This window comes from Erigeron canadensis, chromosome 5 (assembly GCF_010389155.1).
Source record: "Erigeron canadensis isolate Cc75 chromosome 5, C_canadensis_v1, whole genome shotgun sequence".
NCBI classification, from domain to species: domain Eukaryota; kingdom Viridiplantae; phylum Streptophyta; class Magnoliopsida; order Asterales; family Asteraceae; genus Erigeron; species Erigeron canadensis.
The window spans coordinates 35,249,594-35,321,682 of record NC_057765.1 but is presented as its reverse complement, the minus strand read 5'-3'; the positions used below and the strand labels follow the sequence as shown (position 1 = coordinate 35,321,682).

General features: G+C 33.2%; 7 protein-coding genes and 1 non-coding gene across 8 annotated transcripts; 5 read left to right on the top strand and 3 right to left on the bottom strand.

The window, feature by feature from the left end:
• Window positions 1-313: 313 nt before the first annotated feature.
• LOC122602316 (flowering-promoting factor 1-like protein 3) lies at window positions 314-651 on the bottom strand. Its single transcript, XM_043775015.1, has one exon. It carries the CDS (start codon window positions 638-640, stop codon window positions 314-316), a length of 327 nt encoding a protein of 108 aa, XP_043630950.1. The 5' UTR covers window positions 641-651.
• Window positions 652-3,289: 2,638 nt separating this feature from the next.
• LOC122601678 lies at window positions 3,290-4,613 on the bottom strand. Its single transcript, XM_043774419.1, has 3 exons — window positions 4,491-4,613; window positions 4,007-4,093; window positions 3,290-3,865 (listed from the first exon to the last, which is right to left on the bottom strand). The coding sequence occupies exons 1-3, from the start codon at window positions 4,611-4,613 to the stop codon at window positions 3,290-3,292; spliced, it is 786 nt and encodes a 261-aa protein (XP_043630354.1).
• Window positions 4,614-24,042: 19,429 nt separating this feature from the next.
• On the top strand, window positions 24,043-32,450 carry LOC122600881 (ubiquitin carboxyl-terminal hydrolase 18-like). The gene is made up of 11 exons (XM_043773657.1): window positions 24,043-24,391; window positions 25,124-25,277; window positions 25,357-25,445; window positions 25,569-25,654; window positions 27,944-28,106; window positions 28,223-28,346; window positions 28,763-28,920; window positions 29,231-29,315; window positions 29,508-29,720; window positions 30,412-30,473; window positions 31,354-32,450. The coding sequence occupies exons 1-11, from the start codon at window positions 24,123-24,125 to the stop codon at window positions 32,159-32,161; spliced, it is 2,211 nt and encodes a 736-aa protein (XP_043629592.1). The 5' UTR covers window positions 24,043-24,122; the 3' UTR covers window positions 32,162-32,450.
• Window positions 32,451-38,361: 5,911 nt separating this feature from the next.
• LOC122599643 (probable cyclic nucleotide-gated ion channel 14) lies at window positions 38,362-44,350 on the top strand. The gene is made up of 7 exons (XM_043772185.1): window positions 38,362-38,572; window positions 38,678-39,239; window positions 39,866-40,078; window positions 40,174-40,466; window positions 42,309-42,420; window positions 42,747-42,983; window positions 43,474-44,350. Exons 1-7 carry the CDS (start codon window positions 38,544-38,546, stop codon window positions 44,200-44,202), a joined length of 2,175 nt encoding a protein of 724 aa, XP_043628120.1. The 5' UTR covers window positions 38,362-38,543; the 3' UTR covers window positions 44,203-44,350.
• A 9,043-nt stretch (window positions 44,351-53,393) lies between these two features.
• Window positions 53,394-59,923, top strand: LOC122599351 (probable serine/threonine-protein phosphatase 2A regulatory subunit B'' subunit TON2). The gene is made up of 12 exons (XM_043771854.1): window positions 53,394-53,652; window positions 55,006-55,097; window positions 55,319-55,381; window positions 55,635-55,733; window positions 56,464-56,622; window positions 56,835-56,906; window positions 57,014-57,146; window positions 57,389-57,453; window positions 57,749-57,824; window positions 57,983-58,084; window positions 58,513-58,711; window positions 59,470-59,923. Exons 1-12 carry the CDS (start codon window positions 53,505-53,507, stop codon window positions 59,705-59,707), a joined length of 1,446 nt encoding a protein of 481 aa, XP_043627789.1. The 5' UTR covers window positions 53,394-53,504; the 3' UTR covers window positions 59,708-59,923.
• LOC122602458 lies at window positions 58,779-58,895 on the top strand. Its single transcript, XR_006324275.1, has one exon. It is a non-coding gene; the product is annotated as a small nucleolar RNA snoR104 (small nucleolar RNA).
• Window positions 59,924-60,717: 794 nt separating the features above from the next.
• Window positions 60,718-65,135, bottom strand: LOC122598848 (E3 ubiquitin-protein ligase Topors). Its single transcript, XM_043771330.1, has 5 exons — window positions 64,602-65,135; window positions 63,453-63,548; window positions 63,287-63,344; window positions 62,584-62,828; window positions 60,718-61,252 (listed from the first exon to the last, which is right to left on the bottom strand). The coding sequence occupies exons 1-5, from the start codon at window positions 65,027-65,029 to the stop codon at window positions 61,180-61,182; spliced, it is 900 nt and encodes a 299-aa protein (XP_043627265.1). The 5' UTR covers window positions 65,030-65,135; the 3' UTR covers window positions 60,718-61,179.
• A 949-nt stretch (window positions 65,136-66,084) lies between these two features.
• On the top strand, window positions 66,085-67,920 carry LOC122602355 (beta-amyrin 28-monooxygenase-like). The gene is made up of 4 exons (XM_043775050.1): window positions 66,085-66,570; window positions 66,714-67,173; window positions 67,330-67,517; window positions 67,615-67,920. The coding sequence occupies exons 1-4, from the start codon at window positions 66,085-66,087 to the stop codon at window positions 67,918-67,920; spliced, it is 1,440 nt and encodes a 479-aa protein (XP_043630985.1).
• Window positions 67,921-72,089: the final 4,169 nt, after the last annotated feature.

Genomic DNA, 72,089 nt, shown 5'->3' with positions numbered 1-72,089 from the left:
AGTACGTATTTTCAAATTTCACCACACTAAAATATATCTAATTAAACTTACAAATTCTTCAAACACATATATACAAACTCTTTTGATCCACCCACAACATGAATTAGCTATATATATATAAGCTTCCAAAACCTAATTATTAATTAACAACACGAGTACTACGTACTTAATTATTTATCAAACTTACACATAACACGAATTATCAAATTTTCGACATACCACAACAACAAATTAATTAAACACACATATTTGTCAATCAGAAAATCAAACTATCGAGCTAGCCAAAGATCGATGCATACAATCTTTATTTAGCTTATGAATCCCGTACTTCAAAGACATTTCGAGTCTTGACCACAATATCATACATATGCATGGACTTGAGTTTCTTGAAGTTTTTCGGGAGAGAAATGAGATGAATGGTGGATCGTTTATGAAACTGGAAAAGGTCGGGATCATCATAGTACCGTTCCCATCCAAGAGACGTCAACATTCTTTCAAGAACCTCGTAAGAAGTCACGACTTCGTTGGTCGGGAGGTGCACCAGTACCTTGCCACGAGATGCACCTTGCATGGAGCCAGCACCCGGGTTCTCCACGAGCCTAACCACGCCATTCTTCTTGAACACCCAAACACCGGACATGGTTTTCTTTCAAGAAATTAAGCTAGCTATAGTTTAGTGAAGAATAAGAATTTAAGTTGAAGATATGATGACAAATTAATTTGATATAGGGGATAATTGGAGGGTTTTATATATATAGTACAAGGTTAAGGTAGGCATATATTCTGCTAGAATATATATAATGTATATATAGATATAGATAATAATGTATATAACTTAGAAGAAATGGAAATGATGTATCCCTAGCTCGTGATTATTCTCTTTTCTATAAGAGGCTAGCTATATATCCAAGTATAAAATTTCTCAACCAAAATAGGATTAATTATTAAAATTCATTTATATACAAGAGTAGTCAATTAAAGAGAAATATGACATAGAAAGATCGAACGTAAATATATGACTGTTAAATACTCAAATTTGGGTAATATCTTAAAATTTTAACTCATACTAAAAAATTAGTATATAAGAGTTTCTATATACCTAATTTTTAATATATATAACAGTTATATATTCACTTTTTTTTAAAAATATAATTATATAAAGAATCTGTAAGTGTATTTATAGATTTATATGTATCTACTATACATATGTTATGGACATGTACATATCTCCTGAATAAATCATTTACGTACGCAACTAGTACTATATATATATATATATATATATATATTTTGCTTGAATATTTTATGTCATGGGAATATATGACATCAATTCGCTAAGTAACCACTTACTGCCGAATTACATTTTCAGCAAAAGGATGCTTGTTGGTTTTGCACAAATTAAAGGGAAAAGCTTGAAATTAAATATAAAAATTAAACAAAAGCCAAACAGGGCGAAAATCATTAATTAGGTAAATGGAATATTATTATGAAGAGAATAAAGGACTACACACTTGCAAAATGAGGATCATTCTTTTGTATAATAACATAACACGAACATCCAAATTATCAAATCAAAATGATACTACAGTACTAAGATAGGCTAGTTCCACTTTTACATCATATACAGATATACCAAAAAATGAAGATTAAAATCTCAAAATAATAGTAAAGCTTTACAAGGTTATTTAGTACGTACATACGTGGAAGCATGTTCATGATTTTTATTCACAATATACAAATATATATCTATAAATTAAGTGTAGTATATTACTAGTGAACATTCTTTTCGATATCATGTGATCGAAGATTATTATCACGGAGGATATTACCTCATCTCCAAATAAACTTATGGTCCATTTTTATTTTATTTTTTAATACCAGAAAGGAGTATATATCAACAAGAACAACTAGCAAGCTGCTCGAAGGTTGAGATTGATATGTATCAACACTTAAAAACCATACTCTAGACTCTTCCCGACGTTTTAACTGCGAGGATAATGAAAGGAGAAAAAATTGTTTAAAGTTATGCTCCTCTAGATTGTACAACATACTCTGTCACGCTCTTAAACAGTTAACATATATAATCAACCATTCTGTTTAAAGTCATACTCAACATGAATTCTGCTAAAAAGGTAACAAAGGGATCAACATGTAAAGCATGTTACTTTTGGTTTGGCTGGGAATTTGGTGAAGAATTCCATTTGTTCCAAATTTTCCATATACCTAACTTTTGCTCTACATGGGTTATTCTAGAATGTATATGGGTACAATTCTCAATACATCAAATACAACCCATGCAATCATTGGCTCCTTTTAACATACATAATTTGGTAGAAAGTAAGGATTTGAAAGAATATTATGATTACGAATATATAAGGTTGTCTTTAATTTAAAGTTTGAATCAAGTTTTGTGTACATACATACATCTATTTGTACATACATACACAAACACATGTACACACGGTCCTTGTCAATTAAATGTTACGTCTCATCCAACCTGTAGCTTATCCTGACTCTTCTTCACTGTTACATTAGTTTTTCTCTCTCCTTAAATCATTTTTTCTCTCTCCTTAAATAACCTCTTCCTACCAGGCTCTGCTGGGAGGACATGCAGTATAGGCATGGGCCTAGGGCCAAAAAAGTGAAGGGCCCAAAAAAGTGGGAGGACAGGGTAGTAATAAAAAGGCCAATTTTTTGGTACAAGAGTATCACTTTCAAAATCAGTTTATAAGCTATAGTTTTGCATGCAAAACGTTCATAACACCTAGAACCAAACTTTCATTTCCTTGATTAAATCTAATAGACACATCATTCCCTTAGTCTAACCACACGAATGTCTTAATACAACATACAATTTTAAATGCGCGCACGCTACATACAAAACCGAAAAGGAAAAGTTTATATCTCGGTATAAAAAAGTGTATATGTACATCTAATCAGACGTTTCCTAAAATATCGGGATTTTAGGGGCCCAATTTTTCCTTTTACCTCATGCCTCAAACATTTTTAACATTTTCGGAGACGACCCTGCTTCCTACACATTACCAACCTTACCTCTTCCTCAACTTTTATATATTATTATTTTATATTTATTTTAAAATAAGTTAAACTTACTTTTATTATAAAAAACATTACATTAATAAAATAAAATAAACTTACTTTTATTAAAAAAAAATTACACAAATAAAGTTGAAACATATTACATCTAAAAAACAAAAAAAAAACAACACGGTACATAAATAAATAAATAAAAAAGGAAAGTTTTACATTATTATTAAAAAAACAAACTTCAACATTGACGATGGTGTTCCGGCAAGTTCCAAATGTGTTCGACTAGAGCAACATGAAGACGGTTGTGAGTCGCTCGATCACGTAACTCCCCCATCATACGTAACTGTGTTCCAACTCGTTCGTCCCAAGTACGAACTAGCCTCTCGGGTGGAATTAAGTCCAATTCGAGCGGACTAATTACACGACCGTTATAATCAACGACCATGTTGTGCAAAATCACACAAGCGTACATCGTATGTTTAATTTTGTTGATGCTCAATGGACGCGCTCCATGAGATAGGATTTCCCAACGACCTTGAAGAACCTCAAATGCACGCTCTACGTCTTTCCTTGCAGCTTCTTGATAGCGCTTGAACTTTGTGGTCTTGGGGTCCATGGGACACTTAAAGTAGTTCAAAAGTGTCGACCATTCAGGATAAATACCGACGGCTAGATAATACCTTTTTGTAAACTGCCCGCCATTAGCGGTAAAGTTGACCACAGGAACTCTATCTTCAAGGAGCTGGTCGAACAAGTCAGATTCATCGAGTATGTTGATGTCGTTGTTCGAACCGGCGGGTCCAAAGTAAGCATGCTAAATCCACAAATCATATGAAGCAACCGCTTCAAGCATAATCGTCGGGTGTCCTTTGTCACCACGAGTGTATTGGCCTTGCCATGCAATGGGGCAGTTTCTCCATGGTCAGTGCATACAATCAATGTTTCCGAGCATAACCGGGAAACCATGCATCTCCACATGTTTTGCGGTCACTCGATCAACATCTTCTTGTTTCGGTTTTCTCAGGTACTCTGTGTGATACAACTGAACAATACACTTACAAAAGTTGTTCAAAGCATCGTATGACGTTTGTCGACCCATTTCCAAGTACTCATCTAATTGGTCGGCGTTGGCAGTGTACGCCAGCTGGCGTATAGCGGATGTATATTTTTGAAAAATGCTTAAAGTGGGAGTACCCACGACATCGAAAGGAGGATTGTGAAAGTATTGAAAGTGTTTTGGTAATATATGGTTGTATGACGTTAAAGGTTTATATATCTTTAGCTATACGAATAAACATTTCCTTAGGCATTTGAAAACGCCTTTTAAAATAATCAGGAGGATAGACGAGCTCCGGGGCGAAGTAATGATTAAATAAACGGGTTGCCACTTCGGCATGGTTTCTGGCTCTGTACCTTATTGGTGCTCTTGGTATGTTCACCCGTGCAGAACTTTCGGTTTCTCTTTCTTCATCTTCCAAAAAAGTAACAAATGTGTTCAAGATTTCTAAATTTATTGTGTACCTACGAATATATGATGTTGAATCTTCGTCGGAACTTGACATTTTTGTTTTATGAAATGTGTGTGTCTGTTTTTTTGAATGAAATGGGGTGGATGATAGAATAGTAGAAGAGTATATGTGTGTGTTTGAAAGAGTGGGTAATGCATTGTTTAAATAATAGGTGGGGAAAAAAACAAGTTACCATTAATTTTGAAAAAAAAATGTTTTTTTTTGTTTACGTTAAAGGCTGGGACTACAACACCTCTTCCTCACCCCGCGATGGTGGGAAGAGGGAAACAAAGAAGAGCCAAGATGAGTCTCGGTGCTAACACGGGAAGAGTGGATCGATGAGGTGCCACGCCGCTTAGTTGTTTATATAAGTTCAAGATACTTGGCATTATTAGCTAACTAGCCTAAATACCCAGATATAATGGTTAAGCTAATGTGATGTAATGACCTAAACAATGCACCAACTTCTGAAAATCATGTAGCTCAATTTTAAGGAGTATATATTTTCCAACAGTGTAATGTCTAAATTAACCTTTTAGTTGGGTCAAATGATTTGTTAACAATTGATATAGAAAATAAAAGTAAGACTATAAGGCTTATACAGTCTTTGATAAGAGTAGGATAATTAAAGGGTTACATTATGAATGATTGTTATTTATTGTTATTTTCTTACATTGAACTACGTCCCTATTTATAAGAGAATTTCTAAGCTAAATAAGGAAACAAATAAATGTTTTTCTTCTTGTCCAAGTTGAGATCTTTTAATGAGGGAAGTGATGTCGATTATTTTGATCCCGTGATTTCTTTCTTTTCTAACACTCTCCCTCAAGTTGAATAGTGAGATTTCTAATATTCAGCTTGGATTGGTTTTGAGTTTGATCTGGGATACCGCATTCTTCAGACATGGTAGTTTTTTATTTGAGCTACCGCCTTCTTCAGACATGGTAGTTTTTGATTTGGGCTACCGTCTTCTTCAGACATGGTAGTTTTGGTTTGATCTACTTCCTTCTTTAGACATGGTAGATTTTGGTTTGGAGGTAGTTTTGGTTTGATCTACCGTCTTTTTCAGAGATGGTAGTTTTTGATTTGAGCTACCGTCTTCAACAGACATGATATACTTGATTTGAGATACCATCTTCAACATGGTAGTCTCACAATTTTGTTTGTGAGATACCGCCTTTGGACATGGTATCTTTTGGTTTGAGCTGTCGCTTTCTTCATGTTAGCCTTTTGTTTGATTGTTGAGCTACTGCCTTTACTTTTTTATATACCTATATCTCTCCCTAAAAAAAATACAACTATATTTCTTACTTTTCTAACACTCCCCCTCAAGTTGGAAGGTTAAGATTACGAACTCCCAACTTCCCAAGGAATATTTCTTTCTCGAAAACTCCCCCTCAAGTTGGAGGGTTTGCTTTTCTTGCAGATTCAAATCAGAACCCGGTTTTTTCTTTTTGCGGGTTCAAATTTTTGAACCCGGCTTTTTCTTTTTCTTACTAATCGAATTAACCAATATGTTTTTTTCCTTGATCTGATCGAAACTTGAGGGAGTTTCACCTGTACAGGGACCATCTCCCTTTTCTTTTCTTCCACAAAAAAGACTTGGGACCATCATCTTTACCATTACTTTTCTTCCTTTCTTCCTTTTCACAAACCAATGACCTTTTTTTTCTTATCCCCAAAAATACACACTTCATTTAACCCTATTTCTTCACTTTTCTTTTCTTAACAAACAACGACGAAATCAAAAAAGTATTCAACAAGTTTGACAAAAAACGGCGATGAAGGAATTGAAGGATGCTTTTGATCATTATGATTTGAATAAGAATGGATTGATATCAAGCAATGAGTTGCATCAGATATTGAGTAAGTTGGGTGAGAAGTGTACGGAGGATGATTGTGTTAAGATGATCAAGATTGTTGATGCTGATGGTGATGGATTTGTGGATTTTGTTGAGTTTCAAAAGATGATGTCTAGATCTAATGGCACGGCGGCGGCGGTGGTTCGGTGAGAAGGTCGATGGTTCAGATGACGGTTTGGTTGTTTAAACTATAAATTGGAGGCCAGCGGTTTTGGTGGTGGTTGATGGTGTCTTGTGTTGAAGAACATGGAGAACGGAAAGGATATGGTTACGATTCAGGCGACCTGGATCTGAGTTATCAGCGGTGGCAACGATGGTTTGTGTTTCCGGCGAATCTATTTCTTCTCCGGGTTTTCTCCTCCGCCGGCTTTTTCTTCGCCGACGAATATTTTCTTCTTCTCCCGTCGGATTAACTTCTCTGACGGGTCTCTTTCGGCGATTCTTTTTTAGTACAACTAAAGTCCTATTTGAGGACTGTTATAGATTTGTTTGATTTTGGTTTGAATTGGGTTTTGGGATTTTTGGGATTTGAGTTTGGAACGGAGGTTTTTGGTTTATTGCAAAATTTCTTTGATGAGCAGTTGTTTGATCCTAGAATCATTCAACCATGCTCTGATACCATGTTAACAATTGATATAGACAATAAAAGTAAGACTGTAAGGCTTATACAGCCTTTAATAAGAGTAGGAAAATTAAAGGGTTACATTGTGAATGATTGTTATTTATTGTTATTTTCTTACATTGAGCTACGTCCCTATTTATAAGAGAATTTGTAAGCTAAATAAGGAAACAAATAAATGTTTTTCTTCTTGTCCAAGTTGAGATCTTTTAACGAGGGAAGTGATGATGTTTATTTTGTTCCCGTAATTTCTTTCTTTTCTAACATAATTAAGATGTTGAAAGGTATCAAATTTTGTGTTTTAATTTTAACTAAAAGCTATATGTAAAATAAATACAAAACCGTAGGTCATCATAATCTATGCCACAACATACATGGGTCAATATATAAGTTGAGGTTTTGGATTTATGTTGTTACCCATAATAGTCCTAATGCATATATAATTAATCAAGAAATGAATTAATGGATGATTCATTCGATATCAACTTTTAATCATGTTTATTTATAAATAGGACTTAAAGTGACTGACTGACAGTCCACGATTTGCACACTTATGTTAAATTATTCTAAACAAGAAAGTAAAGAATATAAAGTAAATAACGTGAACAAGAACAAGTTCAAATGCAAAAGATCTAAGCAAATCTAATCATATGTATCATTGATTAAACGATTAATACATAATTGATATTACAACTTGACTTACAAGAATACAAATGAACTAAATAATTGCTAAGTCTAGACCGACTAAAAACCTAAACAATTACAAGAGAAAGATCGAAAGTGACACACACTTGTGGTGACAAACACATATATTGTGTTGCGGCTGTGTTGCCTTTTATAGAGGAAGAATTAGGGCAACACAGTCTTCCTTTGATAGAGACTGATGGTGGTTGTCGACGTTCCATTGGCTCCTCATACTTGGATCCAGGAGCCTTTCTCTTCTTTACCAAAACGGGTATGAAAGAGAAATCCCTTCTTTTTATCCTAGCTGTATTTTTGTCATACAAGGTAAAATACAGTTGGACGAACCACCATGTAACTTCTTATCTTCTTTTGGTTTGAATTCTTCCCGCATTGACTTATAATTTGGAAGGAAACCACCCGCTGATGAAGAGTTACTGGACTTGTTGATGACTCATTGACGACACACGTCAGCAACCAAGTCTGGTCAGCGAATCCAAGACTCAACAATAACATGTTTTGCTTAATTTCTTTTCAAATGACATATAATATTAGAATGTGTTATATAAAATAAAAGTTTATGCAGAATTTTATACATTATTAATAAATCATATTTGTAGCGACTACTGTCACGGTTGTTTTTTTAAAGTGATTGTTTTGATATATATTTTTCATATATTATCTTTGGTATTTCTTTAATGGACAGTAGTTTGTTTTAAATATTTTTTATGATAATACACGTATTTATTTAGATTTAGTTTATAGCTAATTGTATTTTTGTTATCTGTTTCCCAAGATTGAAGAATAGTTTTATTAAAAAAAGACTAGCTTCCTGTAAATAATGACAAAACAAAGGATGACTTCGTGTATATTCTTTAGATAAAGGTTGACACTGTTTATATCTGGATACAATATGTTATGTTAATATTTGAAAGAACAAAATTATATTATATTATATGAAAATGCTAAATGAAGCATTTAGGGCTTCATTTAACGTGCTTAAAAAAGTTGTACAATTCTATATTAAATGTCGGCTCCCTGATTTTTATGGTAAGTATACAACTAATTAATATATCTTAACGAAAGCCCTTAAGGCTTTGTTTAGCAAAACCCTATTTTATAATAGAATAGAATATAAATCTTCTCAATCCTACTTTAATTTAATTATTTAGATCATACCCTTTTTATATTTATACCGTTTGTAAACAATGTTTAAATGGCCAAAGAATATTATGTGTGTGATTTTTCTTTCCATATATAATGCATGAGGATGGGTTATTAAAGGAACCCACAAATAAAAAAGAGTTCAAGAATCATTCTGGACATATATAATGTAAGATCATTGTTTTCACATGTAAATTGGTAAATGAATATATGTATACAACAATGAAGGTTATTTAAAAACCCACAAATAAAAAAGAACTCAAGAACCATTTTGAACCACACATTCTTTCCCTTTTTCTCTCTCTTCAATTAAATAATAAAAATTCACCAAAATCATTCAAAATGTTTTATCTCACAAACCGTAAATCGTTAGACGAAATAAAAAGCATAGGTAGTCTCAAAATTTCGTCATCTTTCATTAGAAATCCAATTCGATATACTTTTGATGACTTTTTAATTTTCGTTTTTTTTCCTCTTGTACTTGTATATACCTACAGATGTGTAGGATCATTGTTTTCACATGTAAATTAGTAAATGAACATATATACACAACAATGAAGGTTAAGGGCGGAGCCCGTCAATCCGTGGCGGAGCCATGGTAGCCAAGAGCGGAGCCCGTCAGTCCACGGCGGAGCCATAGCGGTTAAGGGCGGAGCCCGTTAGGTACATCACCCATCACCGGTCAACCCTTATGACCTATCATCCTATATGACCTATCACACTATGACCTATCACCCTTAATGACCTATCACCCCCACTAGCTTTGGTTTATGAATATCTTTAAGGGCGAAGCCCGTTCTGAATCATAATTTTTGTTCGACCTACACATGTGTAAGTTCAATCTACACATGTGTAAGTTATGTGTAAGTACCAAAAAAGAAAACGAAAACTAAAAAGTCGTCAAAAGTATATCGAATTAGATCTCTAATGAAAGATGACGAAATTTTAAGACTACCCATGCTTTTTTTTTCGTCTAACGATTTACAGTTTGTGAGCTAAAGCATTTTGAATGATTTTGGTGAATTTTATTATTTAATTGAAGAGAGAAAAAAAGGGAAAGAATGTGTGGTTCAAAATGGTTCTTGAGTTGTTGTTTTTTTTATGTTCTCAATATAACTCACCCCTACGGACACATATATATAACTAGGTTAGTCTCATGCAACTTTATATCTTGATTTTCATTCATTATATATTGTGCAATAAATTTTGTATTTTTGTTATAGATAGTTAAAACTTGTTATATGAATATGACTGCCCGAATATATAATGTGTCAAACTTGTTCATCTCGTAGCATAAATTCCAACATAATATCTTTACCACTTGTATTTTGTCACCAAACATTCAATATACGAACTTTGACTTGTATAATGTGTCCTAGATTTTTGGTTAATTAACATTAGTAATGATTATTAATTTAAATATTCATAATATATTATAATAATGATACTTAGGTATTCTTCGGGTTAATGACCTAGTTTATAATAAAAGAATTATTTCATGTGTATTTACAAAAAAGAAAAATACAGTAGCAATAACAACAACAACGGTACCCAATCTCGGCATAAACCGGGGTATGGGGAAGGTACGATGTAGATAAACTTTACCCCTACTCAAAGGTAGAGAGGTTGCTTCCAGATCCACCGAAGTGGAAGGGACCTCCGGCCCAGGGCTATAACCCTTGCAAAAATACCCGACGGTAGGCAAAGCCAAAACCGAATAAGGGAAACTCTCGATCTTAAACTTTCAATCTCAGCCTCAATCTCAGATCTAGAGAGATAAATGAGCCTTTGGATTGGAGAGAAAGCAGGGAGAAAGAGATCCATTAGAGAGAGGAAGATCAAACCCAAAAATAACTTTTATTAACATTTTATAGGTGTACTAACTTTTTAACTTAAATATATTAATATCTATAATACATGTGACGTGTGGTCTGTACACGTTGGTATGAATACGGTACCAAAGATCAAGAGGTTATAAGTTAGTCATTGTGATTATAGTCATTGACGTCTCGGTTTCATTATTTAAAGGTGAAGAATTTGTAATGATATTTTACAAATAATTTATACAGTATTTATCCGCATGATACGTGGGTATCATAGTGTCGTTGTCACTATATATTGGTGTGTTGCTATAAATATTAAGTTATTATGTAGTAATATAGAGTATGTATGTTTAAGTTAATCATGATTTAATGTATTTTTTAAAATTGTAAATTCTCAATTTATAATAGAATTTTAACTGATATTGAATAAACATATTCAAAAATAGAAATAATTAAACATAAGGTGATCCCAAACGTAAGAAAGTAGCGTATTGTTTTAGTTTTCAAATATGCCGATTTAGCAATTTGAATAAGACTATTTTAAACGTATATATAAAATAACCAATGTATAAAAAAAAATTTAAGTATGTTTAAATATTATTAAAAATATTTGATCAAGTGGGATGAAAAATATAACATATCAAGTAACTAAAATTAAAATTAGGTATACATTCAAACAAGTATATGATAAAAAAAAATCCAATACTAGAATCTTATATTATTTATATTGTAATAATGTGATTTAAAAATAACTTAATTAATAAAAAAAAAGGTAAAACACATGTTTATTTACGATTATTTTGGTTGTTTGTGAATAATATTTTTTATTTTACCAATATTATTTATTTATTTAGAAGTCTTTTTCAACTATTTATTAAACTACGTTAGTCTATAGACGAATATCATATCATTAAGACTAAATGATATTATGTTCATTAAGTTAACAAAAATTATAAAAGCTGATAATTATTTATTTAAGAAGTTAACTATTATCTAATATATTTGTCTTTAATTAAATTTGATATTGTAATGAAAAAGAAATGAAGTATACATTAAATGTAAACATATATAGATTTTAGGTAAAATAAAACAACTATTAAAGTAAAACAAATAAAACAATAGGTTTTTCTTTACTGAAGATCACCGTGCATCACGAAAATCATTATGCATCAATTGCTTCGTGAATCTTCGTGCATCAATCTAACCATGATCTAATGGTCAAGATCTTGTCTTATTTGTTTTACTTTAATACTTATTTTACAATACCCAACCCCAACATATATATATATATATATATATGGTGGGTTATTTATCGTACAAGCATTTAAAAAAGTACAAAAAGTACATGTGTAAGTTAACTTACACATTCTTGTTCCTTCCATCTCCGACCACCACCATGATCCTCCGCCGACGGCGACCATCTCCAGCGAGACTTACACATGTGTAAGTTCACTTTCCGACGAGAATTATGGTCATTTTCGGGTAGATACGGTACGGGCCAGAGGCTCTCATCCGTTCTAAGCTGGCCGTCAAGGGATGCATATGGAAATCGTATGGATTTGATGGGCGGCGATCCAAGATATGGTGACGGTTTGCTACGGTACGGGCGAAGCCCTTGATGCCAGCGTCGGCGCCGTGGTTGGGGTGGTCGGAGATGATAGTAGGTGGTGGGTGTCTCGCGAAGGAAAAAACCTAGAAATTTTAAACCCTAAAATGCTAAAAAAAAGTTGTACTTACACATGTGTAAGTCTCGCCGGAGATGGTCGTCGTCGCCGAAGGATCATGGTGGTGGTCGGAGATAATCATGGTGGTGGTGGTGGTGGTTGGAGATGGAAGGAAGAAGGAAGAAAAAGGAGGAAATACCTTGTACTTTTTCAAACCCTTGTACTATAAATAACTTTCTTATATATTATATATATATATATATATATAGTTAATAGTTTGCTCCATTATAAAAAATTTGATAAATATTAGCATTATTTATTTAGTTTTGATTTTGATAATAAATAATACTCCTCAGTTCGAGAAGTGTTGTTTTTTGAATTTTCAAAATTTTCATTTTTCAACTTTAGTCTTAAATATATTTGTTTGTGTTGTATAATATTCGATGAATTTTATATGAATTCGTTGAGTTTAGATATATTTTTATTTAGTATAACATTTATCAAATATTATATAATAAAAAAAATTCAAAGTAAAAATTGAAAACAAATATTTAAAATGTGATAATTCCAATGGGACAAAAGAGTTATAGATTTATTTAGTTGACAAAGAGAAAAGAAAAATTGATAGTAGTCATCTATTTGAAAATAAATAAAACTTGATTAGTTCTATTCATAATATATTGGGATTTATTTAAGTCTATATTGTAATAGAAATTTAATATAATATATATTAAATGAAAAACAATCATGAAGATAATAGATTACTCCATTTTATCATATATATATGTCGTAAAATTATTTTGAGAACTCCTTTTTTTGCGAGAACTTTTGAAAACTTTTGAAATCAAGTTCAACCAATGATTGTTCTTTACATAAAAATTGTTTTTTGACTGTTTTCTGAATAACTTATGTGTGATTTTGAAGTTTATAATTGTGTGGAGACATAGATTATCATCCGTTATACAATTATGTGGAGATTTGGATTCTTGATCACATGTGCACGAATATTGCTATGATTACATGTGATCGACTTGCATACATGTGATCATAGCAATATTCGTGCACATGTGATCAAGAATCTAAATCTCCACATAATTGTATAATGGATGATAATCCATGTCTCCACCCAATTATAAACTTCAAAATTACACATAAGTTATTCAGAAAACAATCAAAAACAATTTTCATGTAAAAAATAATCATCGGTTGGACTTGATTTGAAAAGTTCTCAAAAGTTCTCGCAAAAAAAAAGTTCTCAAAATAACTTTTCACTATATATATATATAATAGTTATATATTAATGATATTAATAATAACAATAATAATATACTATAATATAGATGTCAAATTTTAGATGAATATGTGGGATGAAGAAAGATTAAGGTATTTTCTAAAATAATATTAATAAAATTGAGTGAGATAGGAAACTACAGTTAATAGGTTATGGAATCAAAACTAATAAACAAAAACAACGTTGGCCGGATGGTTTGACAAACCATATTTCGTGCATTAGCTTGTTAGATTGTAACACCCCAATAATTTTAAGGTAATAGAAAATTAACCTTTTTATAGTTTTAACATTAAATTAATTTCCTAGTATTTTGTTTTGGGATAAGAGATTAATTTAGTTGGAACTTTAGTGGATAGCGGGTAAAAATACCCATTTATATTTTTATTTACGTGGCAAAGGGGGGGGGGGGGATAGCCCAACCACTTTTACTTGATGAATCATTAGTCTAATTTCTCTAAAAAGCTTTAATCTTCCATCACATTCTAAATCCTTCCAATTCAAAAGCAAATTTTCTTAATCATTAATCTTCAAGAAGCAAAAATTAAAAAGTTAGAGTTGTGTTTTTGGATGGTGGTGGCTGAATTTAAGAGAGAAAAAGGGAAAAGGGAGAATTTTGATTCAAGTCCAAATTATTGAATTCTTGAGGTATTGATTTTCTTAACCTACTTCTAGTTCCTTTTATTAAATTAGGGTTCTTAATCATAGAAATTGGGGGTTTTATTATTTGAGGTTTTCAAGTAAAGCCCTAATCAATTTGATTGAGAAATTGATAGTTTGATTGAAAAAATATGTTGATAATGAAAGCCCCCCAATAGTAAGAACTTTATAATTGGTGGTATTTGGCTAGTAGATATAGTATGAAGCTTTACTATGAGAATTTGATTTTTAGAAGGTTTTGAATAAGCCAAACACCATGAAGCTAGAGTTATGGTGAAATTAGTTAGATGATTGTGAAAGAATTGAGTTATTGAACTCATAAAGATAAATATGTTGAATTATGTATAGGTGGTGAAGATCAATTTGTGGAGTCTAATAACCATACATTGTCAAATAGCCAAAATCAAGGTGAGTACATATGTATATGTCCATAGTTGTGATATGAAGGGCATAGATGAATAAATTTCTATGTCCCAATTGTATGTTGAATTGAGTAAGACTAGTAGATGATGATATACCTACTAGCATATATGGAGTGTAAGACTAGTAGATGATGAGATACCTACTAGCATACCTTGGTTTTGTGTAAGACTAGTAGATGATGAGGTACCTACTAGCATATATCATTGGCCAAATAGAAGTAACATGATCATGATTTGTTTGTTGTTGTTTTAATTGTTAAGTGAATGGCTTAAATTGTTATATGCACTTGGTTTTGTATAGTTAGATATTGATCATATTTATATGTATTCACTAAGCAAATTGCTTATATTTTAGTTGTTTAAATTTTCTTATAGGTAGTGGTAGTAGCAAGGAAAAGGAGGTGATCAAGTGAAGTTAAAGTTGGAGTTTGTAGAACATTGGCTTGAAGGTTGGAAACTTGGGTAATTGTTGATAGACTATTCCTAATAACCATGATGGCTCATGATACAATGTTCTTTTGGTTTAATTTATTTTAGGATAAAATTTCTGGAATTTGTTTTGCAAATGGTTCACATGGTGTTTAAAGGTTGACATGATCGTTTTGCTTTGAAAGATCATTTTGGTCGAATGACCCGTTTGGTCGTTTTAATGTATATTTCAATGGTTAAGGTTTTGGATCTATCAATTATGTTGTAATATATGATTTTACTCATTTTGGTGTTTTGGTTTAAAGAATTTGTAGCATGAAAAGTGAAATATGGATTTTTGGCTAAAATGGAATTGTGCAGGTCGGACCATAAATTTACGGCCCATTGATTTACATGGGACCGTAAATTTACGGCCCTGGGCCATAAATTTACGTTCCTTGCAATTTTGAGATGTTTTCAAACAGGGACGAAAAAAATCTAAGAGCAAATTACGGTAAAAATTTTACGGCTAGTTGTAATTGAGCCGTATGTAAATTTACGATCCTGGACCATAAATTTACGGCCAACACAAAAAAAAAAATTGGTCTTTAGTTTAATAAGTTTGGTTCTTACATGGATCGATTCTTATTTTGAGTTTTTTTATTTTTATTTTATATGGAATAGATATAACGCCATTTAAGTTAGATGAGATGCTAATGTATGTAGACGTGGCAGGTGAGGTGGTAAACATGTAAACCAAGTCTATATAAAGATGACACGTAGGACAAAAACCTAAACTAAATAGATATAAAAATGACACATAAAGATGACACGTAGGACAAAAACCTAAACTAAATCGATATAAAAATGACACGTAGGACAAAAGCTTATGTGGCGAGTTTTGAGATATGCCACATAATCGTATGGAGATAGAGAGTTATATATATAAATAGTGGCGAAGCTATAAATTTTTGAGTGGGGGTCGGGATCTAATTTTTTTTTTCCTAACGCTACTTTTCAGATAATATGTTCGGGTCGGTGATTCGATTCGGGTCGGGTCAAAATTAAATACTATTATTATAAAAAAAATGTTTCAATCACTAAAAAACTAAACACTTGTCCAAGACAAAAGTAAACATTAAAAAAGAGATAAACGGTTGGTATTTGATTCGATTCAATGAAGTTATGGGCTAAGTAAGTAATTAGGTTATGGGTTTTAGTTTGGGCTAAAAAAATTTGAATGGGCTTATGTAAAATGTAATAGATCAATTATAGTATATAAAAAAGTTTTCACAATTAAAATAGGGGGTCGAAACCGAATATATCAAAAAATTTCTACACGAAACAAATATACCCCTACATCATAAAAAAATTTCGGGGGGTCGGGCGCCCCTCCCCCGCCCTATGGTAGCTACGGGTCGAGAGATTCATTCTTGTATCCTTGATTTTCTAATCCATGTATATGTAAGCATTGACTTTGCACTTGTTTTCTAGAACGTATGTTTTACGGTACCATAAATATATAAGGTAGATGCTAGAGCCGGCCTTGGGGGTGGGCAGTGTGGGCGACAACCCGTAGCATCATTCGAGTAGGGGGCATAAAATTTCAGATCAGTTTTATACCTCTATGTTTGTTTAACTCACTTTTTGATAGCTTAAACAAGTAGAATGTTGTTGTACGATGGATAATATACACTAGTTATAGCAATATAGCATGAAGTAATTGTTAAAAGTGGTAATTGGATGCCAAATGGAAAAGAATATTTTCCGATCAAAGTTTCAGGGGAAGTTACAGGTGGATTTTTTGAGAAGAAGATAAACACTTAATTATATTTTTGTTTTTAGCCTTTACCTATAATAAGGTTCATTTCCAATCCTTAGACTTGCATATATCTAACTTTGGGTCCTATTACTTCTGAAAATAAATTGTGGTTGACCATGATTATTAGCTAAAAGATCTATTTTTACTCATACAAGTATATAAATACTTTTTCTTACATTTTCATATATTTATGTTTTTTTTCAAAAACTGCAACCAATAAAATCGGTACTTACAACAAAAAAGCAAAATCAAAAATTAGAAAGAGAGTCAATCTTCCAATCTATACAAGATGAGTTTGATCCTTTTTTTATCCACAAGTATGAGTTTGATATATTTTATTCTAGGTAAAACTTTAACTGTAACATTCGTGACTTTTGACCTCAATTGACTTGTAATTAAAAGTAATTAAGTGAGGACGATTTTGTGAATGTATATGATTTATTGAACGTTTTGATATGTTTTAACGTAACGTTGAGTTTAAATGTGTTAACGGGGTTGTTTTGGCATTTAAATGTTTAACGAATAGCTATTGGTCGGAATTAGCGGAGCGAGAGCCTCCTTTTTGGACACCAAGGCCGGCTCCCTTAGTGTCCCACACCCACACTCCCACATTTCCTTTCCTTATCTCATTTCTCTCTTCCTTTTTCTTCTTCTTCATCTACCAAAAGAACCCCACCACAAATTCACGATAAATCCTTGCAAATATTGTGTTGTGAGTGTTAAATTAACTAAACTTATTAGCAATGATAACCTACATCATCAAAGTCCAAGATTTTTACAAGTTTCAAGTGTTCATCCAAGGTTTTGAGCCCTAATTTCGGATTTGAGGTTCTAGACCGAATTGGTAAGTGTTTCATAGCTCAAAACGTTCCTTTTACATTGTAGGTTACTTCCTTATTGTCAACTTAAACGTTTGGTGGTCGATTTTGGCATAAAATGGGTATTTTTGCTTAAAAACAGGTTTGAAGATGAATCTAATGATTTTGGACTTGGGTTTGTAAAACAAGATGTTATCTAGTGTTGTTTATACTTGTATTTGGTTGTGTTAAAGTTTGGTAACCGGATTTGGCTTCTAAGGTTGTCGATTTTTAGGTCAAAACCCGTATGTGTTTATCAATTCTGCGGATGATCCGCATCCGCTGTAGCATCCGCCATATCGTCTACCATCCGCCATACCATCCTCCATTCGCTGTCCATTTCATTCACGTTTACGTACGGTTACCGGTCGACATTCAATGGTCCAAAACTTGTTTATTAGTCTTATATCATCATTCTAAGGTCAACAAAATTGGTTAAACACATTTCTAAACACTTTGATTCTCAAGTCAAATTTTGGTGCTAAGTCATTGAACCGAATTTGACTAAAACTTTTCTCTTGTCGCTTAAACGTTCTCGAATCACTTTTAAAGCATCCTCGGGATTGTGGCATAGTTTAGCTAGCTAGACCTTATCAATTTAATAGGTTGTGATCGTTGTGCTCCCCGCTCACCCGCTTAAGCTCATTCTAATGACTTCTAGAGGCCAAGGTGAGTTTCGTAAACCCTCCCTACTCAATTGAGATTCGGGCTGAAAAGTGTGCGTGCTTCTTATTGTTGTTTACTCGATTGATTGATTGTTTGATTAACGTACGGACTTGTTGCTCGGTTAATTATGCTTCCGTTTATGAATACTTGTTGTGGTTTGGGTAGTTGTACATACATGGAAGACGGTTATACTTTCAATGAATAGGAGATGTGGTGGGAAGGCTGCGGGTGACCCTATATATAAGCATCAATGATTCCTTGAAATTAGAATCGTAAGAAGTGTATGTGCATTGTGTTGTTAATTGCTGGAAAACGTTTTGATAAGGATCGGGACATAGGATCTTGCATGATAACTTTTCCCCCCTTAACGTATTATAGATTTGTATTTCTATACATGTGATTGAGATAACGTGATTCCGCCATGTTGATGGCATATTCCCGCCATGTTGATGGCATAACGATTAAGTCCATCTTGATGGCATAACGATAAGTCCACGATTTGTGGCATAACATTGTTGTAAACTATATTGTTTAACGTGTATATTGTATATGAATGCTTAGTTGTAACGAAATGTGATATTACGCATTTGAAATATATGTAAGTCGTGCTTGTAACGTATTTTACGCATTGTTTATCATGTAACTCGTGCCGGTTTATCGCGCATTATTCAATAAGTAAGTCGCGCCGTTATTGGACGTTATATTATATATATGTATGGACGTGGACGGTGGATTGACGAATCCACACCCGGTATGATCATTGCCACATTATAACAATATTTTGTTAAAACGTATATTTTTATATTACGTAAAACGTGGACGTGGACGCGAACGGTGGATTGACGAATCCACACCCGGCATGATCATAACCGTGGATACGGGTTATTTAACCCGCGTATTGGATGATATTATATATGGACGATTATTGGATGTTGACTTGTATTGACTTGTATTGATTTGTGATAACGTGAAATCCTTTTAGGGTTTCCTTGGAACATGATTAGGTATTATAATCCTTTTATATCGTTAACGGTTGTATCCCGACACTTGTTTCCTATTACTTGCCCCTACGAACTCACCAACTTTATGTTGACGCGTGTTAGTACACTTTTCAGGTGAACAGGTTAGCTCAGAGACGTATTTGGATGGTTGATTGCTTGATCATGCTAGACTTGGACTTGGACTCCTTGGATCCGTGATTCATTTCCCGAATTAGGGGTTACGATTATGTGTGATCCAGATACTTGCATTATTCAATGGTTCGTATGGATTACTTGATCCTTTTTATGCATTTAGACTTACTCTACATAATTTCCATGTCGTGTTGTGTTTTTCTTGTGATACCCCATGATTCCACCTTGTTGGGGTGTTACATTAACATACAATCTTTTTTTTTTTATAAATGTTAAACGATTTTATAGCTTTCGGCTAATTATTAAAATAAAATATAAAGACACAAAAAACATACGAGATGGGTTTGTGTTTCAAATATTGGAAGCATCTTTTCATTGACTAGCCCTGAGCATCATAAAACTCAGACTAGCCCTGGATGTTATCAAGTGTTTAGCTTCTTGATGCTAAATCACACTCTCTTAAACCATATATTTAATCTAAACAAAACAAAAACCTATATACCTACATTTGAGGATCTGCTCAAACACTTTCAAATGCAAACATGCACATACAATGTTTTAAATACCGGTAGTATTACCGTTCTGGTACTTCCAATATTCACATTTTTTATTTTTTGAATTTTTTTAAAAATTAATTTTATAATACTTTAATGTTATTTTTTTTTAATTTGTGAACTTTCTTGTATTTTGTTATAAAGTACCGATTTGGTTTTTTTTTAGTGAATTGTAATTATATTTTGATTATCTTCATTAAATTGTAGTAAGTTTTATAATTTTTTTTAAAAAAATAAAATAAATTAAACTAGTTGTACCGGTCGGTATTAAATTAGATCCTCATATGTAGGTGTATATAAAGGTTTCTGATTTGGGTTTGTTTTGGTTTTTGATTAAAATTTTGTTTGGATGTTTGTTAAATACAAGGATGAAAAATGCAAAAAAGACAAACCATAAGGACGAATTTTGCACTTAATCATAAGGACAAATAGGTGAAAAGACATATATGCCCCTTACATGCAAGGCACGTGAGGGAGTTAACAGATCCAAGGACGAAATGCAAACCACATGGACGATTTTAGCCAAAAGTTAACGACGAGGATGTAAAGTGCTTATTCGAAAAACCACAGGGACGAAAAAAGTACTTTCATTATCGTTACGTCTTACGTTATGTAATATATAAAGCAATAATATAGTTATTGTTTATGTTTTTATACAAAAAAGTTTGTGCAAATTTACAAGTCCTTTATACCTTAAATGTACACGTCCTTAACTTTCACACAGTTGCATATTTACTTTTAAACATTTGGTTTTGATTATTTTAATCTAGATTTTTATATAAATGACGTTTTTAACATATAATAACTTTTATCATCATTACGTCTTACGTTTATATAACATTTAAAACATTAATATAGTTATTGTTTACGTTTTTATACATCTTATTACTCTTTTACATTTTTTTTATTGTTATTGCTACATATTCATATATAATTATCTATTTAAAAATTTTGAACTCGAATATTTGACATAAATTTGGGTTTAAAACTTTGTCGTATAAAAATTGTACCCGCAGCAACGCGCGGGTACCATACTTGCAGTATGCTAAAAATAAAGTGTGTTAATATTATCTTCCGCTTGTATATATTCTTTGAGAACCTAGCAAAGGGACATGTAAAGTATATTGCTTTAGGTTTGGTTGGAATTTGGTGAAGTATACTATTTGTTTCAAATATTCAACATACCTAACAATTGCTCTACACATATAGATTATTCCATAACATACGTGTGTAGAATACTCAATAAAACAAATACAACTATGAATATTATTGGTTAGTTATAAGAAATATAACTTGATAGAAAGTTCGGATCTGGAAGCATATAAGGATTACGAATATATACGATTGTTTAGAATAAATCTTTAAATCAAATTTCGTATACATATACATACATAATATATATGTATATTTTAGCAAATCTTAAGCTTTACAATCTAAGGAGGGACCAAGGAAGACGGCGACGATGATCATGATGCAAGACATGATAGTGAAAAAAAATAAGTGCATACATTATATAGCCATCTGAGTAAATCACTACATTATATAACATTCATATGTCATTATCCTTATAAAATAGAATATGACAATACTTTGTGTTAAATTTGATTATAACCCATGTAGCTCATTTTATGACAAGTGAATGGTAAACTTTGTGTATTTATAACTAGCATATAGATTACATCACATTGTTAAAAAGTTACACATTTTTAAGTATTGGAGCTTACTTATCTATTTTTATTTAATGGGAAAAGAGAATATAAGGCTGTCCGGCACTTAACCTTAGGTGTAGTACCTTCACATACTAATATTTTATTATTTCTTGTTTAATGAATAAATGCATGAGCCCCCATGATTTTTATGGATTAAAAAAACAATATTTGAATATTCCACACGTAAGCTTAGATACTCGACAGACTTATATTCCCATCCCCCTTATCTAATAGTCTTTGACCACTGTTACCAAATATTTACTTTTACTATAGAAGTTACCATTCGCGCGCTCTAGATCCTTTTCACCTTATACGAGTACATGATAATGATTTATTCCATTTAAAATAGTTAACAAATATGTTGTTTTCATTCCATCATAATAGTGTATTTCATTTCTCTTTCGTTACGATATATCAAATGCAACTCTAGGAATGAAACATGTAATTTCAAGTCCACGACGGTCGACAGGGATCAAAATTGTAATTTATACTATATACTATATAGCAATCATAAATATTAAATTACAATAATTATTGGTTCATTGTTCTTCTCCAAATTTAGACCGAGACACGTCCTGACTTATAGTAATAATCAGGAGCAAATAAAAGTTGTAAAGTCATCTCGTTTTTAGGGTTGGTAGGCAGCTTTTAGGAGCTTTTAAAGGATTCAAGCTTTAAGCTTTTAGGAAAAAGCTCCTACTCAACAAAAAGCTTCGTTTGGTGAAAGAAGCTTCAAGCTTTTATTTAGGATAAAAAGCCTCAATGTGAAACGCTATGATGACAAGCGTCAGAGACTAGCCAAAAGCATTTAAGTGAGAAAATTACATGAATAGCCATCTTAATTATAACATGCGTCCTGATGGTTATCAAATGTAATGAGATACAACATTATAGTATTATAGTTTTTGTTTTATATGAACTTCATATATTCATATATAAAAATCAAAGTGTAGCAAATTGTTACCAACTTATAGGAAAATACACGTCATTTTGAGTTTTTTTTTTCCTTCAATAAATTTACGTAAAAAGCAAGTATAGTCGTAAGGTTCTGTTTGTTAAGACTTAATAAAATAAATAAAAAATACTTAATTCATTAAATTGATAAAAAGTATACGTTTATTGACTTATTAAACAAAATCAACTGTATTAAGTTAACATTATTTATTCATTTAGTAATTTTATCAATCACTTAATAATTAAAAACACAAACAGACTTTTACTTCTCTTTATGTATTAATTAACTAAAAAAACTTATATATATATATATACTAAGTATTTTTAGTTTATGTCTATTCTTGTCATTTTATACATTTTATTAAAAGCTACCGATACTCTGCCAAACATCTAAATATATCAAAAAAGCTTCAGTTATCAGCTTACAGCTACAGCCACCAGCTTACAGTTACCAACTACCAGTTTACAGCCACCAGCTAGTTTTACCAAACATACCCTTAATATTAGGGTATGTTTGGCTGCTTTGGCTTGGAGTTTGAGGTTGGGGCTAGGGTTGGGGTTTTTTTCTCAACTCTCTTCCTACGAGTTTTTATTTTAAAGACATTTTGGGGCTTTTAAGAGTTTTTCGGGGCTGAGACTTTTGATTTCTTATGTATTTCCAAACATGGTTATAATTTTCAAAGGAGTTTATTTTTAAAAGCATTGTGACTAGTGAGAGCCAAATGTTAGGACTTAGGAGTTGTATTCAACAATTTGAAGACTATCCCTCTATTCATGAGGTCTTGAGTTTAAGCCTTGCGGAGGACATATGGAAGTCCCTGTATGAGGGCTTGACTTGGGTTTACTCAGGTTCAAGTCTGATGAGGCAGAGTATACCCCTATTAATCGTCGTGCCTTCGAGCTGATTAGTAGGGGGTTTTTTCCATCGGGTATTTGAAATAGGCATGTTTACTTCAAGGGAGCTCTCTAGCGCAAACATATGCTAGATCTCTCGCTGTCGAATCGCGGCACGAAAATTTCAACGAAATTTACCTTAAAAAAAAAAACAAACACACAATACACTTTCAGTTTCACTGGGGTTTGGGCAACACATTCATTCTTTCCATAATTATTGGAAGAATCCCAAATACGCAAACCCAAGTTTCCAACAAATTTCCAAAAATAAAATAACCCCTTTTCACAATTTCCATAATTACAATCCCCCAATTCTTTTTTTTTTTTAATCAATGAAAAACCCTAATTATCGTTCTAATTATTATATATAATAATCATTGTCGATGCATGAACAATATAATTATTCTGTTGATCCGTATTTAAAGTACGCAATCACAGTATTTTGTGTTATTTTTGGCTTGATTTTTTTAGTTAAAAAAACAGCTTATAAATACTTTGTTATTCTTGATCACCAAGATTCCCCAAATTGTAGCTCCATTGACACTGATTCATCTTCTTCAATGCCGGGTTTCGTTTCGAGTGGCGAATCTTGTGCTGTTTGTGGTAGCTTTACGACCAAAAATTGTGCTCGGTGTAAAACTGTTAAATATTGGTACACTTTTACATGCTCACATTGTTTATTTTTGTTATTTGTTGTGTTTTTGTTTGTGGGTAGTTTAGTTATGTAAATGAATTGTCAAGATTAGTTGCGGAAAGTGTTAAAGTTGTAAGCTTTAGCTGATTTTGGTGTGTTTTTGTTTGTGGGTAGCTTAGTTATGTAAATGAATTGCCAAGATTAGTTGCGAAAAGTGTTAAAGTTTTAAGCTTTAGTTGATTTAGTTGTGTTTTTGTTTGTGGGTAGCTTAGTTATGTGAATACATTGTTGAAATCAGTTGTGAAAAGTATTAAAGTTTTAAACTTTAGTTGTGTAAAAGTATTATTTGTGATTGAAATTTTATTAGAAAAAGTATACGAGAGTGATGGTTAGTGCCTTTAGCAGAGATGGGGGTATATGGAAGTATTGTTCAAATTCCACGGTTTATTAGAACAAGCTCTTTGGTGAAGTTTGATTAGTTAGTTTTGGCCGCAATTTGAGTGTGATGCTGGTTGAGCTTGATTGACTTATATGATGATGGGTGTGCGCGGTTTGGGGTTTCTTGAAAGTTAACCTTTTTGGAGAAGTGATCATTTGTCTATAATGTGACTTTGTGTACATGTGTGTTTTGTTTGTGTGCGAGGGAGAGTTTGTTAATGAATTATATCGGAAGTGTCATTGTAGAGTTTGTAGTGTTGGACCTAGCCTTTTAGTTGCTGTTAACTTTTATTCTTTTTTCCTATTTTTCAGCTCAGTATCATGTCAAACATCTCATTGGCACTCTGGGCATAAGGATGAATGTAAGGACTTTCGGCTGCCCTGCAAATCAAGGTTGCAAGGGAGACGGAATTCCACTACAGTTGCGCTATGTCCTGGCACTGGGACACCGAAACAGATAAAAAAGGTTGAAATTGATGTCAGTTATTTTTTTCCGAATGAATATTATGTATGGTCTCTATTATTTATCTAAATATATGTCGCAGATCCTTTTTCCTTACGATAAATTTGTGGAGCTCTTTAACTGGAACAATCAAGTCTTTCCTCCTTGTGGGCTTCTTAATTGTGGAAACAGGTTTATGTTTATGGCTACTCTACTGTATAACAGTATATTTTTCCAATCATGTTTGGCACTTTCTTTTTAGCCTATATTTCTCTGGATTTTAGGAGTACTAACAGCTTTTATCTTTTTTGGCAGCTGCTTTGCCAATGTAGTTTTACAATGCTTAGCTTACACTCGACCACTCGCTGCGTATCTGCTGGAGAAAGGCCATCGATCGGAATGTAATTGGCTATTTTTCTCTCTAGACTATTTCGCTAGACATGCTAGTATGCTACAATGGGTGGGACGTGTAGGTTGGGTAATGGCTCAAAACGGGTAATCTTGGGTACATGCTGAAACTGATGCAATTTCTTAAGCAATCAAGTTGAACCAAGACACAATGGACAGGAATCAATAATCTGATTAAAATTCTCAAAGTAACAACTGAGTTCCAACTAAGAAAAGAACCGCTATTTAAAAGAAAACCCTAAGCTATAAAGCAGGGATAAACTAGGAAACAAAATCCAACCCAAAATAAAAACAAATAACATAAAAATTAAACGAGACTCCTGTCTTTGACTGCAAGCAATTCTGTAGGGCCTTAGCCCAATTCTCCATTAGTCAGCCTAGCTGATGGGCCTTCCCCTTGTGCTGGCTGGTCTGATGGGCTTGGGTTTGATGCGCCATCATTTTCCCCTCCATTGAAAGGACTCGTCCTCGAGTCCAATGGGTCATCTATTTCATGAAGGAAAGGAGATAAATCTGTAACATTGAAAGTAGCAGACACATTATAATGCCCGGGAAGATCAATTTTACAGGCGTTGTCGTTAATGCGTTCAACCACTTTAAAAGGACCGCCAGCCCTTGGTTGCAGCTTACCATACCGTCCCGTTGGAAACCGCTCCTTACTCAAATGAATCCAAACGAGATCTCCCGGCTGAAACACGACCCGCTTCCTACGCACATTGGCCCTGCGCTGGTACACAATATTATTATTGACAATCTGTTCACGTACCTGTTCATGTATGAGTTTAATCTGATTTGCCCGGTCATCTCCATCCATACTGAAATGATCAGCAACAGGTAAAGGTGCCAAGTCGAGAGGAGTAAATGGATTCCGGTCATACACAATCAGAAACGGACTCATGTTTGTTGAACGATGGGTAGAACAATTATAAGCAAACTCGGCCTGTGGTAACACAAGATCCCACTGCTTCGGATTACTACCCACAAGACTTCTTAACAAATTTCCCAAACTACGGTTGGTAACCTCTGTCTGACCGTCACTTTGAGGATGGTGGGCACTACTAAAATGAAGACGTGAACCTAAGCGCCGCCACAAGGTTCGCCAGAAATGACCTACAAACTTAACATCACGATCAGATGTTAACGACCTCGGAACACCATGTAACCGAACAATCTCTGTAAAATACAAACGGGCAATCTGACTAGCGTCATAGGTTTTAGCACACGGGACAAAGTGCGCCATCTTAGAGAACCTATCTACCACGACCATAATTGAATCTTTTTGCCTTTGTGTTCGGGGAAGGCCAACCACAAAATCTAAACTGATATCTTCCCAAGGACCTGTAGGGACAGGAAGAGGTGTATAGAGCCCGGCATTAGAATGGTGTGTTTTCGCAATGTGGCAGATGCGACACCTATCAACAATCCTCATGACATCAGAACTCATCTTTGGCCAAGAATATCTTTCTTTCACCAGCTTTAGAGTTTTATCTTGCCCAAAATGTCCTGCTAACGCCCCTTGATGCCCCTCGAGTATAATAGAATCCGGCAACGATGACTTTGGAACACATAACCTGGTTCCCTTAAATAAAAACCCTTCCTGTAGCACATATCCATTCGTTGGTGCAATCCGACAAGAAACCCATATCGATGAGAAATCAGGATCATCCATGTATAGACTACAAAAAACTTCTAACCCCTCGACTCGGACCTGAAGTGATGTAAGAAGAGACTGACGACGGCTGAGTGCATCAGCCACTGTATTAGTAATACTGGTTTTATGTCGAATCACAAAAGTGAAATCCTGCAAGTACTCAACCCACTTAACATGTCGAGGGTTAAGTTGGGCCTGGATGTAAAGAAGGGCTTGATGATCAGAAAATAAAATTTTATTGGACACCCACCGACACCCCTTCTAGAAAATAAAATTTGAAACAGTGACATAAGGTTGGGTTTATCTGGAATGTTTTTTCATTAAATTCTTAAACGTTATATAGATAATAAGTGTTGAATATGATTATAAAAACTACAGTAGCCTAATAAGGCTGCTGTTTTAAGATGTATTAGTTCAAGCATCTACTTCATCTAGTATAATGATTAAAAGTTTCAGCTTTACACAAAAAGTTGTACCTTAAAACTTTGATCCTTTAGAGATAAAATAACTTGAATTGAATCATTATCAAGTATATGGATGGAATATGTCACCTTTAGTTTTGCTTGAAAACTCACGATTGTTCCATGCACCTTTATTTTAACGTGTTTATTTACATAAACGTCTTTCCCAGGTCGGCGAAATGATTGGTGTTTCCTGTGTGAACTTCAAACTCATCTAGAAAGAGCCAGGCGAAGTAATAGTGCTTTTTCACCAGTCAATATTTTGTCACGTTTGCCTAATATTGGAGGCAATCTCGGTTATGGAAAACAGGAGGATGCTCATGAATTCATGAGGTTGCTATTGCCTCATACCTGACTAATCAAATATACATATATTTTATCTTTGAAGTATTTAAAATCTTGTTTATGCAGACCTTGATTACTGATTGCATAACATTCACATATACTAGGCTTGCTATCGATACAATGCAATCAGTGTGCCTTGATGAATATGGCGGGGAAAGATCCTTGCATCCCAGTTCTCAGGAGACAACTCTTATTCATCATATTTTTGGGGGTCGTCTTCAATCTCAGGTTTCTTTTTATAATACCCTAATCAGATTCCTATTGGCTGATGCAGGGATGTAACCAAGATCTTTTGTATTTCTGCCTTCAATTATGTTGAAATAAATGAAATCAATATTACTTTATCTAAAAAAGAAGAATCTATCTTGCTTCTCCAGCCAAAATACTAAGAAAGAAACTGGAAAATTAGATTTATCCTTATTAATTTATAAAAATACATACCCTTAGCCCCCCTTAAATACTTGGGTCAACGCGGAGACACCTCTTCCATAGTGTCGATTTTTATCAATTTCATATGGGTAGACTAACTTAATGGTAATTTTTCAATACTGAAAGGCGAATTATGAAAACTGCAGGTCTTTTATTTATTGTGACCAAAGGCTTACATTTATGTATTGATAACAATTGCCTATAATGCTTTGTAGGTGATCTGTACGAAATGCAATAATGTCTCGAATCAGTTTGAAAATATGATGGATTTGACTGTTGAAATCCACGGGGATGCTGCATCTCTCGAGGAATGCTTAGACCAATTCACAGTCAAAGAATGGCTTGATGGAGATAACAAGTACAAATGTGATGGGTAATTTTCTTACTTTTCTTCTTGAGATTTATTCATCAGTTACATATGATCTGAGATTCAACTTTAACTTTTTCACTATATATATATATATATATATTTGTGATGTGAATTGTTGTTATTTGACAATCTACACATGACAAAATGGACTCATTTTTGTCTGAATAGTAGGTCTACTTAGCGGCGTGATCATCTCTTAATTTTCTTTCATCATCTTTAACAATAACAATAATTATGGAGTACTACTGTATAGGAATTTGTCATGATCAACATATGATATTGTCAGGTTACTCTAATTCTATTTTTTTTGCAGATGTAATGACTATGTCTTGGCATGGAAACGATTAAACATACATACAGCTCCTAATATTCTTACCATTGCATTAAAAAGGTTTCAGGTTAGTGCTGTAAAAACCCTTTTACCCAAAAAGTTAGAGTTCTCTTTCTGCGAGTTTATTTCTAATGCAGTCTTGGATTATAAAATGACATTCACAATTGATATCAGATTATTTATATCATTTTCTTTAGCGTTCTGTGATTTAAATCTGCAATTTTGCCTGTAATTCTTAGCATCCTTGTTTTGCTTGCAGAGTGGGAGATTTGGGAAACTTAACAAGAGGGTGACATTCCCAGAAACATTAGATCTTAGCCCTTACATGAGTGAAGCTGCAGATAGCAATGACATATACAAGCTATATGGAGTTGTTGTACATGTGGACATGTTGAATGCATCATATTTTGGTCATTACATTTGCTATACTAAGGACTTCTCTGGAAACTGGTATAGAATCGATGACTGCAAGGTGAAATATCCTTTTCTCTCTTGTGTGTGTGCATATGAGAAAATGTATTGAAGTCTGTACTATTACTTTAACAGAGAATCAACCATTGAACTTACAATCATGGCTAGTGGGTTGGGATTAAATGTGTCGATTATTTACTATGGGTGGTTTCCCACAAACAGTTTTAATCCCTTTTTAGAAAGAAGTCATATAAATAAGTGAACTTTTCAATGATGATCTAAATCTCTGAATCAATTATAAATTAAAAGCTCTATGCTATTTCAGTGATAATCTAAATCTCTGATTATAAATGTTTGGGAAGCTATGCATTAGAAAGCAAGAATTCTGGCGATTAACTTGTTTCACCCATTTGACACATCATATTTTTAGCCAAATTTTTGTGACTTGACCCATTTGAGATTAAATGCCACCCAACTTGACCAATTTGATTTAAAACACAAACCCAACTTGACCCATTTGTAAGTATAATGGGTCAAATTGCCACCTCTTTATTTTGTTTTTTGACCATTTACTTGAATACCTTTTTATGTAAATTCAGTTTAAATTTATCTTATCTTTAAAAGGTTTTCTCTATATAAAGTTACATATTTTTACCCGACTTCCTGTTTTTATCTTTTATTTCATTCACAATAGTTTCTGTGTATTTAATATACTTTACGAATGTTTTGACCTGGTCTACAATTTATTGCAGGTTGAAGCAGTTGAACTGGATGAAGTGCTCGCACAGGGAGCTTACATGCTTCTGTATAGTAGGTACATGTTTTTTTGCTTAACTGCTTATACGTTATATGATATTGAAAGGGTATTTTGGCTATTTAATCTTTAGTCAAAGGCTTCTATTATGTTATGTGCTTTGTTGAACATTACATTCGGAAGGAGTTCTATCGTTTACGTCGATCACTTTCTGTGGTTAAACTTTTTACAAGAACAGAACTTACCAAAAAGTAATCCGGGACTAATTGCCACATTGGGAAAAGCGACTAAGGCTCGATACAACTCTGTTCTTACTTCACATAGAATATTGGTGTTCACTTTTGTGCAACAAATATAGATACATCATACATGAGCAAATGAATTCAATAATTTCCCGCTTAGATAATAGTGTATTGGTTTCACAAGCTATGGCTCTAGAATTAAACCTTGGTGGTTAACAATCATACTTGTTTGCTGCCATTCAACAATACATCAAGGTCTATCATATATGCCACTATATGTTTTTTTAAAACAGTCTTTACTAGAGGTGCCAAAGTGGCCCTTTTGGATAACGGTCATAATGGATTAATGGGCATATACTTATTTACCCATTCAACATCAAGCTCTGTTGTATTCTGTATATTGTTAGCAGTCGATGGGTATAGCCAGGTCAGGTGGACCTGGATCAATTTGTGTCCAAGTCTTTCAATTTTTCATTATTTTCTGAATACTTGGCATGTCAAATATCATCAACATATGATTTTTTTTTCCATCTCATTTATGATAATTTTTATTTTGATCCGTTACAGAGTAAAGCATAACTCGTATAAATCCATTAATAAGCAATGGGCTGAAAAGTGTCACCTCTAGTTTTCAGATCTAAGTTAGTTGCCTAAAGCGATTGACATTTGCATGTTTTTTGTTTTTTTATCCTTTCCAGAGTGTCTGCCAGACAATCATGCTTCAATCCTATCAAGAAAACTTGTAGAAAAGAGACCCTTCAGACATCAAATGTATCCCAAGAAAAGGCGCCTAATGTAACCCTTCCTGTTGACTGCTCATTGGCTGCAGAATCGGCCGATGCTACTGCAAAATGTGGTACACTGATGCATTCTAATGATTTATCAGCAAACGTTTCTACATCTCAAAATACATCTGATAAGGCCATCGAGATGTATGCATCAGATTCAAGTACAGAGTCATCTGTTACATGCGAGAATGGAAATTGTAGCAATGATGGTCTGGTTGCTATTGAAGAAGCCACTTTGCCTATTGACGCTTCTAATTGTCTTACTGTAAATGATAATGGAATAAATCCTGCTTCCATTCAGAGCGATATTGACGATAATATTAGGAGTACAATGGATATTTTAAATTATAATTCAACCAACGGTGAAGAAGTTAATGGAACGGATTCTCCAGATCTTGGATGTAAGCCCAAGGAACCAGAGTCCACTTTGAGCTCTACTACAGTAAATGCTTCTGTGAAACTGGTTAAAACGATATCTTCTGCTGCAAAAGATAAGCCACTTTTTCGCCCAGGTTTCCTTGGGAAACGACCACGACCAAGGAAAATCCCCAACAACAAGAAAGACGAAAAGGGCCTTGAAAGTGTACAGGTCAACGGAGATTTGAAATCTAGTTACATGAACATAGATATAACGGAGTCAAATAATGAACCCCTTGGAGTCGTAAATGGTGGAGGATCCAATGAAGTTGTAGGAAAGGAAGATGTATATTCGGGTTAATAAGGTTGGAAGCTAACATAGTTAAATTGATCAATGAGATAGTTAAATTGATCAACGAGGTTCCTGTGTTTGAGAAAAATTGGGCATATGTAAGTGTCTCAGGGGCAGGGGATGGATGGTGATAAATTGGCTTTTTTAGGGCGAGAAAATAGCAATACCGACAGTACTGTGGTAGTTTTGTGGTGCATTCATTTGAGCCTAATTATTTGGTTGTATTCTTAAAGAATATGGTCCTTTTTCCCATTTAAAGTGAATAAAAACATACTCTAGAATGACATTTTTATTGCCACTCCTTTTTTTCTATCTTAGTTTTACATGTAATGTATAGTATGTACTTTTGACAACTTGTAATGCATTGACCGACGTGCATCAGTCAAGTCCGAACAATCATTCTTCTCACTGGGTTCAAATACTAACTATGACCAGACTTGGACCTTGGACGACTGGGGATGGATGAAAATGCAGACATCTTTGTGTAGATTCTTTTCCTACCGGATATGCTTGGAAATACAAAATCGTCAAAATTACAAGTATATGTAATAAGGATGTGTTCAAATTCAAATTTCTCAAAACGTTGGGGACCATGAAACCTTTGGATTATTTACAATTGGATATTTTAGATTGACTCTAATACTTGTTGCATAAGAATGGGTGTTCATGTGTTGGCGTGGATAGTCTTTTTCCAAGTCTAAACAATAGTTGATAGTGAAATAACAGTTATCAAACTTAGCAACGACACTTCATAACAACTAGTTATGTACCCGGGAGTTGCCCGGAAGACATAATATTGCTTTCAAAGACTTTATACAAGGGGGAGATACATTCCTTTGTTTTTTATTCAAACGTGTGTCTGAAAAAAAAATGTCGTGTACATACCTTATCATTTACATGATCAATTATTTGAATAGTTAAAAGAAAAGAAAAAGAATGTTAATCATGTGGCAACAATACGATTAATCGTAAAAAGTGTGACAAAACGGGAGAAAGTAATGATACTATTATATGTGAAATACAAAAAGAAATGGGAAGTACCATGTAAATCATTATAGAAGTTAAAAGACAAAAGGACGCAAACATCATATTAAATTTGTACAATAAATTGTAAGAAGATAGAATTTAGTTAAAAATATAAGGCAAAAATAAAAACGTAAAACAAAAAACAAACTCAGGTCCTTTGTTAAATTAAGCTACCGATTGAAAATATCAATATGACACAAATACTATGTACTCCAACGCCCGATAAGGAAATGGACTTGATTTGCAGCAGCTTTTGTAACTTTCGTGGATTATTTCTGCTGAAAAAGAATTAACGTTAAGGACTTTTATTGTAACAAATTTAACGACAGGGACGGTATTTATATATATATATATATATATATATATATAATGTGTAGTATTGTAGTTCATATATCAACATAGCATATAACAATAGTCTTATTAACGCAAATGATGACACTTCGATAAGATGATATAATGTCTTACTATCATCATTAACGATGACACTTCGATTACTAACGCAAATGATAACACTTCGATGACGATGATATAACACAAGTGATATAATATCTTATAAACACAAAACCGCCACTGCCACCGCTAGTTATCATCGTCACCGCCATCACTGCGTTGTGCAAGTTTTTCTCAAATTTAACAAAAATTATTTGAAATTTTATGTTAGATTAACCAAAAACTTTATCTTTTATATGTCTACATTCATTCAATGTATCCAAGGCCAAGTGAATATTGAAGAACCTTCGCTGATTAGGCTGCTTGACTATTTGTTTGTTTTTTTCCTTTTCGCTCTTAATTACTACTGGATTTTCACTTTATGGGTTTTCTTTTTGATTGTTTTGTATTCTTTATATGATCCATATATATGTGTTAGTATTTATACACAAAGCAAAACATGAGCTCTACTAACCTCATATTATAGCATATCTCGTATCTACCAATAAACTAAAACATAATTAAGGCTTTTTTTAATCAACGCTTGTCTTATTCTTTAGTCGACATGTGTCCCTTTTTAAGTTCCTAATTTTGAGTAACCTTATAATTATCAAATACTAATATATGTTTATTATTATATTATTGTGTAACTATTTAAGATATTTAACTATTTTTTTGAACGACAATACACTCCATATCCATTATGAATTGAAATTAGTAAATATAAATTATTACTCCGTATTATTCTATATATATTTATATTTTATTATTTTTATTTTATTCAACTAAACATCGACTTTATATATACATCTATCTTTATTTATCTATCAACTGATATGTTCAGTGAATTGGTTTTTCATCTAAAGCTTAATTATTTCACTATATAGTCGACCTTATATACATTTAAAAGTTTATTTATCTATTACTGTACAATTGAAAGGCATTCATTATATTTCTTTTGGTTTATATTAACTATATTGATTATTATTATGTTTGTTTGCTTATTGGATAATAAAGTTATGTTTGTATTATGTGTATGGTGTGCAAATATAAATATAAATAATTTTAAGTCAACCTTACAACATATACGGGTATTAGTACTATACTATATATACATGCATATGAAGTATCCGATGTATATGATGGATCAATGAACTGGATTTTAAAATGCCAAAGAATGACATAACTATGTGAGCTAACCAAGAAACTTAAGGTACATATTAATTCATGTCCCACAAATATCAAAGAAATCTGTTGAGTTGTGTCATGTGTCCCACGATTGAATTGAGGGCCGTTTTTCTAATATACATTCATGACTAACATTGTTCATATATAACTTTGATTGAGATTCTGTCTCGTTTCATTATTGTACAAGGATATTAATTGAAAGCGAGTGATGCCATATAACATCAACTTATTAGCCTTTAGTTTATTACATAGCTCTTTTTTTTTCCTTACAATGAAACGTAACAATAGTTTTATTATTTTGATCGATTTCAAATTGATTCGGTTGTCTAGTTTTAATTTCTACTTTTGTCTTTATGTGTGTAAATATCAACGTAGTAATCACTACTAGCTAGGGTGGCTTAGGCCATAGGTTCAATCTTTTTTTGTCGTTCTTACAAAAGGTCTTAAGTACAAATATTTTTAAGTGACATTTTTGAGGGCAGCAAAGGATTCGAAAACGGTTAGAAGGAGTTACAATTAAGCTATATACTATATATATATATATACTATTTTATAAAAATAATACTCCGTAGTTCTATGTTAAAAGTAAAATGTCTAAAATACCCTTAATGATTATATTACAGTTCTTTATCTTTTAAAATATCTTCATTAACCTTTTACATCAATCATTTTTTACATCAATTATCTATCTACACCATTCGACGCTGTCTCTACCACCAACAATTGTCCCCACTACCACACCGTTGCATTGCGCGACTACCGTGCTAGTCTTAATTAAAAACTTAATATGCCATTTACATATTGATTAGTAGTTAAATACCTAAGACAACATCTCTTTTGCGCTTAATGATGTGAATGAGACCCATATCTAATTCAGTTAGATATCAATATATCAGTGCTGTTGACTAGTTGAAATTTGTTTGATGTGTTAGCAAGTCATTTAACCAGTTGTGAGATTCAGCAGCGGAGAGCCACATGAAGGTAAACATCAAATTTTTGTATTAGTTTAATTTAAAGTTCATTGACTGACGTACAAAAACATAAATTCATGTTTGACCCATATAGAGAGAAATTTTTCGCTATGTCACCGGTAAAAATAAGGTGCCTTGTTATGTTCGACGCTAACAATTTACAACCTTTATTGTGGCTTATAAATATTGACGAGAGATAGACCTCATGTAATATCTTGAAAGTTACATATGTCATGTCCGGAAATTACCTAATTAATATTGAAAGCCATATGATATGTTATCCAATATCATTAAATGCTCAGCAATGAAAAGTAATTCGTCATATCCCATAAGTCCATAACCACATTTTAAGGTGTTTACAATATAATCAATGTGATGGGTTAAAAAAGGTCGAGAGAAACCGTGTATTTTCTATTTTTAAGTTGTTAAAAAAAATCATGTTTTGTCGTGTTGCTAAGAGAGAAGAAAAAAAGAGGAGAGAGTGCCGCATGTTATGCCGTCCACGACCTCACTCACTCGCTCGCTCGCCTCTTTCGTTAGTCAACATTCTGAGCTGTCGTTCCTAATCTTATATATTTAACCCCTTAACTATTTAATATATAACATCTTTAATCCATGCACGTTTAATTAAAAATTATCCATTTAAACTACTGTTGCAAAATGCAATATAAATTATCGTAATCAACTAATCATCTTTAACATTTGATATTAAGTTTTGTTTCGTAATTCATAACTATTAAGATTCATAATAAAATGTAATAAATTGTTACACATAAAATGAAATATAGTCTTCTTAAAATAATTTAGGTCACTGAAACGTTTTCATTATAAAATAATGTATAATAAAATGATGTATTTGGGGTCACTAAAACGTTTTCATTATGCTTACCAACGTAAAATTTAATTATAAACTTTGATTACTCACCGGTTTAGAATTTCAATTACCTTTAAATTAAATAGATTCATAAAAATAGGAATGGAAAATTGTAAGATTGTAATGATCACCCTTAATCACCGTATAGTTCAACCTCATACTCTTAATTTTGTTGTTTAACATACGTCGAGTACAATTTGACGTGAATTTACATGTTTGTGAAAATTATCAACAACATTAATACACAGGGGAGGTAATGTATATTTGTTAATTTTGTTTTTAGTTTTGAAGTCAACCACCCAAGATGCCGCGGGAAGATCTTTAACATTTCTATTGTCTTTTTCCATTTACAGTTTGTTCAAAATTAATATAGTACGGAGTATTATATGTTGTCTTAGAGTAGATATCACTTAGTTGTTTGTTATTATGATTAAAAAACATATTTATCTTTTTAAAATAGATTATGCATGGTTTTAAAAAAGCAAGTAGATACATGTTTTTTCAAAACGGCGTTTTCATAAAAAGATAATCACTTTTTCACACAGACATATTTTTAAATTATTTGCGTTTTACGAACGTAATAATCAGATAATCACTTCAAAATGCATTCTCAAATACCCTCTTAAATAGTTAGATATTAAATAAAACTGAATAGCATAAACATTTGATTATTCCATACCACTTCTAGTTTAAATTTATATCATAACACTAAAAAAATATTAAAAGCTTAAACTATCATCTAAATAACATGTCCTTTGCATTAAGTATTTATTTTTGTCAATATGTTATTTGTCTCAACTCTTAAATAAAGAAAATATGTGGCTGTTTATCTTCTTAACTATTAGAAAATTTGTCTCAAGTCCAAAATATAAATAAAATACGTTCTTAACTATTATAAGATATGTGGATGTTTGTCTCAACTCTTAAATAAATAAATATGTGGCATGGGTTTATACCTATTTAATTGTCGTGTCTTCAAACGGATTAGCAGAACTGTAAAAGGTTTTTCCCTCATCAGATATTTGATTAGGCATTTATGTTTTGAATGAGCTCTCTAGCGTAAACCCGATTAAGACAACATATACTAGACCTTTTGCTGTCGAATCGCGATAAGAAGTTTGAAGTGAAATTCAACTTTCAAAATAAAAGGATAATGAGTAAATATGTCGTTCTATACTTTTTTTATAAAGCATATCCATCCCTCATTTTTAACTTTTTACTTTTAAAATACCTACATTACTCTTAATTTTCAACATATTATCAACTCAAATATTACATCTACCCAAAATATCTCTAAAAATTTTTCCAACCCTATCTATCCAAACTATTTCTCTCCTATTTTCACTAATTTAAATATTACCTATAATACTCTTAATGAAATTTATTTACAACATGCATCATTTAACCCCAAAAATAAATACACTACCTGCTTTTACATTAATTACGTTTACATTAATAATCATTTTATTACCTCCACCGCAGCCCACCACCATCCTTTGCCGTCATCACCACCGCATTACACGATATCTCACTAGTAAAAAGAAAAACAAAAGAGATATTTGAGTTACAAAAAGTGTTAAGCAATAGATAATTTTTGTTTATTAAGCATTTTTTTATATTAAATTAGGAGGCCTTGTCATCGTTTAATCTAAACATGATTTCATCCAAAGATATTAAACCCAACTTTTATATTAGGCTCTTCCCTCTCTCCCTCATTCTGCTCACACACACTTTCAGATTCCCAAAATCTCATTAGATTCATGCATTGTAATCGATCAATACATATATACAAAAATGCATTCTTCTCTCAACCCATCATAAAAAGTTTGAAGCTTTTCTCACCCACAATCACAAATTCTTGAAATAAAAATGCAAGATTTCCAACAGTAAATTTTGTATCATTATGGACTTCAAGACTGGAAAGCAAGTCAGGTTAAATTTTCAACCTTTTTCCTAAATTTTACTCATTTATTCATACATATATGTATATATCAGCATGTCAAACATTTCTTGAAAATGTATGTATAAATCATATAGGTTTTACACCGGAGAAAATGGAAAGTCAAACTATGATCATTCTTGGCAACTGCCAGACAAACAAGTGCCTGAACACAAGGTTTCGGCCCCATTGTTGATGAATAATGGTAAAGGTAGAAACTTTCCTACATTAAATCATATGGGTATAAAATTAGGAAAATACCCAGATGAGAATAGTAATGATTCAAAAGGAAAAAAGGTTTTGGATCCTGGAAGTGAAATTATATTGCAATGGAATAGGATTTTTTTATTTTCTTGTTTAGTGGCACTTTTTGTGGATCCATTGTTTTTTTATTTGCCATCTGTACAGAATAAAGATGAGGACGAGTCTGCTTGTATGTTGTCGGATTTGAATTTAGGAATTATTGTTACATGTTTGCGTACTATGGCGGATATATTTTATATGTTGAATATAGTTATAAAGTTTAGGACTGCTTATGTTTCGCCAAGTTCAAGAGTGTTGGGTAGAGGTGAACTTGTTATGGATCTGGATAAGATTGCACGACGGTACTTGAAGTCGAATTTCTTTATTGACCTTGTTGCAACATTGCCTTTACCTCAGGTATTACTGTGTTTTCTCTACTTTTAGTTTTATACCTTTTTAGTAAAGTGAAAGGGTCCCATGAAAGCCGAATAGTTTTAACTCTATATAGTTGTGTTTGGATTTGCATGATTATGTGATCACTGATTAATAGGATTGTGTTACTAGTGGTTACAAACGTTGGTAGGGGAGGTGGTGTTTGGATTTGCTTATACTGTTTGAAGTTGTATTAATTACTTTTGATGGTATACTATATCACTTTTTTTTTAAATAAACATCAAAGTGACTTTTTACATCCTACATATGTAATTACTGGTGTAGCACCGTGTATGCAGAAGCGGCAGATAGTTTCTCAAGTTTTTTGGATTCAAAACAAAGCTAAAAAATAAATAAATAAAATTCAAAGTTCCGACGGCTTGCTTAACGCTAGGTGATGGTAGGTGGTGGGGTAAGAGAGGCTGATATGGCACACTGTTAATCTGTTATTGATACTGTTGAATCCCTGTTTATTTGTTATTATTGATTATAGATTTTGTGGTGTTGAGTGGGAGCAGGGGCGTGGGGAGGAGGGATTTGATACATAGTTCTCATTTTTACAAAGTTATGAAATTTGTGCTCACATGGTGTTCTGTTTTGATTTATCTCAGATTGTCATATGGTTCATCATCCCGGCAATAAGAACACCCAGAGCTGATCACACCACCAATGCTTTAGTACTAATTGTCCTTCTCCAATATATTCCAAGACTCTATCTCATTTTTCCTTTGAGCTCCCAAATCATCAAAACTACAGGAGTTGTCACCAAAACTGCATGGGCCGGGGCTGCATATAATCTTGTGTTATACATGTTAGCTAGCCATGTAAGTAGCCCTTTATTTAATCTTTTATCTTCAACCTTTGAAAGTTTCGATTTTTATCCGTCTTTTTAAGCTAAATTGTGGTGGGTCTATGGTAGGTTTTAGGAGCATCATGGTACTTGTTGTCATTTGAAAGGCATGCAACCTGTTGGAAATCCACATGTCGACAAAATAATAATTGTGTACTTCGTTATTTGGATTGTGGCTCTTCAGACGACGATGAACGGAAGAAATGGGCCAATGAAACAAGTCTTTTTCGGACTTGTGATCCTAGCAACACTACAGGTTTCAAGTATGGGCTATTTGGAGATGCTGTTGAAAAACATGTTGTCTCCTCCACTTTCTTGGAAAAATACTTCTATTGCTTATGGTGGGGCTTACAAAACTTAAGGTACGTTTTTAGTGTTATCTTTTCAATAATAACGTGTTGTTAGATCTAGATAAGTGAGTAGAGGTTGCAGATTTGTGGACGAAAATAGGGTAAAGAGTGAATTGTTGAAAGTCGTTCAAAGTGTATTTTAAATGCATAGTCTCCTAAAATGATGTATTTCAAAAAGGGATAACTGCAGAAAATATAAATGAACTTTAATCAATTTCACGAAATTAGCAATATCCTTTGAAAGTTTTACTTTTTAGAAAGCATCTTTTGTTTATTAGCAGAAAAAGTAAAATCTGACCTGGTAACCTGCTGTCGTGTCAGTTTGATTTTTAATTCATAGAATTAGAAATGAACTTTGGATGAATTCACAGAATTAGCAATGTTATTAATTTAATTTAATAATAATAATAATAATAATAATAATAATAATAATACCCATATATGCTATCAAAATTACAAAGTTTCCAACTAAAAACTTAAATAACAAATATACCTAATCTTATTAATTAAACAATTATACACTTCTCTTTTTAGACGACAACTTATCCTATACGCTCTCCGACTTCAGTATAGAATAAGTCACTATTTTCAATGTCACATACTGCTCTAAATCACTAGTATGCCGCCATTTATTGTATACTTCTCTTTTTATAAAACAAAGATTCATTCTTTGGTGTACGCATGATTTTTATGTTATCATGAAGATATTCTTTTTTATTTATGAGATGATCAACTTCATATATATGTATCAAATCTATTAGATAGAATATTAATATGTGATTTATTTTATTTAGCTTATCATTGAACCTTGATATTACTTGATATATGTTAGTTATTAAGAAATGGAAGTTGATTGTGCACCGAACCGTGTTGGCCTAATATGGTTCAAAGGTTATAAAAAGGGGGATTCGGGTTTATATTTTATTGGAGATTCCCTAAAGGTAGAGCAATGCCTCTTTACGCCAAGAAAGTGTTTTAGGGTTGTTATTGATTGGTTGACCTTGTGATGATATGATTCCGATTAAACAAATAAAGTAAAGATAAATGCAAGAAAACTAAATGACTGAAATATATAATGCTAAATAGAGTATCAAATATTAATTTATCTATTAGATTTATTTTGAAAATAGAAAGTAATTATTCACCGTATTATTATTATTATTACTATTTATAAAAGTGCTTTTATTATTATTATTATTATTATTATTATTATTATTATTAAAATAATAACATTGCTAATTTTGTGAATTCATCCAAAGTTCGTTCCTAATTCTGTGAATTAAAAATGAAACTGACACGTTAGCAGGTTACCAGGTCAAATGTTACATTTTCTGCTAATAAACAAAAGATGCTTTCTAAAAAGTAAAGCTTTCAAAGGATATTGCTAATTTCTTGAAATCGAGTAAAGTTCATTTCTATTTTCTGCAGTTATCAGAAAAAATTGAATAAATTGTTTCAGGTAAACACGCACTGACTCATACAAATACTAAGTTGACCTATTTCTCAACCCAACTCTCTTTCCAACCTCTAAGTTCCATTATAACTTTTCATCTAGAGGGTAGTTTCATGGATAAATTATTAAGTCCCCCCTCTAGCTTTTTGACTGAAAAAACTGCAACGGGACAGGTTGACCCACCAAGGCACCAACACACATCTTTCATCCTTTATTTGAACTTTATAAATGATGATTATATATTATGCAATTCTAAAGATTTCTACTAAAACAATGATCCAAGTTTGTGGATGTGAACACTTGATTATCCTTTGGACAGTTTCATTTTAAGCTAATTTTTAGTTTATACCTATCAAATCTTTTAGCCATATGGGCTGATAATTGTTTTCTACTACATGCAGTTCATATGGACAAAATTTGTCCACCAGTACCTTTATTGGAGAAACATCTTTCGCCATACTCATCGCCATTATGGGACTTGTTTTATTTGCCCATCTAATAGGAAATATGCAGGTACGTTGAATAGAGACTCTTTGTTTTCCCTTTGAGTCTAGTTTACGCTAGTCTATTTTTTTACATGAAATGTCTCTGTTAATTATAAAATTACAGTAACACAGCTCAACTTATCAGTTTCAGTAAGGAAACATGAATCCCAAAACTGTGGGTGGATCTTCTTAAATTATGTATATAACATCTCACTGAGTCACTGTAGCTCAAGCCTAAGTTGAATCTATTTAGTCTATTTAATAAGGTTGACCCGTTTGAGGTTAATCTTGCCCAACTTGTTGCATATCATTGAAGTATTTCATGGATATTTTAACTATTATGTGTTTTTGTAGACCTACTTGCAATCCATCACTGTGAGGCTTGAGGAGTGGAGGCTTAGAAGGCGAGACACAGAGTCATGGATGAGACATCGACAGCTACCTCATGACCTGCAAGAACGTGTGCGTAAATTTGTACAGTATAAATGGCTTGCAACACGAGGAGTTGATGAAGAATCTATTTTGCGTAACTTACCTTCAGATCTCCGTCGAGACATCCAACGCCACTTGTGTCTTGATCTTGTTAGACGTGTAAGTTATGCACCACCTATTGAATTATAAAAATATATGTTCGATAAAAGGTTAAAGGGGTAACATTTTGCACCTGTTGAAATGGACCAGGTCAAGTTGATTTTAACACATTGTTTCATAAATGTTAAGAATTTAATCTGTGTGTTAGTTACCTGTCAAAATATGCTCAAATCAAAGAGTGTAATCATTTTAGTATAGCTAAAATTGGGCCGTCCCCATTGACCAAAACATTTTAAGAAAGAAAAGTTATTCTATTATACAACAATGGTTTAACTTTTTGAATAATGTGATTTACCAAGTTGTATGCACTAAATATATGTTATTGGCTTAACCTGTTTCTTGTCTAACTATAATTATATATCCGTTTGATTTGTGAGAATTAAGATATAAAATTATTCAACTGGTTGATATGCAAATGGGTCAAAATGTTATCTCTGGTTGGATTGTGCGTGTTTGTATCAATGATCAATTTTGTAACTGTTTTTTACAGGTCCCCTTTTTCTCTCAAATGGATGATCAGCTACTTGATGCTATATGTGAACGTTTAGTGTCATCACTAAGTACTCAACATACATACATAGTACGTGAAGGTGATCCCGTATCAGAGATGCTTTTTATCATCCGAGGAAGACTTGATAGTTCCACCACAAATGGAGGCCGAACTGGTTTTTTCAACTCCATTACTTTAAGGCCTGGCGACTTTTGTGGTGAAGAGTTACTTGCATGGGCTTTACTTCCAAAATCCACCTTAAATCTACCGTCTTCTACAAGAACCGTAAGAGCATTAAGTGAAGTTGAAGCTTTTGCATTACGTGCAGAAGATCTCAAATTCGTTGCAAATCAGTTCAGACGTTTACATAGTAAGAAACTACAACATACATTTCGTTTCTACTCATACCATTGGAGAACGTGGGCTGCGTGTTTCATTCAAGCAGCTTGGCGCCGGATCAAGAAGAGAAGAATGCAATGGAACCTTAGCATGAGTGAATCATCATATCGTCCTGATGATGACGATGATGAACATCAACAAAGTCATGTATCTGAACACCACGAAGAGGCATCATTAAATTCAGCCCAACAGAATCTTAATGTGACAATATTAGCATCAAGATTTGCTGCAAACACACGACGGGGAATCTTGAAAACGAAGGATGTTGATATGATTAAGCTGCAAAAGCCTGAAGAACCTGATTTCTCGGCTGATCCTGATGATGAATAGTTTTAAGATATACACGATACGGTATAAGTGTTAGTGATAACCATTGATTGATAAAAATATTTTGGTAGTGTGTTTATTAGTGAAGTACTTTTAACTGCTGGTGTAAACATGATTATATGTTACTTACATATACTTACATATTGATTGATGTTACAGATGTGATTTTAACACAGGGATATGTTAGAATATAAGCATATAATCATACATAATCACGAGTAAACGCAACGGAAGAAATTGAAACATATATGCAATCAAATTAATTAACAAAGACTAGAATTGAGTCGTGTACCTTATGCAAGCTCCAATAAAGATGATAATAATAAGATTATTATTAATGCTTAGGGTTTAAAGCAAAATCTCTCTACGATCGCACACTAGACACCCCGAATAACGTATGCTAGTACCCGATCACAAACCAAACAAACCTTTTGCTTAAACCTTAACTTCAAAGTTGAACACCCTTAATGAAAAGGGAATTCGGCCACTTCAAAGAAAATGAGAGAAGAAGGAGCGAATTGCTTATGTGAAAAAGTGTGTGTAACAACCACCAAAACCTAGAATTAAGTCCTCTATTTATAGGGGATAATTAGGTTAAACAATCTTGGAAAACAAGTTAGATAAAGGCTTACAAGGCCTTTGTCATGGCCGGCCCCTTTAGTTTTAGGGCCCAAATCCATTTTCCAATTTTCACATTTTAATCCTCCTTTTTAACTAATTAAATATAATTAACCCTTTAATTATGTTTAATTAATTATTTCGTGATCAAACTAATTAATATATTACTTTAATATATCAATTAATATTATCGAGTTACCGTGTCATTTCGTGTGACCCCGTAGGCTTAAATTATTCTCGGACATTGGTTGGCGTCTAGCAACACTCCAATGCTCCCGGAAATATTTAAGAATAGATTCTTAAATTGCCAAATCGAAATGATTTAGTCTTTAATATCCTTTTGTTCAGATACCCTTGTTAATTATGAATATGGATCAATGACATTTCATAATTTAACGATTATGTTTCTCATTTCTACAATTAATTAAGATTACCAAATTAGTCAAGACAACTTCTTGAGTTCATTTGGGTGTGGCCACACAAACATCTTCAATTAATTAATGAGGGCGCCAAATGGTATCGTACTTCAGTTGCAAATTGAAGGAACAAATCCTGTATTGACTACAAGTGTCTGGCCATGTCGTTTCTTAACATTTCTGAAAATAGCCCTTTATTACTGCCTTGTTCAGGACCAATAGGAACTATATCAAGAAATGCAATCCACACATGCATAACTCACTTGTATCTCAAGTCAAAGGATAAATAAAGTAACCATTTCACGAATTTCATTTAATGACGCCGATCCATAAAATGATAATTCGTTCTGTGGGGTAAGTCTAATATTCACCTTTTGAATATCATGTGAGTTTGGTACGATCCACCATCTTCAAAATATTCCCTTAAATATTTTCACCAATCTCTCACAATTGTCTTACTTTAATTATATTCCCATATAATTAATCGACAATAGACGTTTAGAATATTCAACTAATATTCATGGATTTAAACATGCAAATATAGGACACAATTATTATATAAATGAAATCACTTATACCGCGTATAAAAATTCATTTATTGAAAATAACAATTGTTTAACATCCCATTATCCAAATACCAATCACAGATTTACATGATATAACTTAGCAATAACCTATGCCCACGGCATACTTATTGACCTTTCCTTTTAACAATGCCTTTGTAAAAGGATCCGCTAAGTTATAATCTGTGTGAACTTTGAGTAATTTGATTTCACGCAATTCGCTTTGCTCACGAACGTAGTGATATCTTCTCAGGTAATGTCTGACACGTTTCTGAACCCCAGGTTCATTGGCAATGATAATTGCTCCCGAATTATCACAGTACAGTTCCATAGGTGTGCTATTTGAGGATTATCATATAAATCCAAAAATAAACTTTCTAATCCAGACAATCTTCATGTCGTCTTCTCTGAGACGACAATATACTCAGACTCTGTCACATCCATAGCAACTGTGGTTTGCTTTTAGCTTAAAGCATTCCATCGTGTCTTCATTTAAAATGAAGACGTATCCCGACTGATATTCTTGAAACATCTTCATCAGTCATGAAATCCAACATCACAAATTCTATTACCATTTGAATTTTGATCAAGATTTCAACCATACACCAAAAATAATTCTTTAGTAGCCCGCATGTACTTAAGAATACTTTTCACAGTAGTTCACTGATCCACTCCGGGATTTTGCTGATATCGGCTAACAATATTTTGAGCGAAACACAACTTCAGGTCTAGTGCATCTTACCGTATACATGATAGATCCCACAGCCGAAGCATAAGGAACTCTTTGCACACGCTCCACATTTTCAGGTGTAGAAGCACCATTCTTGCTAGATAAATTAAGTCCTTCTTGCATAAGCAAATTCCCGCGCTTAGAATTTTCCATCTTGAATCTCTTCAAGATCTTATCTATCTGTGCACTTTGACTTAATCCAATCAACCGTTTACTTCTATCTCTATAGATTTTGATTTCAAGTATGAATGCTGCTTCACCCAAGTCTTTCATAGCGAAACACCTTCCAAGATAATATTTAACGTCTTTCAACATTGGAATGTGATTTCCTATTATCAATATGTCATCGACATACAAGACAAGGAAAGTAACATTACTCCCACTAGCTTTGCGATATACACATGGCTCATCATAGTTCTGAACAAAATCAAACTTTTTGATTTCTTCATCAAACCTTTTATTCCAACTTCTTGATGCTTGCTTTAGTCTATAAATGGACCTTTGAAGTTTGCATACTTTGTTGGGATATTTAGGATCGACAAAACATTCTGGTTGTACCATATAGACTTCCTCGTCTAGAAAACCATTTAAGAAAGCGGTTTTGACATCCATTTGCCATATCTCAAAGTCATAGTACGCTGCTATGGCTAAGATGATCCTAATAGCTCTAATGTCCGCAACGGGAGAAAAGGTTTCCTCATAATCAACTCCAAAGAGTTGAGTATAACCTTTCGCCACAAGACGAGCTTTATAGGTGTGTACATTTTCATCCATGTCGGTCTTCTTCTTGAAGATCCACTTACACCCAACGGTTCTACCATTTGGTGGAAGGTCAACCAAGCTCCAGACTTGATTGTCTTTCATGGATTTCATTTCCACATTCGCAGCTTCAAGCCATTTGTCAGATTCCGGATCTGATAATGCAGCATTGAAATTAGGAGGTTCATTCAAATCTCCTACTACGTGTTCTTCAGACTCAATCATAAGATTTAACCTTTCACGAGCACGTATTGTCCTTGAGGACCTACAAACTGGAATCGCTTTATCTTCAACTTGTAGTTCACCTAGAGATTCATCTCTTTGAACATTCCCCCCCCCCCAAGTTGAAGATTTGCCAGTACTTACAGAAGTTGACTCATCTTCTTGAGTTTCATCAAGTTCAACAATCCTCCCACTGTCCTCTTGAGATATGAGTCTCCTTTCAAGGAACTCAGCAAATCAAAAAATCTTTGACAATGTTTCCGGTAGGAAAGTAGAAGTAGTAACCCATCGTTTCCTTTGGGTGTCCTACAAAGATGCACTTGACAGATTTGGATTCAAGTTTGTCAGGCGTGTCTCGTTTCACGAGTGCCTCACATCCCCAGACCTTTAAGTAAGACAACTTAGGAACACTTTCCATGCCACAATTCATGCGGTGTCTTGTCAACCTTCTTGGTTAGAACCATATTGAGAATGCATGCAGCAATCTCTAGAGCATAATCCCAAAATGAAATGGGAGAGTCTTAAGGTTCATCATTTATCTTACCATGTTCAACAAGGTTCAATTTCTCCTTTCACATATACCCTTGTATAGGAGTAAGCTCTTGGATAAATCCACAAGCTTTTAGATGATCCTTAAACTTTTGGCTTAAGTATTCTTCATCTCGATTCGAACGAAGAATCTTGATGGTTCTATTGAGTTGATTCTCTACTTCACTTTTTTATTCATTGAATATTTCATTGACTTCATGTTTATGTTTAAGCAATTAAACAAAACCATAATGACTGAAATCATTCATACAAATGATGAAGTAGCTAGCCTTTCCTTGACACATGCCTAAATTGGCTACATACATTTGAATGTATTAGTCCAAGTAATTCCTTAACCCTCTCCGGTTTTATGCGGAAAAGGTATTCTTGTCATCTTGTCGAAAACACAAGGCATGCATTTGTCAAATGATTCATCATTTGATTTAACGATCTCTTGTCAAATTATTCATCATTTGACTTTAAGATCCCTTCAATTTGAAGTATGCATTTCTTGCTAACGACAACACATTTATCAAATGATTCATCATTTGATTTTAAGATCCCTTCATAATGAAGATTTCCAATGTGTTTCTTGCTAACGACAATCCCAAAAAACACGCAATTTATCAAATGATTCATTATTTGATTGCAAGATCTCTTCATAATGAAGATTTCCAATGCGTGTCTTGCTAATGATAATGTCAAATCCATGCATTTATCAAATGATGCATCATTTGATTGTAAGACACCGTCCCTTTGAAGTCTTTAAATGCCTTTCTTGACAAAATTAAACAAGATGACTATGTCAAAGATAATTAGAGTCTAAGTTAAACTTGACTATTTGCTATTGAATTATTATTTGTATAACAGCGCACATAATTCAATTTGAAGATACTTGAAGCACTGGCCGAACCAGCTTGCTTCTTCTTCACATTCAACTCAGCTAGATACTTTAGCCGTATGCTCCTTTTGCCAAAAGGGTCTTTTAAGGTTTTAAGACAAACACAACTTGTTTTCTCTTACCAAAAATCTTTCCCTTAGCTTACGGTTGTTTTGCTTTTCGAACCTTTCCCCCCATGATCATAAGAACTCGGGATGTAGCAGATTTCCTTGGAAGCTCTTTCTCATACTCAATTAACATGACATGAAGTTTAGCTGTGGTTTTACTAATGCTATGCATAGTTTAACCTTTCCAATTGCCCATGAGTACCTCTTCAACTAGAGTACTTGAGGACTAACCGATGTTCCATGCTCGTGTCGCAAGTCATGAAGTTGATCAACTAGGTCGAACAACTCCACTCCGGCTTGCTTTTAGTACAAAGACTTGAGTTCAGTGAGCATATCACATGGAAATGAATGCTCAAATTGCTTTTGAATGTCGACATTCATGCTTTCCAACATTAAACAAGCAACCTCATTGTGTCTATCGTACCGAGCATTGTATGCAACCAACTTTCAAGTTGAAGCATTTGCTCCTGGAACAACGGTGTCTGCTCATTAATGACTTAAACCCAGTCATTGAAGTTTGGCTCCAGAAAGTCTTTTCCTTTCTAGCATCGACCTGAAAGCCGATTGGTGTATGTTTTGAGAAGGATTTGTTGTTGCCATCTTCAAAACAGACAAAAGTTCAATTATCGGTATTTTTAATAATTAATCCTTAAGAAATGTAATTTACCCTTGTTAAATTCATCTAACAAATTAGTTTCACTAAGGCTAGGATCCAACTTGACATACAATCATTTCATCAGTTGATCTGCTAGAAATGACGATATTCAAAAGGTAATCGATAATCGATAATTGCATTCATGCAACTCCTAGAATTATGGGACTTACAACAACACTGTAAAGGGGTATTAAGTGTTTTGTAAACATGTTTTGTCCCATCTTATGTCACGGGTTAAGGTCTCACCTCTTAACTCATTTTAATTTGCCCAATTAAGAACATGTAGATAGTCCACCGCTGTCTCACAACGAGTGGTAATCCACGTTGAAGATATACAATTCACCTACGTCTCACGTAGAGCAAAAAGCACTGGCAAGTGTTCTTAGCAAAGTGGGTGGAATTGACTTAACTTTAAATGGGTAATGCATTTGATGTGAATCAAAAGTTTATGTTTGAAGACTCATGCATAATCTTTGAAACATAATATTTAATAAAATCATTTGTATAGTCTTAACAACACAAGAGAGCTCGGTAGCTCCATTTGAACGCACAAAGAAGCGCAAGGGCAAAGGTTTGCGATGAACACAATTAAAAACCCGCCCTTTTAGAAGGCTAGCGCACTCCGACTTATACCTCTCTTAGAGTTTGTTCAAATGGGTGAGCCGGTGTATGTCAAGGTTGCAAGACTCCAATTTTATTAATGAAATCTCTATTTCGATAGTTCTTAGTCAAGTTTATTTCAAAAACCAATTTTTGCATCACCTTTATACAACTTATAAACAATACAAAAATTAATAAACTTACTAATTTCCGAACTACTTAATCAAGTAACAAGTTAAGGTAGGCCACCTAAATATGGTCACTATGGTTCATGCATATGTTTAAACCCGGCTCCCCCTTCCGAAAAAGAGGACCACATGCATCAAGTTACCTTGATTGCGTAAGCCTTTAAACAAAATAACTAACAATTTAGCACATAAACACATAGAACATGCTGACTGGAAATTTCCAGTATCTTCACGACCAGTTTAAGCCTGTTTCTGGTCCGATTCAGCTTTCGACCAGAACTACAAAGTTGTAGCCCTATGAGTCGACAATCTACAGTACGAATTTGGGCTTCTAAATCATTACCGATTAAAAGATATGAATTTTTTAGTAAACTGTCGCACATCAGGAAATTTACACGAAAAATTCACATTGTCACATAATTATTTAATAATCAACCCTAATTATTGGATCATCATGCTTTGCAAAAATATATCTCTATATATCCAGTAAAATCACAATAAATTTTGCATGAATTTCTTGTGATTTTACTATTATTTAACAACTTTAAATAATCAAGATACACATAATCATGCAATTCATCACATAAATCATGTCAATTCACAATTCAAAACTTGCTTGAGGGTTTCAATCTCCATTGGATGAGGTTGAAATTTTAATTAAACAAAAACCTTAATTTTTATTTAATCAAGATCCGATTTAATTAATTAAAAATAAGAAAAACAACCTTTTAATTATTTAACAATTAATTAAAATCAACCAACCCTTAAACCCCCCTTCAAGTTTTGATCTTTGTAATTAATAGATCACATATGTGGCTCGTGATACCACTGTTAGAATATAAGCATATAATCATACATAATCACGAGTAAGCGCAACAGAAGAAATCGAAACATATATGCAATCAAATTAATTAACAAAGACTAGAATTGAGTCGTGTACCTTATGCAAGCTCCAATAAAGATGATAATAATAAGATTATTATTAATGCTTAGGGTTTAAAGCAAAACCCCTCTACGATTGCACACTAGACACCCCGAATAACGTATGCTAGTACCCGATCACAAACCAAACAAACCTTTTGCTTAAACCTTAACTTCAAAGTCGAACACCCTTAATGAAAAGGGAATTCGGCCACTTCAAAGAAAATGAGAGAAAAAGGAGAGAATTGCTTATGTGAAAAAGTGTGTGTAACAACCACCAAAACCTAGAATTAAGTCCTCTATTTATAGGGGATAATTAGGTTAAACAATCTTGGAAAACAAGTTAGACAAAGGCTTACAAGACCTTTGTCATGGCCGGCCCCTTTAGTTTTAGGGCCCAAATTCATTTTCCAATTTTCACATTTTAATCCTCATTTTTAATTAATTAAATATAATTAACCCTTTAATTATGTTTAATTAATTATTTCGTGATCAAACTAATTAATATATTACTTTAATATATCAATTAATATTATCGAGTTACCGTGTCATTTCGTGTGACCCCGTAGGCTTAAATATTTCCGGACATGCGATTTATAATAAAATGATCACACTCCAACAGGATATACATAATGAACTCCAAAGGGTTCAACATTTTATTTTTAATAAATATCAATACTCATTAAACTTGTTACATTTGTTTTTAAAGAGGCTTAAACTCTGCATTAAACAATTAGAGAACATCCAATAGGATAGTACATAGAGAACGTTTGGAGTTTAAAAAAAATGGAAAGATGTGGTAATGAGGTGACGTTCAATAAACGAAGAATAAGTATGACAATAATACAATATAATGGTTGATTTGGCAACATCATAATTGTCTATCGGCATTCTCGTCATCTTTCTATAAGGGTAGACAGAGTGGGTTTGATTTCATTGGTGCCCGGATCTTGGGCCTGTGGGAACACTGCCTCCCATCGATTTCCTTGCATTTTTGACAAGGCAGGTGCGAGCAACTCTGTCGTTCAAGCATTGGTGGCATTGTGAAGCTAAGTAAATGTGGACATATCAGCAACACATATACAATTTTAAGTGTTAATTAATGATATGATAAGAGCACTCCCAATGGGTGGGGTGAATACTATCTAATACAGTGTCACATTAGCGCCACATCAGAAAACCCCTTTCCAATACATTTTCCTCAATTCACACCCAATACCCAATACATACAATACATATCAATATATATCTAGGACCCACCATTTTAAATAATAAATATTAAACTATGTGAGAGAAAAAAAAAAAACAAGCAATCCTTCGTATTCACCACCACAATTCTCTCAATACACTCTCCAATACTAACCCAATACATAACACTCCCAATGGTATTCATGCGTATTGAAATCCAATACTACCCAATAGTGTACATTGGGGTGCTCTAAGTGAATCCCAAAATTTGATATGACACAATGTGATAAACTCACAATGCTTTACAAAACTTATTCATGACTAAAGTGACAATGTGAGATGATAAGTGTATCATGATATAATACCAAACTTTAAAAATAAAAAGTCTAATTATACTTTAACATCAAACTGGATTTTACGTAAAAAAAATGTTGCTAACAACATTAATAACATACACTGCTCGTTTGCGCCGCTGCCACCAATCGTCATCACCACCATCAGTCGTCGTTATTACCATCGTCGTATTGTGCAGGTAACTTTTTGGTAATTAAAAAATATTTATGGCTTGTTACTTTCTTTTCTTTTATCATATGATGATAGCTTTATTTGTACTTCAGTATTTATATTTTTTTTTATTGATAACTGATTCTTTAATTTCGTGACAATAATTTAAAGTTAGTGTAGTGTATATGAAAATATGCTATTGCTACTCGTATTTATTAGGTGAAAATGTATTTTTTTTATAACAAACAAAAATATAATTTTTTTAAATAACTATATCCGAAAAACAACCCTGCTATATTTCCGGTTTATTATAAATCTCAGACTTGTATCTCTGCTACTTCTAGGGTTTACATTTTTAAATCCTCAACTCAGTAATCTATACAAATTCAGTTACCACATTTCGAAATGTATAGTGGTTCAAGTGACGGCGAAGGTCACGATGCATCATCGGTGGCTTCCCGGAAGATACCGCCGGCGTCTTCCATGCTTTGGGTCCGTAATCTCCGCCGTTACATCGGATCCGGTGCCGGTCTTGGTTCCGAAGCTCTAATGGGTACTCTCAACTATTTTCTCTAATTATATTTTTTTATAATTTAGTCTGTATCTATAATTTTGATTTTATATATTTTTTGTGCTGCACAAATTTATATATATATGCGCATTATTATATATTGAATGTACTTGTTAAATATACAAATTTAGTATATATAAATGAAATGAAGCTGTGTAAGGTGGAGTATAGTTTTTGTTGATTTAAAGGACCATTGAAATGTTTCGAATATTCGAATCCAGATTGTGTATCGTAAAAATCAGTTTTTGTGTTGAAAAAGTCGGTTTTCGCGTCAAAAATCATGTGTTTAGTATAATTATTTGTGTGTGCGCACCTCACATATTGTGTAAATGTGATGCACATTACGCAAAAATGTCTATATAGAAATTATCGTTCATCGTAAAGTTAGTGTTTTTGTTTTGTTTTTTTGATATTACTTTACTGTATATGCTAATTAGATTTTACAAAATAGAGCAAAAGTTTGAATTAGTGTGATAAAGATAGAATCTTGCATTGTATTTATGACTAGGGGTGTGTTTCTAGTTTAGTACTTACTAATGTTTAATATTGGGATAGTTAAAGTAATTTTAAGGGGTCACTGTACGAAATGCGGAGTGGTTAAGGATCTAACGAAAAAGTTATAGGCTTTAAATGGAAGTCGTATCTTAAGATATTAGTTTGTTGCTGTGTGCCGTGCATGCCATATTATACGTGTGTTGCTAACTACGTGACAGAGGTAAAGTGTAACTATTTTGATGAGATGAGGCTTCTGTTTTCCAATTTATCCACGTTTAGATCGATCTGATGGATTTGGTTAAAGTTGTTTTGATCTGGGTTCGATGATCTGTATGGGAACTTATTAGTGATGAGTTCGATTTTTGCCTAGTAATTTTATCAAGAGGGTATCAATTGGAAAGAAGCAACGTGGTAACATTAAATGCCTTACCTACATCAAGCTTTGGTGAAACTTAAATTTAGATGTTGTATTTTATAGCTTATACACTTTTAACCAATTGACATAAGCTAATCAAGACACTCATTAGTCATTAAACTAGAGATCTGCCTTTTGTATATGGATATTCAAGCCTCTCGTACTTGTTTTCAATTTCTCATCTCTATCTATAAATATGTACTTCAATAAATACATGTTGGCAGGTTTTGTATTAGCATTTTTAGTGTTTCTATTTTAGTAAGCCATTCTCATCTGAAGATTTCTATTTTCGTCACTTTCATGACTTAATTTTCTTCAAAGTGGAACTCGCTATTGTAGATTTTTCTTATCTAGCTATTTAAGTCGTATGCATGTGCCTTGTAGATTTTGCTTATCTAATTCGTATGCACGTACCTTGTTTTCAGAGCTTGAAACAAAAAGAATCTTGCTTGATATATTTAAAGAGAAGCAACAAAAGAGTGCTGAAGCTGGCACAATCCCAAGTTTCTACAAGAAGGTCTTGATGATTACTGTATATGTTGTTGAATGTGTAACCAAAATTTTATGATAACTAAGTATAGAAACTAATGACTTCAACAAGTGAAATCATAGAATGAATACTCTTTTTATACCACAAAACTACATTATTTGATCTGAATTGTTTAACCAAAATGTCAGACTAATAGATGGTTTTCTATTTTTAGTTTTTAACCATTCTACTTTGTTACATCTGATCAGAAACCCGAGGAAGGTTCTATCAGCCGTAGAGTTCAAATCTTGGCGAAATATCGTTTTCTAAAGGTATCCACTTTCCCCAATCTGCAGTTGTGTGTGTATCTTATCTGGATGATACCCAGATCCTTCAGTCAACTCTCTCCACTCTTAAGGATTCAAATTTCTTATCAAGCTGTGTTGGTTAACATCAGCAAGAAAGAAAGCAAGAATCTTTTTTTAAAATAGTAAATTTGTCTATATATGTGTTAGTTGCTACATATTTTTCTTTGGTGTTAGGGTTTTAGAAATATGTATTTGAATTATTGATCTGTTGTTGCAGAAGCAATCTGATAATTTGCTAAATGCTGATGATCTGGATGCCATGTGGGTATGCCTAAGAGAAAATTGTGTTATTGATGATGCAACCGGTGCAGAGAAGGTAAGCACCTTATAATGTCATGTATATGTGCTGCTTTTCTTATGTTGTTAGATCTAGTTACCAGCTTTCATATAAATGGTGTGAAAAATTTATTTATATGTTCTTGGGGCACATGATATTTAGTGACACATTTAGTGTGTCTTTATAGATGTTTTATGGATGATGTACCTTGTCACGATTTTTTTTCTGGATTGAAGCATCTTATGCTTTTTGTAAAGATGTTTAATCTATTTATATGTTGATTTGGATCTTTTGAATCAGAAATAACTATGGACTTAAAGTATTATTTTACAAGTGATATGTTAACATTGTATGAATGATATTAACTTAGCATTGATAGTTTTAGTTGCATTTTGTTTTATATGTACCACTGATTTTTTATGCATAAATAACCATCTGGCTAATTTGGATTACATTTTTGATGATATGTGTTTATTGAGTGTATCAAATGCTATTTGTTTTGATATGTTTGATGCAGTTGATACTCTAAATTTCTTTGCAGTTGTATGCAAGTTGTGCCTGATGACAGGCATATTTGATTGCTATTATATGCTTATGTGATCAGATTATCATAGTTATCACGGGGCAACACATTTTTTGCTGTATCTTGAGTCTTGAATCCTTTAAAGTTCCATGTCAATGCTATTCATGATATATTAGTCTCCGTGCTCTCTGTTTCATTATATGGTGATGATGCTAATCTCTCTCTCTCTCTCTCAACCTTCTATAGATGAACTATGAAGACTTCTGCCACATTGCCTCTGTATGTACAGAACAGATAGGCCCAAAATGCCGTCGCTTTTTTAGCCCTTCAAATTTTATGAAGTTTGAAAAGGATGAATCAGGAAGAATTGCCATTCTGCCTTTTTATCTGTATGTAATGCGCACGGTGAGTTTCTCTCTGTACTTTTCCCCTTGTTTGTTATCCTTTAACATATGTCTTCCGATTTTCAGCAATATCTAAGCTAAATATGTATGTGATTGTGTTATAATATTAACTTTTATTGGATATGTTTTACTTGTTTTCATTTGTTTAGTTGCACAAGCCATGCTGTATTACATGTGAGGTTGACAGAAAGTTTCTATGTACTTGGTGTTCAGGTTTCTCTTACTCAGGCCAGAATTGATATGAGTGAGCTTGACGAGGATTCTGATGGTTTCCTACTACCTGCTGTATGTACAATGTTTTCCAAAGATTCAGTTTGTACTAAATATCTGGCACCTTCTTCAAGCCTGGACCTTTTGTATCAGCTTTAATTAATTGTATGATCCTGTTACAGGAGATGGAAGCTTACATTCGAGGTCTTATTCCTAATTTGGCTCAACTACGCGGCATGACTGAAAACTTCATTGCAATGTATACCCGCATAGCTGCACAAAAGTTCTTCTTCTTTTGTGATCCCAATAGACGAGGTTTGTTCTGTTCTTACTATATATTATGTTTTCAGTTTGCATATGCAAAGTCTTTGTATTTTGTGTATGCCACTCATTACTCGATGCTTTTACATGATCAGCTTTCTTTGTCAGCTTTTTCTGTTTACATCTGGAAGTTCCAGTGGAATATCATTAGAATTTCCTAAAAATTGCATGTGCAAATTGGGGAATGTTTTTAATTTTTTATGGCTTTTCAGTTGACATAATTAATTATTTTGCAGGTAAGGCATGCATAAAGAAGGTGCTCCTTAGTAACTGTCTCCAAGAACTAATGGAATTGCACCAGGTAATGTATCCATATTAAATCCTTAAATCAATAATAATTTTGAGCTTTGCAGAGAATTAAAAATATGTGAAATTAGCAGAGTCCAACAATGTTCCAATAAGTAACTATGGTTAACACGTTATCTATTGAGAAACATATACCATATTACACTGGGGATTGCATATGAAGTTTGAAGTTTGTCCTTGAGTGTATTTTTACCATTTTGTTTACTTTCAAAAGTTGTCTATTTGAAATAATATTGCTACATGATAATGTTTACTTACCGCTTGGCTTTTTGCTTCAATAATCATAATAGGAAAGCGAGGAAGAAGCTACTGATACCGAACAGGCTGAAAATTGGTTTTCACTAACATCTGCTCAGCGTATATGCGGTGAGCATTTCTTATCTGTATCTTTAGTACACATGGTATTTATATTTACCCCAATATTGTAAAATCACTATCTTTTGGGATCTGTATTACATTAGCAGTATATACATAAAAGACCTGAGCTGATGTCTCTTGCATATGATACTTGTATTTGTGTACAGATATGTTTATTGCACTTGATAAAGATCAAAATGGTACACTGAGCAAGCAGGAACTTCGAGAATATGCAGATGGGACACTCACAGATATTTTTATTGAGAGGGGTATGAACTGTTAACTGAATTTATAATTTTTATTGGTTTTTGTTTTGTTTAAAATTATCTTTTGAACATTAACTGAAATGTTTTTGTCCTTCCCAGTGTAGTAGTTTCAAATCTTTATGCGTTGCTTTACTTGTCTTTGTTTAAAGTAGGTGCCGCTGTGGCCTTTTTTCTTATATGATCTTGGATTAGTATAAGTTCAATCCGTTTTTTTCTTTCCTTCACTTCTGTCACATGTTTGGGGTTATTGGTCCCTCTGGTACCAATTCTACAATTATTATTGTATCCCTTGGCTTCTTGTAGAAGTACTTCGTCATTTATCTTTTGGATATTCGATCAACAATGTGATACTCTTTACTATCTTGTAAACTTGTATATTTAGAAGTCTATTATTACCTGTGCTTATAACTTCATTTAAATCCTCTCTGTAGCTTTTGATGAACATGTCACGACCCGTCGTGGTAAAAATGGAAATGGGAGCGGTCGGGAGATGGACTTCGATAGTTTTCTTGACTTTGTTTTAGCCCTGGAGAACAAAGATACTCCAGAGGGTATAACATATTTGTTTAGATGTCTAGATCTTCATGGAAGAGGGTTTCTCACAACAGCTGATATTCACACACTCTTCAGGTAACATTCTGCATATCTACATTTTTGGTTTCAATCAGCCTGTGCAGAATCTTACGGAAGTAAAGAAGGGGAACATTTAAAGTTTAAATGTTGCCTGATAAACTCTTCCTACAACAAAATCTCTACTTTTCCTGCTTGTTGTACACAAGTCAAGTTTACAAGCCTCCGGACTATGAGATACATATTACATAACAAAGCTACTCATGGACTGACCAGATTCTTTAAGGCCATGCCAATGCATACACTAGAACACCTTTATTAACTAAGAAGTTGATAATCCCAAAATCCCCCTCCCCTTTATTAACTATTTTATAAACATCTCCACTTGAAATACCTTTATTACCTACTTAAAATACCTATAATACCCTTGATGAAATTAATCTACAACATCTACCCTTAACTCCTAAAACAAATACGGAGTATATTTTCATTAAATGTGTTTGTTTAAATATATTAGTTCAAAATTTATATAAATTGGTATGCAATGAAAATTTGTTAGTAAATAATCCTTGTGCTAAAATTTATTGTATACATGTGGTCTTTAGAAGTTCTGTGTAAACATGCATTCCAAACAATATTTTTTTTCACACTTCAGTTTATACCTTGAAGATGCCTTAAACTCTTCGCATTCACCTATGTACAAATTTCCATTATGAATTGGATTGGCCCCCTCCCCTTTGAACAATAGTTATTCAAAAGCCCTTGTGTGAAACATGAGTGACACTTCTAACTTGACATTTTCGTCGCTTCAATTTCAGAGATGTGCACCAGAAATGGATCGAGGGTGGAAATTATGAATTATGCATAGAGGATGTTCGTGATGAAATCTGGGATATGGTGAAGCCGGCTGATCCTCTGAGGATCACACTTTCAGATTTGTTATCCTGCAAACAGGGTGGAACTGTTGCCAGCATGCTTATAGATGTACGTGGTTTCTGGGCCCATGACAACCGAGAAAATCTTCTACAAGAAGAGGAGGAACCAGAAGAAGAATAGAGAATTGGGGATATATGCTTATGCCACACCGATAACATTACATATTATTGACATCATGATACTGCTTTTCAAGAGTAATGTGTGTATCTTATGTAAAGATAGATATAACTCTGTAACTTGTAGTGCTTACCCAATTGGAAACTGTATTACAGTTTGTTTTAGCTCCATAGAAATTTCAAATTGTATTTCTAATAAATATTATATATTTGTTTGCAAGTTTGTATTCCCCCTACGTTGACTCTTGTGCTGTTTTATTATCATGAATGTTACAAGCTGCTGTATGAGCTACATGTGCATGTGACCGGGAAAGGTCTTGCACCCTTGCAAACAGATTTCATCCACATATGTTTCATACTACGAGAACAGTACCCTCGTTGCGCCGGTGATGGCGGCGGTGGCGGTGATGTAATGGTGGCGGCGTTTGTGACGGTGACAGGTGGTGGTGGCAGCGAGTGGCAGTGGTGGTGGCGGATATTGGTGGTGGTGGTGGTGGCGCCGGTCAGCCGTTGAGCAGTGAAAGTTATTGATGTAATGTGGCTATGATGTATGGTACATCATGTATTAAAATGTTTACATTGTTGTAACTTAAAATCAATATTAAAATTTTAAGTTTAACGTTGAAAATTAAAAGTGGATTTGCTTTATAATATGTAATAGATAAAGGTCAAGCCGTCAAGGTTCTAACAAGATTATGTGCGATTGTTAGTTGTTTGTCATGTTAGCCAGCCAACCTGCAGTTCGACATCTGTATGAAATGTGATGGTGTTCTTCCATCTGTATACTAAAAGTCAGAAGTAGATGCAGAGGCCGGATGGTGATTACTTAATGGTCCTTTTGTAGCTCATTGTGTCAAAATAAAAAAATAAAGTTAATTTATAAGCTAGTTGTATTTTTAAAAATGTGCACCAACCAATGTATACCACTAGATTCTTTCATTCAAGACATCCCAATCAGATAATCTCACTGATGTTGTACTTGACCTAGTATACGCTGCTCATGATGAAATAGAGTGAATAAACAAGTAGCATGACCGTAACTTCACATTTAAACACAAGACTTGGTATAAAGTTTACATCTTTGAAGCAACTCTCCAGCTTAACTATATGCTGTAATTTCCACCAAACAAGCGACCTATAAATACATGAGATCTAGGCATAATTGTGTTCACTCAGATGTGATTCTGGGTTGAAATTTGACATGGCCTTTGTGTGTCAATTAACAGATGCTGAACTTTCACAGAATTTTGACATTGCCAATCGCTTCAAGCCCCACATTGACTATTAACATATCTAGATGTTATGGCATCTTCAAAGTCAGAGTGCTTAGCTTTAGCACCGACCATCCACTTCACAATGAGCTCGGCAAATTGATAAACAACAAAATTCAGACTTTGTTGTTCTTCGGCAAATTGATAAACAACAAAATTCAGACTTTGTTGTTCTACAAGTCTTGACTGGGGCCAATGTACTCGCTCAATTTGACCATTTTACATATTTGACTACTGTGTCATATGTTTCCATGTTGAATGAGCTTTCTGCAAAACATCTGTAAGAAAAAAGACAACATATGGTGATTACAACACAAATATAAATGCCAAATTAGCTATCGATTTGTTACAATATTTTTGCCTTGTTTCCAACTTCCAAAGATGATAAATATGTCAACAATGATCAAAATATGTATATTGTAAGAATAATTATATAACCCTATTTGAAAAATGATTTACGAGGCATTATGCATTTCTATACACTTCAAATGGCTTTTGATCCATCTGCTTTTAAGTTCTCTCTTATCGCTTTAACCCGTTTGAGCCGTTAGATATATAGAACATAATCCAAATTGATCCATTTGTGCGTAAATGGGTTGGTATTTCCGCTTACCTATTGCCACCGGAGAACTCAAAATGAAGTTTCTTCAGAGAAAGGACTTACCCTTCTCACTCATATGTTATTCTATCAACTATCCACCAGAAGTGTCTTAATTCATATAAAGCTTAAAGGTTGATGTCCTCCATGCGATGGATCCATGACATGTGTGATATGATCTCACATCGGCCAAGTATGGGATTGGTTGGTGGTTTATAAGCCTAGGTGTCCCCTTCTCCTTTGAGCTAGCTTTTGGGAGTGAGTTCTACACTTAATTTATGGCATGATGCGAGCCTATTATGGGATGAGTTCGTATCAATTGGTATCAAAGCCAACCCTACCTTTCGAGGTTCCAATGCTCGGAGTGGTGGGTTGGACCCAAGGAGAAGAGTGCCATGACCAACATAGACGTGACCAACGAGGACGTTGGCTCTTCAAAGGGTGGGGTATTGATATGATCCCACATCGGCCAAGTATGGGATTGGTTGGTGGTTTATAAGACTAGGTGTCCCCTTCTCCTTTGAGCTAGCTTTTGGGAGTGAGTTCTACACTTAGCTTATGGCATTATGCGAGCCTATTATGGGATGAGTTCGTATCAATATGTTCCGAACTCTGGTTAATAGAAGAACTCTAAACTATTTGTAAGATAATTTAGATCTAGGTATCACTTGTGATTTAGTTTGCTTTTGGACGAAACTAGATAAACCAAGGTTTAACATTTTGATTTCTGGTTTATGTGTTTTAAACTGGATTTACCCAAAATCTAAAATAAGCAAATATCATTTTTCTAACTTCATTTTACAAGTCACACATTTATTCATTAACCCAATCTCCTAACCCCAATTAACCAAATGGTTTGTCCTCATATTTGGGTAATCCAAATATCAAAATAACATCCAAAATCAAAATCTTTGGGTGATTATAATCTGAATAACCATGCAAAAACCTGTAGATGAGTCCAGGTAATTCGAATATGGTAGCCCAGAATTTGGTTTGGGTCAGAGCTCATACCTGAGTTCATGCCAGAATGTATTAGTCTGTCCAAGCAGAAAAGGCCGCAAACGTTCAAGATAGTTGTCTTTTACCCCACTAGGAACAGAAGGTGTTTCTTCAAGGCTTGAGATATAGAGTGAGGTCACCAAATGAACAAGTATAGTTGGATTTGGATCCTCAAGAACAGCATGGAGTTCCCTGTGTATCCATGGCTCTATTTTTTGTAGTAGCATTTCCTTGTAACTCTTACTTCCCCCAAAACCCTAGAAGTAATAAAACAAAGCAAAAATATATGGCATTAAATAAAATCCTAACCTCCTGTATGAATGTGCATTTTAAACATTAAGAGAGCTCGACCTGCTTTGAGATATACAGAACATAGAAAAACCTTGTATAGTTAATCTATATCTATTGTGAGATGTGTTCCATGATCCCCATTGACTAGATTTAGAGGGATGCAATTAAGTATACTAAGCCTCTTTTAATTTATCCCCTTAGTTTCGTTACTGAATGACTTTCACTCTCCTTGAGAGACAGCGGAAGTTGATTATTTATGCATACATATATAACCAAACTATTTCGACCATGACCATAAAAGATGTAAAGGGATAGGTAGATTGTCGTTAACAATCATAATATTAGCATAGTAGAAAGTTCAACAATGACTTTAGGATCAATCAAGTGTAAGTTAGTGTGATAAGCATTATTGCATGCTATATACCTGCTTAAGTGACTTTCTACTAGGACAAGGTACAGCACACATATTCTGCTCATATATGCTGAAAGATTAAATTAATAAAAGAACATTAGGAACAATGGCACCAATATTTCTGTTCATACAATTATCAAAGCAACTGATGAAGATGGAAAATAAGCTCACACCGTACCTGGCACGCCAATGCAAAATGCTCTCTTTACTGGACTGCCCAAATGACCTCTGCCTTGGTAACGGCCTTGTTTTTCTGTTAACGTTTACTTGTTCTCTTGATATCCCAATAGCCCCGAGAGTGAACACAAACCAAAATAATAATTAAGAAACAAAAGGATAATAGTCATAATACAAGTATATCTTATGCCAAATTAAACCCTTCTACAGAATAGTCGACCATACTTCAATATTATAGCCATTTTATTCAATCAAAAAGATGAAGTGATCTCTAATTACTAAAAGTAATGACACCAAACCAAAAAAGTGCAGGCTCATCTCATATAATAGCCATGTTCTTAGGTATGCGTGGCTGTTTTAATAATTACACCATCGCTTCAAAATACTTGGTTAATTGATGACAGATTTCTTGCTTACTTGGCACTTTCTTATGATGAGGTGCCATTTCACTAAATAACCAAACTAGCCCGTTTCTTAATGAGGCGAGTCTCAATGCGTCTACTTATCGGCAATACGGGTTGTATATCCAATAACTACCAATCAAAACCGTCATTATTCTAGGACATTAGCAAATGCAAGTTCCGTTTCAAAGGCAGTTTCATTAGCTTTCTAAACAGAAAATCTAGTCTTGGTAGTCATACAACGAGGTCTTACACCAGATATAAGGCCACAGTGCAAGATAGCGAAATGTTTGAAATTCGAAAGGGGTTTATTTTGTGTCAGTTGTGCTGGTTACAAATATTAGAGAGTGTCATCTTACAAACATAAAAAATGGAAATGTGAAACTATCTACACAGTATAGGGGGTGTTTGGATAAGCTCATACTTCAAAAATCGGGGACATAAAAAATGGAAATGTGAAACTATCTACACAGTATAGGGGGTGTTTGGATAAGCTCATACTTCAAAAATCGGGGACATAAAAAATGGAAATGTGAAACTATCTACACAGTATAGGGGGTGTTTGGATAAGCTCATACTTCAAAAATCGGTAAAATGTCGTTTCTCGATAAGCCGTCAAAACAAAACAAGCTAATCGAAACATTCCTTTAATTCTAAAGGCAATTGTCTAACACTACAGATAATGAAAAAAATAACAACAATATCAAACGAAGTTATTCAATTTTTGATTTAAATAAAGAATCAAGTACCTTCTTTGGACCATGAAATCTCTTCTTCTAGCATATATACCACCAACATTACTATTACTAAACCTCGTACTAGATTCCTTAACAACAGGACCCGACAAATATCGAGTACGATAAGTCAAAGAAAGAAGATCAATATCAAGAAACAGAGAAACAAATACAGCATTACAAAGGGGACACTTTGTTTTGAATTGACTCCATTTAAGAATACAGTGGGTGCAGTAAGTATGTAAGCAAACAGAAATAACAGCTGGTTGTTTAATTTGGTGGGTCATACAGATTGGGCAAGATTTACTGTTTTGGATTGCTGGTTTTAGTTTTTTAAGTATAAAGTCATGTTTGTGATTTATGTATGGTTTCCTTTTGCAGCTTCTGTAGTATTGGTTAGATACAGATGATGATTTAAGGTTAGTGTTTTGTAGTTTATCCATTGAATTGAATTTGATTGAGAATTGAGATACACAATGTTTGGCCTGATGGCATAAATATCAATCTATGTTGAGTTATGTGGACTTTGAGTGGTCTTGATAAATATTCTTTCTCCCTTCTTAATCTAACCTTCTGTTTTCTACGGGCTAGGCAACTATTTTCTTTCTTAATCCATCCATTGATAATTTGTTTTGGTTCAGCCTTAAAATCAAAAGGAGAACCGATTTTCATCCATTGATAATTTATTGCGATATTTGTTCGGATTAACTTTTTTATTCATACTTTTAACAATTTAATGTTGGATGTTGGAGTTCGCACGCTAAACAAATTTTTTTTAGATTGATGTTGCTTCTATTCAGATTATATGTGGATGGTGAGTGATATTTTGATTCAAATATAACAGCCTAAACATTATTTTGTTGAGTTAGTTGTAGATTCGTTACGTGGTTTATCCATTTTCGTGGTTTACATCTCCGCTTAAAATTTTTAAACAAATACACTCAAACAAGTCAGATATTAAATAAATATTAATATTTGAAAAAGTTTCATATAAAGTTAAATGGAAAGATATAAACCATAAAAATGGGTAAATCATAAGTATGAATCCTACAAATAACTCTATTTTGTTTGTGGCTTGTTCTGGTTATTTCTCCAACCTCCCTTCTAAGAACTGAGTTTTTTTTACGAGGAAGCATGATTAGTCACCATATATCACATGGTGTTACTATTTATTTTAAGTAAACTTGAGGTCTAATTATGAAAAGGAAGTCAACTACAGTCAAAAACGTATAAACACAATGTAGAATCTACCTCTAGAGAATGTAGTAAACACGTCATTTTTTAAATATATATACAAATGGGTGACCAAATGCCGTTGTTTGCCATATATCTCTCAAGTACATTTTGGCTTTTGTATTATTCTAGTTATTGTCATTTCTTACATATATATTCCAAACCATGTTTTCTTCCCCATTATACACACATTATATATACATACACAAATACTCATTAACCATAAACTACACTCATAAACTACAAGCTAGCTAGTATCTCAATAATGGATACTCTTGTGCTAGTTTCCTCCATACTTGTGCCCACCATCACCATCTTCTTTTTGCACCATTTTCTCACCGGGAAATCAAACATTCCCGGCAAATATGGCTGGCCACTCATCGGTGAAAGCATCGATTATTTCAAGAAGCTTCGAAGTGGCACCAATGAGAAGTTTGTCATGCAAAGAAAGAAACTATTTGGAAATGTTTTTAAAACATCAATTCTTGGTGAAAAAATGGCGTTTTTGTGTGGCCCCGAAGGCAACAAGTTCTTGTTTTCTCAAGAAAATAAGCTTGTTGAAGTATGGTGGCCTAGTTCGGTTGAGAGTATCATCAAGAAATCAAATAATAAGTCTGTCACTGCTGAGTCAGCCAAGGTGCGACAATTGTTGCCTCCCTTCTTGAGAGCTCACGCGGTTAAAAATTATATCGCAGACATGGATTCCGAATTGAAACAGCATTTGGAGGAATATTGGACCGGGCACGATAAGGTAATTAGCATTTTTCGTTTAAGTTTCAATATGTTTTATGGTAGTGTGGCTCCACCCTTCTCTTTGTTTTTTAGTCATTAAGTGTTGAGTGTATTAAATGACTGAATTTATAAATAATATATGTATGTATTCGTGATCACTAGGTTGAGGTATGCCCATTTGTTGCGAAATACACATTTGCATTGGCCGTAAAGTTGCTATTAGGAGTGCGTGATGGGACCGAGTTAGAGAAGCTTGCGAAGCCGTTTGTGGATGCAGCAGGTGGAATCATTGCGGTCCCAATCAACATTCCGGGAACGAGGTTTAATCGTGGAGTTAAAGCATCAAACAAAATTCGAGAAGTCATAAACGACATTATTGCCCAACGAAGAAAGGACCTTGCGGATGGAATTGCCACTCCATCTCAAAATTTGCTTTCTCACATGATTGTCGAGGTTGATAAGAGGAATGAGGATACAAGTAACGCTCCCACGACTGACGGTGACATGTCGAGCGACTTACTTGGATTGCTCATCGGTGGTTACGATACCATCAACACCACGGTCGTGTTCATTATGATGACTCTTGTCGATCATCCTGACGTATACGAAGGAGTACTAAAAGGTAGATCACCAACATCGATCATTTTATAACGTCTATTTTTAAAAAATTAACCCACCTTAATGTCAAATCTTAGCCTTGCCAACCGCTAAAATAGCATTATCTTTTAAAGACTTACTTGTGATAAACAAACTAATGCATTGTTGTTTTGTTATTAAGAGCAAATGGAGATAGCACAAGGGAAAGCACCCGGTGAGCTATTGAACTGGGACGACTTGCGTAAAATGAAGTACTCGTGGAATGTAGCTTGTGAAGTGCTAAGGATGCGTCCTCCGACGGTTGGGGCTTTCCGTGTTGCGAAAAAAGATTTCACTTTTGGTGGTTTCACAATTCCCAAAGGATGGAAGGTACTATATCTATCAAAACCTCTATTTGTTGAATTATAGCGACTTGATGATTTCACCTAATACTATTTTCTCCCTATCTATCTATATTGATTTGTAGCTACATTACATACCACATTACACTCAAAAGAACCCTGAATACTTTCCAAATCCTGAGAAATTCGACCCCTCGAGATTTGAAGGAGACGGGCCCGCACCTTACACGTACGTGCCATTCGGAGGTGGTGCACGGATGTGCCCCGGAAACGAGTATGCAAGGGCAGAAATATTGGTGTTTATGTACAACATAGTAACAAGATATAATTGGAAAATGCTTATTCCAGATGAAAAAGTTGTCATTGACCCACTTCCGAGGCCCGTTCATGGACTTCCAATTAAGCTCATTCCCCATCAGGCCCAAACATAAGTTTTTTTTTTTTTTTTTTTTTAATTTTTATGCAATTATCGTATTAATAAAATTGTACGTCCTGTTATGATCGTGAATTTTGTGGTATTAATTTATGTACTATTACTATTGATAAATTAAAGAATATGAATAATTTGTGAGAACATAACTTGTGTTTTTATTTATTCAAAGGTATATATGGTAATCAATAAATTTGTATGCTGTTCGCTTCACTTGTTTAAAGTTATGATGATCTATTTATATTTACTCTTAAGAAAGATATTAGGATTAACTATAAGTATATTAGAATGAGCAAAGATACCAAGCTGGTGATCGAAAGTATGAGCTAGATTAGAGTTTGCGGTTTGCAACTACCAGCATACTGCCCACCTTGAATGTTACTGGTGGAGTTCGAATCATGAATATCAGAGCCGGCTTTCAGGTGGATCATAGGGTGCAAGTAAGCCAGACCCACCATCTTTTAAGGGCCCATAATTTCTTCACATTAGATATATTACATGTTATGTGGACTTTTGAAGATGAAATAAAAGGCGATGAAATACTACTCATTATTCAATACTTAATTAACTTTGGTATGTACCCGACACTGTGACAGGGTCTGACTTTGCCAATGTTTCATCACAATTTGCACTAAAAAATAAAACTAATTCCTTTTTGTTTGAAATACATACTGTCACACCCCACCTTAGGCGGAATTGTAAGATATGACGAAAAGACATAACATAGCACATGTAATTTATTATAGAGTTATACTAAATGAAATCCATAAATGTAATTCCCAAAAGCGGGATAAGACTAGGCAACACGCCCAACGAATAGCAAATGATGTAGCAAATAGAATTCAATGTTCAAATGCAACTAGGAGTCCATGAAGGATCTCTTTATTACTCTTCCTAAAGTCCTTATACTCAGTCTCCTTAAGCATTGTTATTACCTGAAAATGAATGCTCGAAAATGTCAACATAATGTTGGTGAGTTCGTAGGTTTAAAGTAATTCAAATGAGTTTGCTGTGCATGATATATAAAGTTTGGACAATAGTATAAATATAAACATGTAGTAGCATGTATGCATACTGAATACTGATCAATGACATCATAGTTATCCAACAACACAATCCCCACTACTCCCGCCAACAACTCAATCACACATTAAATATCAACAACTACCAGCTGGAGTATAAAGTTGGTCGATAGTTATCCAATAGTCTTCAATAGATATCAACAGACATCTATTGCATCATAGAAATCAATACAAGCAAGCTAACATACACATTTCATAAGTACACGTATATGTCCAATAAACAAACTAGTTTTGGCACAGCTAGTAAAGAAATAAAAAATATTTTGAGCATCATTTTCCCCCAAAGAAATAATACAAAAAGGGGCCACGAAACTCACCTCAATCAGCAAGCAGTTGTGCAAAGTCCAACAAGGTCGCTAGAATCTACACAACGTATATATGAACAAGTTACAATTATGGACTTGGTCAAGAACCGTCCATTGTAACCTGTATTTGATGAAATACACATATGGCTACACTCAAAGTATTCATAAAATGATTTGTCATATTTTATTAAGTTACAAGTCATATAACTTAATATAGAGTATTTGTCTTGATGATTTATGATTAAATTCTACAAACTCATATTCACTGGAATTTTCGATAACTTTATCAATTTTTATTCTGGATCACCCGAACCAACCGAGTCTTTAAATTTTTACCACTGTAACTTTTATGTGTTAGATACTTAAATGAATTTTTACAGAATTTATTTTGTACTTGAACTATTTTTAAAAATTCGATAATTACAGACTAGTTAATAAATTCACTGTTTGCGCACAGAAAAGTTTTATAAAAGTTAAGGACCTTCGAAGCTTCAAAAAAATCCAATTCTTTTATTGTACACTCTTAACATCTTAAAAATGTTTCTGGAAAAAAAATTTTTCCAGTTCATAAAATCGACCAAGATATGACTATTTGAATTCGACCTAAATCTGTTCAAAAAACTCAGCTTTGCGCAGTTTTGTTATAAAATTCGTTTGACAATCTTAAACTTCATATTTTGACACGAAACCACTTCCACCAGAAAGTAGACTTCCTGAACTTAATTTTAGACACCAAAATCGTGACTTAACCATCTTCCATGACCAAGATACGACCTTTCAAAGTTAACAAACCGAATCTGTCCAGATTCTGAAATAATTCCACTTACTATTTTAAAGACTACTACAACTAAATATTTATATAAACTTTTAAATCTTTCCAACACCTATTTAAATCTGTTATTATGATATCCATGTCTTCATAATTAAATTTCTTAATTATATTAATTATTACGCTACGATTAATACATAAACTTTTAAGATTAATGTGATCTATACTTCAAGCTCTTGATTTAACTTTAAAAAAAACCCTTTCATTCATTATTATAAATTTTTCCATAATATACATATTCATCAACATAGGTTACTTATAAATAAAGATTAATAAATAAAAAGATATGCTTATATATATATACACATATATATATATATATATATGAAAAGAGAAGACAAGTGATTTACCCCAAGATTGATGATTTCCTTCTTAAATACCTTAAAAAAAATAGAATATAATCTTTAAAATTTTATTATTAATTGTAATTTAAATCAAGATTCATAAGAATTATAATTAAACTTATCAATAAATTATAGCTTTGATCTTGATAGGATTTCTCTCTTTTATTCTCTCTGGGTCGACGCAAGAAGGAGAAGAAAGAAAAAAAATAGTTTTATTTTTTTTTTGTTTAGGTATTTACTTATATTTATTATAAGGATAAGTGTTTTAGAGTTTGAATGTAATTAGGATATATTAATATATAATTAAACAAGAGTTCTAATAGAATTACAATTTCTCTTTTCTTTCCTTTTTTTTTTTTCTTCTTGGCCGTCCCCCTTAAGTATACTCCACCATTTTTTTAATTTTTTTTTTTGCTTTATTTATTTAACTTTTAATTTATTAGTACAATAAAACTATTATTATTATTACTATATATATAATTATTGAAATTTATTATTATAGACTTTAAGCCATTTTTCTACACTTGTTATACTATATAGGCTCATTGACTAGTAAAGAAATTTGGGATTCAAGTTAAAGACTATAATAAATTACCGGTTTTGGTTACGGATGTCACACATACATCCATTTCCAACTTTCTATTCTCGAATGTTTATTGAACAATATTTTTTTAAATTCATTTATATGTTTATGATTTTAGAGGAACTTGTAGTTTAAAACTTTGTTAGTGAATGCTTTGAATGATTGAATTTTCTATACACTTTTCTTATATTTTAATAAAATAAATATTATCAATGTTAAAGTATAGGTATTTCAGAAATTACTTACCAGTGGTCAAAAACAAAATGAGAAAATGTAAGAAAAGAGTTTACAAAGTCTCAAACTTTGGATTTGGGTAATCCAAAAACATCATCATCTTCACCAACAACTTTGCTTCATAAAATGTAAAGAAAACGACACGATATTATATATATAGTTTTTAGATAAAATAAAACAAGTATTAAAGTAAAACAGTATGTTTCTATTCACTGAAAATCACCGAGCATCATCGTGAATCAATATATATTTGTGCTTCGTGGATCTTCGTGCATTAATTTGATCATGATCTAAGGGTCAAGATATTGTCTTATTTATTTTACTTTAATACTTGTTTTAATATAACCAACCCCCCCCCCCCCTTCTCTCTCTCTATATATATGTGTGTGTGTCAAATTTATTTATTTTTTTCATAAACATTTATCGTCGGAATATTACCTTAGAGGCCCACATTTGATTTTTGAGCCAGGTCTCGAAATCTTTTTACGATTTCGTAGGCGGCACTTTGCCGTTAAAAAAAAAAACTCTTAAATATAAATTTCTCTTAAGTCATGAGTTAGGTGACAAATATTCATTTCAGTAAATAAAAATGTTAATTACATTATAAAATTTATAACTAGTCTTAGTATCCACATCATACGAATCTCTATATATTGTCCAGAAAATTACTTTAATATAAACATATGAATTATAAATTTAGAAATATATCAAAAACTAAATATGACGCCACTTAGTACATAACTACTTATGAATTTCATGGAATTAGTTAAACTAATTTTCAAAAATTTACTTT

Bases quoted from the DNA above. Each gene is read 5' to 3' on its own strand.
- LOC122602316 (XM_043775015.1), bottom strand. From the start codon at position 640: ATGTCCGGTGTTTGGGTGTTCAAGAAGAATGGCGTGGTTAGGCTCGTG.
- LOC122601678 (XM_043774419.1), bottom strand. From the start codon at position 4,613: ATGTCAAGTTCCGACGAAGATTCAACATCATATATTCGTAGGTACACA. The intron at 4,094-4,490 runs GTGAACATACCA...TGTATTGTTCAG, and splicing joins AAACCGAAAGTTCTGCACGG to TTGTATCACACAGAGTACCT. The intron at 3,866-4,006 runs GTTATGCTCGGA...TTGTGGATTTAG, and splicing joins TGGAGATGCATGGTTTCCCG to CATGCTTACTTTGGACCCGC.
- LOC122600881 (XM_043773657.1), top strand. From the start codon at position 24,123: ATGCATGAACAATATAATTATTCTGTTGATCCGTATTTAAAGTACGCA. The intron at 28,107-28,222 runs GTTGCTATTGCC...CACATATACTAG, and splicing joins GATGCTCATGAATTCATGAG to GCTTGCTATCGATACAATGC. The intron at 30,474-31,353 runs GTACATGTTTTT...TATCCTTTCCAG, and splicing joins TACATGCTTCTGTATAGTAG to AGTGTCTGCCAGACAATCAT.
- LOC122599643 (XM_043772185.1), top strand. From the start codon at position 38,544: ATGGACTTCAAGACTGGAAAGCAAGTCAG. The intron at 40,079-40,173 runs GTAAGTAGCCCT...GGTCTATGGTAG, and splicing joins TATACATGTTAGCTAGCCAT to GTTTTAGGAGCATCATGGTA. The intron at 42,984-43,473 runs GTAAGTTATGCA...TGTTTTTTACAG, and splicing joins GTCTTGATCTTGTTAGACGT to GTCCCCTTTTTCTCTCAAAT.
- LOC122599351 (XM_043771854.1), top strand. From the start codon at position 53,505: ATGTATAGTGGTTCAAGTGACGGCGAAGGTCACGATGCATCATCGGTG. The intron at 57,454-57,748 runs GTAATGTATCCA...TAATCATAATAG, and splicing joins AACTAATGGAATTGCACCAG to GAAAGCGAGGAAGAAGCTAC. The intron at 58,085-58,512 runs GTATGAACTGTT...TCCTCTCTGTAG, and splicing joins AGATATTTTTATTGAGAGGG to CTTTTGATGAACATGTCACG.
- LOC122598848 (XM_043771330.1), bottom strand. From the start codon at position 65,029: ATGGATAAACTACAAAACACTAACCTTAAATCATCATCTGTATCTAAC. The intron at 63,345-63,452 runs GTACGGTGTGAG...TTAATCTTTCAG, and splicing joins ATTTTGCATTGGCGTGCCAG to CATATATGAGCAGAATATGT. The intron at 62,829-63,286 runs GTATATAGCATG...TATTACTTCTAG, and splicing joins GTAGAAAGTCACTTAAGCAG to GGTTTTGGGGGAAGTAAGAG.
- LOC122602355 (XM_043775050.1), top strand. From the start codon at position 66,085: ATGGATACTCTTGTGCTAGTTTCCTCCATACTTGTGCCCACCATCACC. The intron at 66,571-66,713 runs GTAATTAGCATT...CGTGATCACTAG, and splicing joins ATTGGACCGGGCACGATAAG to GTTGAGGTATGCCCATTTGT. The intron at 67,518-67,614 runs GTACTATATCTA...ATTGATTTGTAG, and splicing joins CAATTCCCAAAGGATGGAAG to CTACATTACATACCACATTA.